Below are 71,767 nucleotides of genomic sequence, written 5' to 3'. Positions count from 1 at the left end.
CTCTGGGGGCGCTGTGACTGGGCTCAGACTCTGGGGGCGCTGTGACTGGGCTTAGACGCTGGGGTTTCTGTGACTGCCTCAGTCTCTGGGGGCGCTGCGACTGGGGCCAGAATCTGGGGCCGCTGTGACTGGGCTCAGACTGTGGGGGTGCTGTGACTGGGCTCAGACTCTGGGGCCGCTGTGACTGGGCTCAGATTGTGTGGGTGCTGTGACTGGGTTCAGACTGTGCGGGCGGTGTGACAGGCTCAGATTCGGGGGGCGCTGTGACTGGGCTCAGACTCTGGGGGCACTGTGACTGGGCTCAGACTCTGGAGGCGCAGTTACGGGCTCAGACTCTGGGGGCGCTGTGACTGTGCTCAGACTATGGGAGCGCAGTGACAGGGCGCAGATTCTGGGGGCGCGGTGACGGGCTCAGACTCTGGGGGCGCTGTGACTGGGCTCAGACTCTGGAGGCGCTGTGACTCGGCTCAGACTCTGGGGGCGCTGTGACTGGGCTCAGATTCTGGAGGCGCAGTTACTGGGCTCAGTCACTGGGGGTGCTGTGACTGGGCTCAGAATCTGGGGGCGCTGTGACTGGGCTCAGACTGTGGGGGTGCTGTGACTGTTTCAAATTCTGGGGGCGCTGTGACTGGGCACAGACACTCGGGGGACGGTGACTTGGCTCAGACACTGCGGGCGCTGTGACAGGATTCAGACTCTGGGGGCGCGGTGACTGGGTTCAGAATCTGGGGGCGCTGTGAAGGGCTTAGACTCTGTGAGTGCTGTATCTCGGCTCAGACTCTGGGGGCGCTGTAACTGGGCTCAGACTCTGGAGACGCAGTGACAGGGTTCAGACTCTGGGGGCGCTGTGATTGGGCTCAATCTCTGCGGGTGCTGTGACTGGGCTGAGAATCTGGGGCCACTGTGACTGGGCTCAGACTCTGGGGGCGCTGTGACTGGGCTCAGACTCTGGGGGCGCTGTGACTGGGCTTAGACGCTGGGGTGGCTGTGACTGCCTCAGTCTCTGGGGGCGCTGCGACTGGGGCCAGAATCTGGGGCCGCTGTGACTGGGCTCAGACTGTGGGGGTGCTGTGCCTGGGCTCAGACTCTGGGGCCGCTGTGACTGGGCTCAGACTGTGGGGGTGCTGTGACTGGGCTCAGACTCTGGGGGCGCTGTGACTGGGCTCAGACTCTGGGGGCTCTGTGACTGCGCTCAGATTCTGTGGGCGCTGTGACAGGGTTCAGACTGTGGAGGTGCTGTGACGGGCTCAGATTCTGGGAGCGCTGTAACTTGGCTCAGATTCTGGGGGCACTTTGACTGGGCTCAGACTCTGGGGGCGCTGTGACAGGTCTCAGACTCTGGGGGTGCGGTGACTCGGCTCAGACTCTTGGGGCGCTGTGACTGGGCTCAGTTTCTGTGGGCAATGCGACAGGGCCCAGACTCTTGGGGTCGCTGTGTCTGGGCTCAGATACTCTTGGCGCTGTGACTTGGTTCAGACTGTGGGGGCGCTGTGACGGGCTCAGACTCTGGGGGCACTGTGACTGGGCTCAGACTCTGGGAGTGCTGTTACGGGGCTCAGACTCTGGGGTCGCTGTGACTCGGCTCAGACTCTGGGGCGCTGTGTCCGGGCTCAGACTCTGGGGTCGCTGTGACTCGGCTCAGACTCTGGGGGTGCTGTGACTGGGCTCAGAATCTGGGGGCGCATTTACCGGGCTCAGACTGTGGGGGAGCTGTGACTGTTTCAGACACTGGGGACGCTGTGACTGCGCACAGACACTGGGGGGATGGTGACTTGGCTCAGACACTGTTGGCGCTGTGACAGGATTCAGACTCTGGTGGCGCTGAGACTGGGATCAGACTTTAGGCGCGCGGTAACAGGGCTCAGACTCTGGGGGCGCTGTGACTGGGCTCAGACTCTGGAGACACAGTGACTGGGCTCAATCTGTGCGGGCGCTGTGACTGGGTTGAGAATCTGGGGCCACTGTGACTGGGCTCAGACTGTGGGGGGGCTGTGACTGGGCTCAGTCTCTGGGGGTGCTGTGACTGGGCTCAGATTCTGGAGGCGCAGTTACTGGGCTCAGTCACTGGGGGTGCTGTGACTGGGCTCAGAATCTGGGGGTGCTGTGACTGGGCTCAGACTGTGGGGGTGCTGTGACTGTTTCAAACTCTGGGGGCACTGTGACTGGGCAGAGACACTGGGGGGACGGTGACTTGGCTCAGACACTGCAGGCGCTGTGACAGGATTCAGACTCTGGGGGCGCGGTGACTGGGTTCAGAATCTGGGGGCGCTGTGATGGGCTTAGACTCTGTGAGTGCTGCATCTCGGCTCAGACTCTGGGGGCGCTGTGATTGGGCTCAGTCTCTGCGGGTGCTGTGACTGGGCTGAGAATCTGGGGCCACTGTGACTGGGCTCAGACTCTGGGGGCGCTGTGACTGGGCTCAGACTCTGGGGGCGCTGTGACTGGGCTTAGACGCTGGGGTTTCTGTGACTGCCTCAGTCTCTGGGGGCGCTGCGACTGGGGCCAGAATCTGGGGCCGCTGTGACTGGGCTCAGACTGTGGGGGTGCTGTGACTGGGCTCAGCCTCTGGGGCCGCTGTGACTGGGCTCAGATTGTGTGGGTGCTGTGACTGGGTTCAGACTGTGCGGGCGGTGTGACAGGCTCAGATTCGGGGGGCGCTGTGACTGGGCTCAGACTCTGGGGGCACTGTGACTGGGCTCAGACTCTGGAGGCGCAGTTACGGGCTCAGACTCTGGGGGCGCTGTGACTGTGCTCAGACTATGGGAGCGCAGTGACAGGGCGCAGACTCTGGGGGCGCGGTGACGGGCTCAGACTCTGGGGGCGCTGTGACTGGGCTCAGACTCTGGAGGCGCTGTGACTCGGCTCAGACTCTGGGGGCGCTGTGACTGGGCTCAGATTCTGGAGGCGCAGTTACTGGGCTCAGTCACTGGGGGTGCTGTGACTGGGCTCAGAATCTGGGGGCGCTGTGACTGGGCTCAGACTGTGGGGGTGCTGTGACTGTTTCAAATTCTGGGGGTGCGGTGACTCGGCTCAGACTCTTGGGGCGCTGTGACTGGGCTCAGTTTCTGTGGGCAATGCGACAGGGCCCAGACTCTTGGGGGCGCTGTGTCTGGGCTCAGATACTCTTGGCGCTGTGACTTGGTTCAGACTGTGGGGGCGCTGTGACGGGCTCAGACTCTGGGGGCACTGTGACTGGGCTCAGACTCTGGGAGTGCTGTTACGGGGCTCAGACTCTGGGGTCGCTGTGACTCGGCTCAGACTCTGGGGCGCTGTGTCCGGGCTCAGACTCTGGGGTCGCTGTGACTCGGCTCAGACTCTGGGGGTGCTGTGACTGGGCTCAGAATCTGGGGGCGCATTTACCGGGCTCAGACTGTGGGGGAGCTGTGACTGTTTCAGACACTGGGGACGCTGTGACTGCGCACAGACACTGGGGGGATGGTGACTTGGCTCAGACACTGTTGGCGCTGTGACAGGATTCAGACTCTGGTGGCGCTGAGACTGGGATCAGACTTTAGGCGCGCGGTAACAGGGCTCAGACTCTGGGGGCGCTGTGACTGGGCTCAGACTCTGGAGACACAGTGACTGGGCTCAATCTGTGCGGGCGCTGTGACTGGGTTGAGAATCTGGGGCCACTGTGACTGGGCTCAGACTGTGGGGGGGCTGTGACTGGGCTCAGTCTCTGGGGGTGCTGTGACTGGGCTCAGATTCTGGAGGCGCAGTTACTGGGCTCAGTCACTGGGGGTGCTGTGACTGGGCTCAGAATCTGGGGGTGCTGTGACTGGGCTCAGACTGTGGGGGTGCTGTGACTGTTTCAAACTCTGGGGGCGCTGTGACTGGGCAGAGACACTGGGGGGACGGTGACTTGGCTCAGACACTGCAGGCGCTGTGACAGGATTCAGACTCTGGGGGCGCGGTGACTGGGTTCAGAATCTGGGGGCGCTGTGATGGGCTTAGACTCTGTGAGTGCTGCATCTCGGCTCAGACTCTGGGGGCGCTGTGATTGGGCTCAGTCTCTGCGGGTGCTGTGACTGGGCTGAGAATCTGGGGCCACTGTGACTGGGCTCAGACTCTGGGGGCGCTGTGACTGGGCTCAGACTCTGGGGGCGCTGTGACTGGGCTTAGACGCTGGGGTGGCTGTGACTGCCTCAGTCTCTGGGGGCGCTGCGACTGGGGCCAGAATCTGGGGCCGCTGTGACTGGGCTCAGACTGTGGGGGTGCTGTGCCTGGGCTCAGACTCTGGGGCCGCTGTGACTGGGCTCAGACTGTGGGGGTGCTGTGACTGGGCTTAGACTCTGGGGGCGCTGTGACTGGGCTCAGACTCTGGGGGATCTGTGACTGCGCTCAGATTCTGTGGGCGCTGTGACAGGGTTCAGACTGTGGAGGTGCTGTGACGGGCTCAGATTCTGGGAGCGCTGTAACTTGGCTCAGATTCTGGGGGCACTTTGACTGGGCTCAGACTCTGGGGGCGCTGTGACAGGTCTCAGACTCTGGGGGTGCGGTGACTCGGCTCAGACTCTTGGGGCGCTGTGACTGGGCTCAGTTTCTGTGGGCAATGCGACAGGGCCCAGACTCTTGGGGTCGCTGTGTCTGGGCTCAGATACTCTTGGCGCTGTGACTTGGTTCAGACTGTGGGGGCGCTGTGACGGGCTCAGACTCTGGGGGCACTGTGACTGGGCTCAGACTCTGGGAGTGCTGTTACGGGGCTCAGACTCTGGGGTCGCTGTGACTCGGCTCAGACTCTGGGGCGCTGTGTCCGGGCTCAGACTCTGGGGTCGCTGTGACTCGGCTCAGACTCTGGGGGTGCTGTGACTGGGCTCAGAATCTGGGGGCGCATTTACCGGGCTCAGACTGTGGGGGAGCTGTGACTGTTTCAGACACTGGGGACGCTGTGACTGCGCACAGACACTGGGGGGATGGTGACTTGGCTCAGACACTGTTGGCGCTGTGACAGGATTCAGACTCTGGTGGCGCTGAGACTGGGATCAGACTTTAGGCGCGCGGTAACAGGGCTCAGACTCTGGGGGCGCTGTGACTGGGCTCAGACTCTGGAGACACAGTGACTGGGCTCAATCTGTGCGGGCGCTGTGACTGGGTTGAGAATCTGGGGCCACTGTGACTGGGCTCAGACTGTGGGGGGGCTGTGACTGGGCTCAGTCTCTGGGGGTGCTGTGACTGGGCTCAGATTCTGGAGGCGCAGTTACTGGGCTCAGTCACTGGGGGTGCTGTGACTGGGCTCAGAATCTGGGGGTGCTGTGACTGGGCTCAGACTGTGGGGGTGCTGTGAGTGTTTCAAACTCTGGGGGCACTGTGACTGGGCAGAGACACTGGGGGGACGGTGACTTGGCTCAGACACTGCAGGCGCTGTGACAGGATTCAGACTCTGGGGGCGCGGTGACTGGGTTCAGAATCTGGGGGCGCTGTGATGGGCTTAGACTCTGTGAGTGCTGCATCTCGGCTCAGACTCTGGGGGCGCTGTGATTGGGCTCAGTCTCTGCGGGTGCTGTGACTGGGCTGAGAATCTGGGGCCACTGTGACTGGGCTCAGACTCTGGGGGCGCTGTGACTGGGCTCAGACTCTGGGGGCGCTGTGACTGGGCTTAGACGCTGGGGTTTCTGTGACTGCCTCAGTCTCTGGGGGCGCTGCGACTGGGGCCAGAATCTGGGGCCGCTGTGACTGGGCTCAGACTGTGGGGGTGCTGTGACTGGGCTCAGACTCTGGGGCCGCTGTGACTGGGCTCAGATTGTGTGGGTGCTGTGACTGGGTTCAGACTGTGCGGGCGGTGTGACAGGCTCAGATTCGGGGGGCGCTGTGACTGGGCTCAGACTCTGGGGGCACTGTGACTGGGCTCAGACTCTGGAGGCGCAGTTACGGGCTCAGACTCTGGGGGCGCTGTGACTGTGCTCAGACTATGGGAGCGCAGTGACAGGGCGCAGACTCTGGGGGCGCGGTGACGGGCTCAGACTCTGGGGGCGCTGTGACTGGGCTCAGACTCTGGAGGCGCTGTGACTCGGCTCAGACTCTGGGGGCGCTGTGACTGGGCTCAGATTCTGGAGGCGCAGTTACTGGGCTCAGTCACTGGGGGTGCTGTGACTGGGCTCAGAATCTGGGGGCGCTGTGACTGGGCTCAGACTGTGGGGGTGCTGTGACTGTTTCAAATTCTGGGGGTGCGGTGACTCGGCTCAGACTCTTGGGGCGCTGTGACTGGGCTCAGTTTCTGTGGGCAATGCGACAGGGCCCAGACTCTTGGGGTCGCTGTGTCTGGGCTCAGATACTCTTGGCGCTATGACTTGGTTCAGACTGTGGGGGCGCTGTGACGGGCTCAGACTCTGGGGGCACTGTGACTGGGCTCAGACTCTGGGAGTGCTGTTACGGGGCTCAGACTCTGGGGTCGCTGTGACTCGGCTCAGACTCTGGGGCGCTGTGTCCGGGCTCAGACTCTGGGGTCGCTGTGACTCGGCTCAGACTCTGGGGGTGCTGTGACTGGGCTCAGAATCTGGGGGCGCATTTACCGGGCTCAGACTGTGGGGGAGCTGTGACTGTTTCAGACACTGGGGACGCTGTGACTGCGCACAGACACTGGGGGGATGGTGACTTGGCTCAGACACTGTTGGCGCTGTGACAGGATTCAGACTCTGGTGGCGCTGAGACTGGGATCAGACTTTAGGCGCGCGGTAACAGGGCTCAGACTCTGGGGGCGCTGTGACTGGGCTCAGACTCTGGAGACACAGTGACTGGGCTCAATCTGTGCGGGCGCTGTGACTGGGTTGAGAATCTGGGGCCACTGTGACTGGGCTCAGACTGTGGGGGGGCTGTGACTGGGCTCAGTCTCTGGGGGTGCTGTGACTGGGCTCAGATTCTGGAGGCGCAGTTACTGGGCTCAGTCACTGGGGGTGCTGTGACTGGGCTCAGAATCTGGGGGTGCTGTGACTGGGCTCAGACTGTGGGGGTGCTGTGACTGTTTCAAACTCTGGGGGCACTGTGACTGGGCAGAGACACTGGGGGGACGGTGACTTGGCTCAGACACTGCAGGCGCTGTGACAGGATTCAGACTCTGGGGGCGCGGTGACTGGGTTCAGAATCTGGGGGCGCTGTGATGGGCTTAGACTCTGTGAGTGCTGCATCTCGGCTCAGACTCTGGGGGCGCTGTGATTGGGCTCAGTCTCTGCGGGTGCTGTGACTGGGCTGAGAATCTGGGGCCACTGTGACTGGGCTCAGACTCTGGGGGCGCTGTGACTGGGCTCAGACTCTGGGGGCGCTGTGACTGGGCTTAGACGCTGGGGTTTCTGTGACTGCCTCAGTCTCTGGGGGCGCTGCGACTGGGGCCAGAATCTGGGGCCGCTGTGACTGGGCTCAGACTGTGGGGGTGCTGTGACTGGGCTCAGACTCTGGGGCCGCTGTGACTGGGCTCAGATTGTGTGGGTGCTGTGACTGGGTTCAGACTGTGCGGGCGGTGTGACAGGCTCAGATTCGGGGGGCGCTGTGACTGGGCTCAGACTCTGGGGGCACTGTGACTGGGCTCAGACTCTGGAGGCGCAGTTACGGGCTCAGACTCTGGGGGCGCTGTGACTGTGCTCAGACTATGGGAGCGCAGTGACAGGGCGCAGACTCTGGGGGCGCGGTGACGGGCTCAGACTCTGGGGGCGCTGTGACTGGGCTCAGACTCTGGAGGCGCTGTGACTGGGCTCAGTCTCTGGGGGCGCTGTGACTGGGGCCAGACTCTGGGGGCGCTGTGACTGGGCTCAGACTGTGGGGGTGCTGTGACTGGGCTCAGACTCTGGGGGCGCTGTGACTTGGATCAGACTCTGGGGGCACTTTGACTGGGCTCAGACTCTGGGGGTGCTGTGACAGGCCTCAGACTCTGGGGGTGCGGTGACTCGGCTGAGACTCTTGGGGCGCTGTGACTGGGCTCAGTTTCTGTGGGCAATGCGACAGGGCCCAGACTCTTGGGGGCGCTGTGTCTGGGCTCAGATACTCTTGGCGCTGTGACTGGGTTCAGACTGTGGGGGCGCTGTGACGGGCTCAGACTCTGGGGGCACAGTGACTGGGCTCAGACTCTGGGCGTGCTGTTACGGGGCTCAGACTCTGGGGTCGCTGTGACTCGGCTCAGACTCTGGGAGTGCTGTGACTGGGCTCAGAATCTGGGGGCGCATTTACCGGGCTCAGACTGTGGGGGAGCTGTGACTGTTTCAGACACTGGGGACGCTGTGACTGCGCACAGACACTGGGGGGATGGTGACTTGGCTCAGACACTGTGGGCGCTGTGACAGGATTCAGACTCTGGTGGCGCTGAGACTGGGATCAGACTTTAGGCGCACGGTAACAGGGCTCAGACTCTGGGGGCGCTGTGACTGGGCTCAGACTCTGGAGACACAGTGACTGGGGCAATCTGTGCGGGCGCTGTGACTGGGTTGAGAATCTGGGGCCGCTGTGACTGGGCTCAGACTGTGGGGGCGCTGTGACTGGGCTCAGCCTCTGGGGGCGCTGTGACTGGGCTCAGACTCTGCTGGGGGCTGTGACTGGGCTCAGTCTCTGGGGGTGCTGTGACTTGGGCCAGACTGTGGGGGTGCTGTGACTGGGCCCAGACTGTGGGGGTGCTGTGACTGGGCTCAGACTCTGGGGGCGCTGTGACTGTGCTCAGATTCTGTGGGCGCTGTGACTGGGTTCAGACTGTGGGGGTGCTGTGACGGGCTCAGATTCTGGGCGCGCTGTGATGGGCTCAGACTCTGGGTGTGCTGTGACAGGGCTCAGACTCTGAGGGTCTGTGACTGGGATCAGATTCTGTGGGGGGCTGTGACTGGGCTCAGACTCTGGGGGCGCTGTGACTGCGCTCAGATTCTGTTGGCGCTGTGACTGAGTTCAGACTGTGCGGGCGCTGTGACAGGCTCAGATTTTCGGGGCGCTGTGACTGGGCTCAGACTCTGGAGGCGCAGTGACGGGCTCAGAATCTGGGGGTGCTGTGACTGGGCTCAGACTCTGGGAGTGCTGTGACAGGGCTCAGACTCTGGCGGCGTTGTGACTGAGCACAGACTCTGGGTGCGCGGTGATGGGATCAGGCTCTGGGGGCGCTGTGACTGGGCTCAGACACTGGGAGCACTGTGACAGGGCTCAGATTCTGGGGGCGTTGTGACTGGGCTCAGACTCTGGGGGCGCGGTGACTTGGCTCAGACACTGCGGGCACTGTGACTGGGCTCTGACTCTGGGGGCGCTGTGATTGGGCACAGATTCTGCGGGCACGGCTACTGGGCTCAGACTCTGGGGGCGCTGTGACTGGCCTCAGATTCTCGGGGCACGGTGACTCAGCTCAGACTCTGGGAGCGGTGGGACTGGGCTCAGAAGCTGGGGGTGCCGTGACTGAGCGTGGCTCAGACTCTGGCGGCGCGGTGACTCACCTCAGTCTCTGGGGAGGCTGTGACTGCGCTCAGACTATGGGGGCGCTGTGACTGGGCTCAGACTCTGGGGGCGCTGTGACTGGGCTCAGACTGTGGGGGCGCTGTGACTGGGCTCAGCCTCTGGGGGCGCTGTGACTGGGCTCAGACTCTGCTGGGGGCTGTGACTGGGCTCAGTCTCTGGGGGTGCTGTGACTTGGGCCAGACTGTGGGGGTGCTGTGACTGGGCCCAGACTGTGGGGGTGCTGTGACGGGCTCAGATTCTGCGCGCGCTGTGATGGGCTCAGACTCTGGGTGTGCTGTGACAGGGCTCAGACTCTAGGAGCGCTGTGACAGGGCTCAGCCTCTGGGGGCGTTGTGACTGGGCTCAGACTCTGGAGGCGCAGTTACGGGCTCAGACTCTGGGGGCGCTGTGACTGTGCTCAGACTATGGGAGCGCAGTGACAGGGCGCAGACTCTGGGGGCGCGGTGACGGGCTCAGACTCTGGGGGCGCTGTGACTGGGCTCAGACTCTGGAGGCGCTGTGACTGGGCTCAGTCTCTGGGGGCGCTGTGACTGGGGCCAGACTCTGGGGGCGCTGTGACTGGGCTCAGACTGTGGGGGTGCTGTGACTGGGCTCAGACTCTGGGGGCGCTGTGACTGGGCTCAGACTCTGGGGGCTCTGTGACTGCGCTCAGATTCTGTGGGCGCTGTGACAGGGTTCAGACTGTGGAGGTGCTGTGACGGGCTCAGATTCTGGGGGCGCTGTGACTTGGATCAGACTCTGGGGGCACTTTGACTGGGCAGAGACACTGGGGGGACGGTGACTTGGCTCAGACACTGCAGGCGCTGTGACAGGATTCAGACTCTGGGGGCGCGGTGACTGGGTTCAGAATCTGGGGGCGCTGTGATGGGCTTAGACTCTGTGAGTGCTGCATCTCGGCTCAGACTCTGGGGGCGCTGTGATTGGGCTCAGTCTCTGCGGGTGCTGTGACTGGGCTGAGAATCTGGGGCCACTGTGACTGGGCTCAGACTCTGGGGGCGCTGTGACTGGGCTCAGACTCTGGGGGCGCTGTGACTGGGCTTAGACGCTGGGGTTTCTGTGACTGCCTCAGTCTCTGGGGGCGCTGCGACTGGGGCCAGAATCTGGGGCCGCTGTGACTGGGCTCAGACTGTGGGGGTGCTGTGACTGGGCTCAGCCTCTGGGGCCGCTGTGACTGGGCTCAGATTGTGTGGGTGCTGTGACTGGGTTCAGACTGTGCGGGCGGTGTGACAGGCTCAGATTCGGGGGGCGCTGTGACTGGGCTCAGACTCTGGGGGCACTGTGACTGGGCTCAGACTCTGGAGGCGCAGTTACGGGCTCAGACTCTGGGGGCGCTGTGACTGTGCTCAGACTATGGGAGCGCAGTGACAGGGCGCAGACTCTGGGGGCGCGGTGACGGGCTCAGACTCTGGGGGCGCTGTGACTGGGCTCAGACTCTGGAGGCGCTGTGACTGGGCTCAGTCTCTGGGGGCGCTGTGACTGGGGCCAGACTCTGGGGGCGCTGTGACTGGGCTCAGACTGTGGGGGTGCTGTGACTGGGCTCAGACTCTGGGGGCGCTGTGACTTGGATCAGACTCTGGGGGCACTTTGACTGGGCTCAGACTCTGGGGGTGCTGTGACAGGCCTCAGACTCTGGGGGTGCGGTGACTCGGCTGAGACTCTTGGGGCGCTGTGACTGGGCTCAGTTTCTGTGGGCAATGCGACAGGGCCCAGACTCTTGGGGGCGCTGTGTCTGGGCTCAGATACTCTTGGCGCTGTGACTGGGTTCAGACTGTGGGGGCGCTGTGACGGGCTCAGACTCTGGGGGCACAGTGACTGGGCTCAGACTCTGGGCGTGCTGTTACGGGGCTCAGACTCTGGGGTCGCTGTGACTCGGCTCAGACTCTGGGAGTGCTGTGACTGGGCTCAGAATCTGGGGGCGCATTTACCGGGCTCAGACTGTGGGGGAGCTGTGACTGTTTCAGACACTGGGGACGCTGTGACTGCGCACAGACACTGGGGGGATGGTGACTTGGCTCAGACACTGTGGGCGCTGTGACAGGATTCAGACTCTGGTGGCGCTGAGACTGGGATCAGACTTTAGGCGCGCGGTAACAGGGCTCAGACTCTGGGGGCGCTGTGACTGGGCTCAGACTCTGGAGACACAGTGACTGGGGCAATCTGTGCGGGCGCTGTGACTGGGTTGAGAATCTGGGGCCGCTGTGACTGGGCTCAGACTGTGGGGGCGCTGTGACTGGGCTCAGCCTCTGGGGGCGCTGTGACTGGGCTCAGACTCTGCTGGGGGCTGTGACTGGGCTCAGTCTCTGGGGGTGCTGTGACTTGGGCCAGACTGTGGGGGTGCTGTGACTGGGCCCAGACTGTGGGGGTGCTGTGACTGGGCTCAGACTCTGGGGGCGCTGTGACTGTGCTCAGATTCTGTGGGCGCTGTGACTGGGTTCAGACTGTGGGGGTGCTGTGACGGGCTCAGATTCTGGGCGCGCTGTGATGGGCTCAGACTCTGGGTGTGCTGTGACAGGGCTCAGACTCTGAGGGTCTGTGACTGGGATCAGATTCTGTGGGGGGCTGTGACTGGGCTCAGACTCTGGGGGCGCTGTGACTGCGCTCAGATTCTGTTGGCGCTGTGACTGAGTTCAGACTGTGCGGGCGCTGTGACAGGCTCAGATTTTCGGGGCGCTGTGACTGGGCTCAGACTCTGGAGGCGCAGTGACGGGCTCAGAATCTGGGGGTGCTGTGACTGGGCTCAGACTCTGGGAGTGCTGTGACAGGGCTCAGACTCTGGCGGCGTTGTGACTGAGCACAGACTCTGGGTGCGCGGTGATGGGATCAGGCTCTGGGGGCGCTGTGACTGGGCTCAGACACTGGGAGCACTGTGACAGGGCTCAGACTCTGGGGGCGTTGTGACTGGGCTCAGACTCTGGGGGCGCGGTGACTTGGCTCAGACACTGCGGGCACTGTGACTGGGCTCTGACTCTGGGGGCGCTGTGATTGGGCACAGATTCTGCGGGCACGGCTACTGGGCTCAGACTCTGGGGGCGCTGTGACTGGCCTCAGATTCTCGGGGCACGGTGACTCAGCTCAGACTCTGGGAGCGGTGGGACTGGGCTCAGAAGCTGGGGGTGCCGTGACTGAGCGTGGCTCAGACTCTGGCGGCGCGGTGACTCACCTCAGTCTCTGGGGAGGCTGTGACTGCGCTCAGACTATGGGGGCGCTGTGACTGGGCTCAGACTCTGGGGGCGCTGTGACTGGGCTCAGACTGTGGGGGCGCTGTGACTGGGCTCAGCCTCTGGGGGCGCTGTGACTGGGCTCAGACTCTGCTGGGGGCTGTGACTGGGCTCAGTCTCTGGGGGTGCTGTGACTTGGGCCAGACTGTGGGGGTGCTGTGACTGGGCCCAGACTGTGGGGGTGCTGTGACGGGCTCAGATTCTGCGCGCGCTGTGATGGGCTCAGACTCTGGGTGTGCTGTGACAGGGCTCAGACTCTAGGAGCGCTGTGACAGGGCTCAGCCTCTGGGGGCGTTGTGACTGGGCTCAGACTCTGGGAGCGCTGTGACTCGGCTCAGACTCTGAGGGTCTGTGACTGGGATCAGATTCTGTGGGGGGCTGTGACTGGGCTCAGACTCTGGAGGCGCTGTGACTGCGCTCAGATTCTGGGGGCGCTGTGACTGGGCTCAGACTCTGGGGGCGCTGTGACTGGGCTTAGACGCTGGGGTTTCTGTGACTGCCTCAGTCTCTGGGGGCGCTGCGACTGGGGCCAGAATCTGGGGCCGCTGTGACTGGGCTCAGACTGTGGGGGTGCTGTGACTCGGCTCAGACTCTGGGGCCGCTGTGACTGGGCTCAGATTGTGTGGGTGCTGTGACTGGGTTCAGACTGTGCGGGCGGTGTGACAGGCTCAGATTCTGGGGGCGCTGTGACTGGGCTCAGACTCTGGGGGCACTGTGACTGGGCTCAGACTCTGGAGGCGCAGTTACGGGCTCAGACTCTGGGGGCGCTGTGACTGTGCTCAGACTATGGGAGCGCAGTGACAGGGCGCAGACTCTGGGGGCGCGGTGACGGGCTCAGACTCTGGGGGCGCTGTGACTGGGCTCAGACTCTGGAGGCGCTGTGACTGGGCTCAGTCTCTGGGGGCGCTGTGACTGGGGCCAGACTCTGGGGGCGCTGTGACTGGGCTCAGACTGTGGGGGTGCTGTGACTGGGCTCAGACTCTGGGGGCGCTGTGACTGGGCTCAGACTCTGGGGGCTCTGTGACTGCGCTCAGATTCTGTGGGCGCTGTGACAGGGTTCAGACTGTGGAGGTGCTGTGACGGGCTCAGATTCTGGGGGCGCTGTGAATTGGATCAGACTCTGGGGGCACTTTGACTGGGCTCAGACTCTGGGGGTGCTGTGACAGGCCTCAGACTCTGGGGGTGCGGTGACTCGGCTGAGACTCTTGGGGCGCTGTGACTGGGCTCAGTTTCTGTGGGCAATGCGACAGGGCCCAGACTCTTGGGGGCGCTGTGTCTGGGCTCAGATACTCTTGGCGCTGTGACTGGGTTCAGACTGTGGGGGCGCTGTGACGGGCTCAGACTCTGGGGGCACTGTGACTGGGCTCAGACTCTGGGAGTGCTGTTACAGGGCTCAGACTCTGGGGTCGTTGTGACTCGGCTCAGACTCTGGGGGTGCTGTGACTGGGCTCAGAATCTGGGGGCGCATTTACCGGGCTCAGACTGTGGGGGAGCTGTGACTGTTTCAGACACTGGGGACGCTGTGACTGCGCACAGACACTGGGGGGATGGTGACTTGGCTCAGACACTGTGGGCGCTGTGACAGGATTCAGACTCTGGTGGCGCTGAGACTGGGATCAGACTTTAGGCGCGCGGTAACAGGGCTCAGACTCTGGGGGCGCTGTGACTGGGCTCAGACTCTGGAGACACAGTGACTGGGGCAATCTGTGCGGGCGCTGTGACTGGGTTGAGAATCTGGGGCCGCTGTGACTGGGCTCAGACTGTGGGGGCGCTGTGACTGGGCTCAGCCTCTGGGGGCGCTGTGACTGGGCTCAGACTCTGCTGGGGGCTGTGACTGGGCTCAGTCTCTGGGGGTGCTGTGACTTGGGCCAGACTGTGGGGGTGCTGTGACTGGGCCCAGACTGTGGGGGTGCTGTGACTGGGCTCAGACTCTGGGGGCGCTGTGACTGTGCTCAGATTCTGTGGGCGCTGTGACTGGGTTCAGACTGTGGGGGTGCTGTGACGGGCTCAGATTCTGGGCGCGCTGTGATGGGCTCAGACTCTGGGTGTGCTGTGACAGGGCTCAGACTCTAGGAGCGCTGTGACAGGGCTCAGCCTCTGGGGGCGTTGTGACTGGGCTCAGACTCTGGGAGCGCTGTGACTCGGCTCAGACTCTGAGGGTCTGTGACTGGGATCAGATTCTGTGGGGGGCTGTGACTGGGCTCAGACTCTGGGGGCGCTGTGACTGCGCTCAGATTCTGTTGGCGCTGTGACTGAGTTCAGACTGTGCGGGCGCTGTGACAGGCTCAGATTTTCGGGGCGCTGTGACTGGGCTCAGACTCTGGAGGCGCAGTGACGGGCTCAGAATCTGGGGGTGCTGTGACTGGGCTCAGACTCTGGGAGTGCTGTGACAGGGCTCAGACTCTGGCGGCGTTGTGACTGAGCACAGACTCTGGGTGCGCGGTGATGGGATCAGGCTCTGGGGGCGCTGTGACTGGGCTCAGACACTGGGAGCACTGTGACAGGGCTCAGACTCTGGGGGCGTTGTGACTGGGCTCAGACTCTGGGGGCGCGGTGACTTGGCTCAGACACTGCGGGCACTGTGACTGGGCTCTGACTCTGGGGGCGCTGTGATTGGGCACAGATTCTGCGGGCACGGCTACTGGGCTCAGACTCTGGGGGCGCTGTGACTGGCCTCAGATTCTCGGGGCACGGTGACTCAGCTCAGACTCTGGGAGCGGTGGGACTGGGCTCAGAAGCTGGGGGTGCCGTGACTGAGCGTGGCTCAGACTCTGGCGGCGCGGTGACTCACCTCAGTCTCTGGGGAGGCTGTGACTGCGCTCAGACTATGGGGGCGCTGTGACTGGGCTCAGACTCTGGGGGCGCTGTGACTGGGCTCAGACTGTGGGGGCGCTGTGACTGGGCTCAGCCTCTGGGGGCGCTGTGACTGGGCTCAGACTCTGCTGGGGGCTGTGACTGGGCTCAGTCTCTGGGGGTGCTGTGACTTGGGCCAGACTGTGGGGGTGCTGTGACTGGGCCCAGACTGTGGGGGTGCTGTGACGGGCTCAGATTCTGCGCGCGCTGTGATGGGCTCAGACTCTGGGTGTGCTGTGACAGGGCTCAGACTCTAGGAGCGTTGTGACAGGGCTCAGCCTCTGGGGGCGTTGTGACTGGGCTCAGACTCTGGGAGCGCTGTGACTCGGCTCAGACTCTGAGGGTCTGTGACTGGGATCAGATTCTGTGGGGGGCTGTGACTGGGCTCAGACTCTGGGGGCGCTGTGACTGCGCTCAGATTCTGTGGGCGCTGTGACTGGGTTCAGACTGTGCGGGCGCTGTGACAGGCTCAGATTTTCGGGGCGCTGTGACTGGGCTCAGACTCTGGAGGCGCAGTGACGGGCTCAGAATCTGGGGGCGCTGTGACTGGGCTCAGACTCTGGGAGCGCTGTGACAGGGCTCAGACTCTGGCGGCGTTGTGACTGAGCACAGACTCTGGGTGCGCGGTGATGGGATCAGGCTCTGGGGGCGCTGTGACTGGGCTCAGACACTGGGAGCACTGTGACAGGGCTCAGACTCTGGGGGCGTTGTGACTGGGCTCAGACTCTGGGGGCGCGGTGACTTGGCTCAGCAACTGCGGGCACTGTGACTGGGCTCTGACTCTGGGGGCGCTGTGATTGGGCACAGATTCTGCGGGCATGGCTACTGGGCTCAGACTCTGGGGGCGCTGTGACTGGCCTCAGATTCTCGGGGCACGGTGACTCAGCTCAGACTCTGGGAGCGGTGGGACTGGGCTCAGAAGCTGGGGGTGCCGTGACTGAGCGTGGCTCAGACTCTGGCGGCGCGGTGACTCACCTCAGTCTCTGGGGAGGCTGTGACTGCGCTCAGACTATGGGGGCGCTGTGACTGGGCTCAGACTCTGGGGGCGCGGTGACTGGACTCAGACTCTGGGGGCACTGTGACTGGGCTCAGACTCTGGGGGCGCAGTATCTCAGCTCAGATTCTGGGGGCGCTGTGACTGGGCTCAGGCTCTGGGGGCGCTGTGACTGGGCTCAGAGTCTGGGGGCGCTGCCACTGTGCTCAGACTCTGGGGGCGCTGTACCTGGGCTCAGACTCTGGGAGCGCGGTGCCTGGTCTCAGACTCTGGGGGCGCTGTGACTGGGCTCAGAATCTGGGGGCGCTGTGACTGGGCTCAGACTCTGGGGGCGCTGTGACTGGGCTCAGACTCTGGGGGCGCTGAGGCTGCGCTCACACTCTGCGGTTGCTGTGACTGGGCTCAGACTCTGGGGGCGCTGTGACAGCTCAGACTCTGGGGGCGCTGTGACTGGGCTCACACTCTGGGGGCGCTGTAACTTGGCTCAGACTCTGGGAGTGCGGTAACTGGGCTCAGACTCTGGGGGCTCTGTGACTGTGCTCAGACACTGGGGGCGCGGTGACTGGGCTCATACTCTGGGTGTGGTAACTGGGCTCAAACCCTGGGGTCGCTGTGACTCGGCTCAGACTCTGGGGGCGCAGAGACTGGGCTCAGACTCTGGGCGCGCTATGATGGGCTCAGAATCTTGTGGCGCTGTGACTGGGCTCTGACCCTGGGGGCGCTGTAACTGGGCTCCGACTCGAGGGGCGCAGTGACTCATCTCAGACTCTAGGGGCGCTGTGACTTGACACAGCTCAGAATCTTGGAGCGCGGTGACTCGGCTCAGACTCTGGGGGCGCAGAGACTGGGCTCAGACTCTTGGGGCGCTGTGACTGGGCTCAGACATTGGGGGCGCTGTGACTGGGCTCAGACTCTGGGGGTGCTGTGACAGCTCAGACTCTGGGGGCACTGTGACTAGGCTCACACTCTGGGGGCGCTGTAACTTGGTTCAGACACTGTGGGTGCGGAGACTGGGCTCAGACTCTTGGGGTGCTGTGACTGGGCTCAGACTCTGGGGGCGCTGTGACTGGGCTCAGACTCTGGGGGTGTGTGACAGCTCAGACTCTCGGGGCGCTGTGACTGGGCTCAGATACTGGGGCCGCTGTGACTGGGCTCAGACTCTGGGGGCGCGGTGACTGGACTCCGACTCTGGGGGCGCTGTGACTGGGCTCAGACTCTGGGGGCGCTGTGACTGGGCTCAGAGTCTGGGGGCGCTGTGACAGCTCAGACTCTGGGGGCGCTGTGACTGGGCTCACACTCTGGGGGCGCTGTAACTTGGCTCAGACTCTGGGAGTGCGGTGACTGGGCTCAGACTCTGGGGGCGCTGTGACTGTGCTCAGACACTGGGGGCGCGGTGACTGGGCTCATACTCTGGGCGTGGTGACTGGGCTCAGACACTGGGTGCGCTGTGATTGGTCTCAAACCCTGGGGGCGCTGTAACTTGGCTCAGACTCTGGGAGTGCGGTGACTGGGCTCAGACTCTGGGGGCGCTGTGACTGTGCTCAGACACTGGGGGCGCGGTGACTGGGCTCATACTCTGGGTGTGGTAACTGAGCTCAGACACTGGGTGCGCTGTGATTGGTCTCAAACCCTGGGGTCGCTGTGACTCGGCTCAGACTCTGGAGGCGCAGAGACTGGGCTCAGACTCTGGGCGCGCTATGACGGGCTCAGAATCTTGTGGCGCTGTGACTGGGCTCTGACCCTGGGGGCGCTGTAACTGGGCTCCGACTCGAGGGGTGCAGTGACTCGGCTCAGACTCTAGGGGCGCTGTGACTTGACGCAGCTCAGAATCTTGGAGCGCGGTGACTCGGCTCAGACTCTTGGGGCGCTGTGACTGGGCTCAGACATTGGGGGCGCTGTGACTGGGCTCAGACTCTGGGGGTGCTGTGACAGCTCAGACTCTGGGGGCGCTGTGACTAGGCTCACACTCTGGGGGTGCTGTAACTTGGCTCAGACTCTGGGGGTGCGGTGTCTGGGCTCAGACTCTGGGGGCGCTGTGACTGGTCTCAAACCCTGGGGTCGCTGTGACTCGGCTCAGACTCTGGGGTCGCAGAGATTGGGCTCAGACTCTGGGTGCGCTGTGACTGGCTCAGAATCTTGTGATGCTGTGACTGGGCTCTGACCCTGGGGGCGCTTTAACTGTGCTCCGACTCGAGGGGCGCGGTGACTCGGCTCAGACTCTAGGGGCGCTGTGCCTGGACGCAGCTCAGGCTCTTGGGGCGCTGTGACTGGGCTCAGACTCTGGGGGCGCTGTGACTGGGCTCAGAATCTCGGGGTGCTGTGACTGGGCTCCAACTCTGGGGGCGCTGTGACTGGGCTCAGATTCTGGGAGCGCTGTGACTGGGCTCAATCTTTGGGGGCACCGTGACAGTGCGCGGCTCTGACTCTGGGGATGCGGTGACTCGGTTCAGACTCTGAGGTCGCTGTGACTGGGCTCAGATTCTGGGGCGCTGTGACTGGGCTCAGACTCTGCGGGTGTGTGACAGCTCAGACACTCGGGGCGCTGTGACTGGGCTCAGATACTGGGGCCGCTGTGACTGGGCTCAGACTCTGGGGGCGCAGTGACTGGACTCAGACTCTGGGGGCACTGTGACTGGGCTCAGACTCTGGGGGCGCAGTATCTCAGCTCAGATTCTGGGGGCGCTGTGACTGGGCTCAGGCTCTGGGGGCGCTGTGACTGGGCTCAGAGTCTGGGGGTGCTGCCACTGTGCTCAGACTCTGGGGGCGCTGTACCTGGGCTCAGACTCTGGGAGCGCGGTGCCTGGTCTCAGACTCTGGGGGCGCTGTGACTGGGCTCAGAATCTGGGGGCGCTGTGACTGGGCTCAGACTCTGGGGGCACTGTGACTGGGCTCAGACTCTGGGGGCGCTGAGGCTGCGCTCAGACTCTGCGGTTGCTGTGACTGGGCTCAGACTCTGGGGGCGCTGTGACAGCTCAGACTCTGGGGGCGCTGTGACTGGGCTCACACTCTGGGGGCGCTGTAACTTGGCTCAGACTCTGGGAGTGCGGTGACTGGGCTCAGACTCTGGGGGCGCTGTGACTGTGCTCAGACACTGGGGGCGCGGTGACTGGGCTCAGACACTGGGTGTGGTAACTGAGCTGAGACACTGGGTGCGCTGTGATTGGTCTCAAACCCTGGGGTCGCTGTGACTCGGCTCAGACTCTGGGGGCGCAGAGACTGGGCTCAGACTCTGGGCGCGCTATGACGGGCTCAGAATCTTGTGGCGCTGTGACTGGGCTCTGACCCTGGGGGCGCTGTAACTGGGCTCCGACTCGAGGGGCGCAGTGACTCGTCTCAGACTCTAGGGGCGCTGTGACTTGACGCAGCTCAGAATCTTGGAGCGCGGAAACTCGGCTCAGACTCGGGGGGCGCGGAGACTGGGCTCAGACTCTTGGGGCGCTGTGACTGGGCTCAGACATTGGGGGCGCTGTGACTGGGCTCAGACTCTGGGGGTGCTGTGACAGCTCAGACTCTGGGGGCACTGTGACTAGGCTCACACTCTGGGGGCGCTGTAACTTGGTTCAGACTCTGTGGGTGCGGAGACTGGGCTCAGACTCTTGGGGTGCTGTGACTGGGCTCAGACTCTGGGGGCGCTGTGACTGGGCTCAGACTCTGGGGGTGTGTGACAGCTCAGACTCTCGGGACGCTGTGACTGGGCTCAGATACTGGGGCCGCTGTGACTGGGCTCAGACTCTGGGGGCGCGGTGACTGGACTCCGACTCTGGGGGCGCTGTGACTGGGCTCAGACTCTGGGGGCGCTGTGACTGGGCTCAGAGTCTGGGGGCGCTGCCACTGTGCTCAGACTCTGGGCGCGCGGTGGCTCGGCTCAGACTCTGGGAGCTCTGTGACTGGGCTCAATCTTTGGGGGCGCCGTGACAGTGCGCGGCTCTGACTCTGGGGATGCGGTGACTCGGTTCAGACTCTGGGGTCGCTGTAGCTGGGCGCAGACTCTGGGGGCGATGTGATTTGGCTCAGACTCTTAGCCGCTGTGACTGGGCTCAGATTCTGGGGGCGCTGTGACTGGGCTCAGACTCTGGGGGTGTGTGACAGCTCAGACTCTGGGGGCGCTGTGACTGGGTTCAGATACTGGGGGCGCTGTGACTGGGCTCAGACTCTGGGGGCGCTGTGACTGGGCTCAGACTCTGGGGGCGCGGTGACTGGGCTCAGACTCTGGGGGCGCGGTGACTGGTCTCAGACTCTGGGGCCGTTGTGACTGGGCTCAGAATCTGGGGGCGCTGTGACTGGGCACAGACTCTGGGGTCACGGTATCTCAGCTCAGATTCTGGGGGCGCTGTGACTGGGCTCAGACTCTGGGGGCGCTATGACAGGGCTCAGACTCTGAGGGTGCGGTGACTGGGCTCAGACTGTGGGGGCGTGGTGACTGGGCTCAGACTGTGGGCGCTGTCATTGTGCTCAGACTCTGGGCGCGCTGTGACTGGTCTCAATCCCTGGGGTCGCTGTGACTCGGCTCAGACTCTAGGGGCGCAGAGACTGGGCTCAGACTCTGGGCGCGCTGTGACGGGCTCAGAATCTTGTGGCGCAGTGACTTGGCTCAGAATCTAGGGGCGCTGTGACTGGGCTCAGGTCAGAATCTTGGGGTGCGGTGACTCGGCTCATGCTCTGAGAATGCGCAGACTGTGCTCAGACACTTGGGGCACTTTGACTGGGCTCAGACTCTGGGCGCACGATGACTGGGCTCAGACTGTGGGGACGCAGTGACTGAGCTCAGATTCTGGGGGCGCGCTAACTCAGCTCAGACTCTGGGGGCGCTGTGACTGGGCTCAATCTCTGGGGCGCAATGGCTGGGCTCAGATTCTGTGTGCGCTGTGACTGGGCTCAGACTCTATGGGCGCTGTGACAGCTCAGACTCTGGGGGCGCTGTGACTGGGCTCAGATACTGAGGGCGCAGCGACTGGGCTCAGACTCTGCGGGCACTGTGACTGGGCTCGGACTCTGGGGGCGCTGTGAGTGGGCTCAGATTCTGGGGGCACTGTGACTGGGCTCAGACTTTGGTGGCGCTGTGACTGGGCTCAGACTCTGGGGGCGCTGTGACTGGGCTCAGATACTGGGGGGCGCAGTGACTAGTCTCAGACTCTGGGGGCGCTGTGACAGGGCTGAGACTCTGGGGGCGCTTTGACTGGGCTGAGACTCTGGGGGCGCTGTGACTGGGCTGAGACTCTGGGGCGCTGTGACTGGGCTCAAAGTCTGCGAGGGCGTGGTGTTGGGGTTCAGAGATTGGGGGCTCTGTGACGGGGTTCAGACTCAGGGGGCGCTGTGATTGGCTCAGACACTGGGGGCGCTGTGTCTTGATTCAGACTCTGGGGGCACTGTGACTGGGCTCAGACTCGAGGGGCGCAGTGACTGGGCTCAGATTCTGGGAGCGCTGTGACTGGGCTCAGACTCTGGGGGCGCTGTGACAGTTCAGACTCTCGGGGCGCTGTGACTGGGCTCAGACTCTGGGGGCGCTGTGAGTGGGCTCCAACTCTGCGGGCGCTGTGACTGGGCTCACACTCTTGGGGCGCTGTAACTGGGCTCAGACATTGGGGGATGCTGTGACCAGTCTCAGACTCTGGGGGCACTGTGACAGGGCTCAGACTCTGGGGGCGCTTTGACTGGGCTGAGACTCTGGGGGCGCTGTGACTGGGCTGAGACTCTGGGGGGTGCTGTGACTGGGCTCAAATTCTGCGAGGGCTCGGTGATAGGGTTCAGACATTGGGGGCACTGTGACGGGGCTCAGACTGTGGGGGAGCTGTGACTAGGCTCAGACACTGGGGGCACTGTGTCTGCGTTCAGACTCTGGGGGCGCTGTGACAGCTCAGATTCTCGGGGTGATGTGACTGGGCTCAGATACTGGGGACGCTGTGACTGGGCTCAGATACTGGGGGCGCTGTGACTGGGCTCAGACTCTGGGGGCGCAGAGACTGGGCTCAAACTCTGGGCGCGCTGTGACGGGCTCAGAATCTTGTGGCGCTGTGACTGGGCTCTGACCCTCGGGGCGCAGTGATTGGGCTCAGACTCTGGGGGCGCGGTGACTCGGCTCAGACTCTAGGGGCGCTGTGACTGGGCTCAGCTCAGAATCTTGTGGTGCGGTGACTCAGCTCAGACTCTGGGAGCGCACAGACTAGGCTCAGACTCTTGGGGCTCTGTGACAGGGCTCAGATTCTGGGCGCGCGGTGAATCGGCTTAGACTCTGGGCACGCGATGACTGGGCTCAGACTATGGGGACGCTGTGACTGGGCTCAGATTCTGGGGTTGCACTAACTCGGCTCAGACTCTGGGGGCGCTGTGACTGGGCTCAATCTCTGGGGCGCTGTGACTGGGCTCAGATACTAGGGGCGCTGCGACTGGGCTCAGACTCTGCGGACACTGTGACTGGGCTCGGACTCTGGGAGCGCTGTGAGTGGGCTCAGACTCTGGGGGCGCTGTGACTGGGCTCAGACTCTGGGGGCGCTGTGACTGGGCTCAGTCTCTGGAAGCGCTGTGACTGGGCTCAGACTCTGGGGGCGCTGTGTTTGGGCTCAGACTCTGGGGACGCTGTGACTGTGCTCAGACACTGGGGGGCGCTGTGACCAGTCTCAGACTCTGGGGGCTCTGTGACAGGGCTGAGACTCTGGGGGCGCTTTGACTGGGCTGAGACTCTGGGGGCGCTGTGACTGGGCTGAGACTCTGGGGGCGCTGTGACTGGGCTCAAAATCTACAAGGGCGCGGTGATAGGGTTCAGACATAAGGGGCACTGTGACGGGGCTCAGTCTCTGGAGGCGCTGTGACAGGGCTCAGACTCTGGGGGCTCTTTGGGCTCAGACTCTGGGAGCGCTGTGACTGGGCTCAGACTCTCGGGGCACTGAGACTGGGCTCAGACACTGGGGGGCGCTGTGATCTGTCTCAGACTCTGGGGGTGCTGTGACTGGGCTCAGATTCTGGGGGCGCTGTGACTGGGCTCTGACTCTGGGGGCGCTGTGACTGGGCTCAGTCTCTACGGACGCTGTGACTCGGCTCAGATTCTAGGGGAGCTGTGACGGGCTCAGACTCTGGGGGCGCTGTGACTGGACTTAGACTCTGGAGGCGCTGTGACTGGGCTCAGACTCTGGGGGCGCTGTGACTGGACTTAGACTCTGGAGGCGCTGTGACTGGGCTCAGACTCTGGAGGCGCTGTGACAGGCTTGGTCACGCCGAGCGGAACCCGCCGCCACTCGAGGCTGTCGCGCTGCCGGTTGTAAGGCGGCGCCGAGCGCCCCGGCGACTATGTTCAAAAAATCGCGCAGGAACTTCAGGCGACGGAACGACTCTGAGGAGGAGGAGCGGGAAGATGGGGCGATCCAGGAAGCGCCGCCGCCACAGCAGCAGCAGCAGCAGCAGCCCGGCCCGGCGGCCGAGGCCCAGCTCACCAACAACAGCCACGAGAAATGCGCCGAGCCGCCGGTCCCGCCGCCTCTGGGCATCAGCGAGCCGACCGCCGGCCTCCTGCCACCGCCGAGGCTCGCCATCTGCGCGCCGGGCCTTGGCGCTCCCAAACCCGGGCCCGGCCTCTGTCCTGTAAAACCCGCACCGGGCGTCGGTGCTCCTAAACCCGCGCTAGGCTTCGGGTTCGCCAAACCCGCGCCCGGCCTGGCTGCTGCCAGACTCGCTGCCAGGGACAAGAAACGGAGCCGCGATAAGGAGGCGCCGAAGGCGGCGCTGCTCAGCTTCCAGGACGAGGAGGAAGGTGAGGAGAGGCCGCAGGGCTTGGATTCATGCGCAACGCGGTGGGGAGACGGGGAGCTGGAGGCTGATCAAGGCCTGTGCACTAAATATTTATACTTCGACGTTGACGTGAATAGTTCGAAGTAGTTAATGTGTTATGTTAAATTTGAATATATTATAACGGTTAACTAGTTAGCAAGTCTTCAATCTATTTTATTCCACAAGAAATGCGATTTTTGTGGGTCGAATGTCACTCTTTTTCTGAGCAAACTAAATCATTTTGAGTGCAATCTGTATGAGAAGTGGCAAGAAACATACAATTGAGATCTATATGTGAGATAGATGGACCGTTGAAGTTGAAGAGGATTATAGCAAGAGTCTTACAGTATTTCAATCCTGCAAGATTCAATTTCGTAATCAAAACAGAAAATGCTGTAAATACTCAGCAGGTCAGGCAACATCTGTGGTGAGAAACAGTTGATGTTTCCGGTCCATGGCCGTGCAGCTTTGTGTTGCGATTGTTGAAGGGGGGCAGAAAAGGATAAACTGGGTAACCATAGTTCAGTTTAATGTCTTTACTCTTCGAATCCATCATTTTACATCAAATTACTATGCAGTTAGAAATGTGTGTGTTAATTAAGGACAGCCAGTAATGATTTGTGAAAGGTAAGTTACGTTTGACAAATGTAATCCTTTTTTCAAAGCATGACTGATAAGAAAGATAGAGGGAATGCAGTAGTTTAAGAGTCTTGTATGGATTTTCAGATGGTGCTGGATAAGCTGTCTCATGAGTGGCTTGTTAGAAAAACTCAAAGGACAGTACAGAAAGAAATGCAACAACATGGATAGAAAGTTGGCTGACAGGCAGGTAACCAGGTTAGAGTAAACATGTGTTGGTTGGAAATAGTGTACCCCAGAGACCGGTACTGTATCCACTATTTATATATGTAAATTACAATCTCAAATTTTGCTAATGGCGCAAAAGTACAAGGTTTGGCAAACTGAGGAGATCAGTAAGAAGATGAGGATAAGTTAATGCAATGAGCAGACAAGTCATAATGTGGATAAATAAGTATGAGGTAATCTATTTTTGGGTAAAAACAAAGGATGAGAGTGTTCACTTCATTAAAAGAAAGTGGATGTGGATAAACCGAGACCTGGGGATAGTGGGGATTTAAATATATAATTCTCTGAAACTGAGAGTGCAGGTTCACAAGGCGATGACAAAAGGCCAGTAGTATTTTGGTTGTATAAATATGGGCATAAAGTGCAGGAGTAAAGCAGTCATTAAATTGTGCAAGGCACTGGTTAAGCCACAGTTGGAGTACTGTGCGCAGGTTTGCATGTCCCATTATAGAAAGAACATTAAAGCTATGGAGAGCGTACATTGCACCAGGGTGATGGCAGGGAATGGGAAACTGCAGTTGAGGAGAGACTTGAGATACTAGGACTATTTCCATTGGAGTAGAGAAAGTTAAGATACGCCTTTCCTCCTAAAACAGCATACCCTCTGACCTAAAGTGTTCAAGCTAAAATGTATTCTCCAAAATGTGACTAACTGAGCCACTAAGTGTTGATCTCACTATTTATAATGGCCTTCAAACCACGCATGAGTTATAGCCTATTGATGCCCTCACTCTCATTATATATTCTATTAAGGCAAGTTTAAAAATGTATCATTTTAATTAAACAGTTCCTGTACGTTAATCTTGCTCCAGAGTCTAGTATAGTTTAGTTGATCAATATGAACCTGAAGAAAATTGCCGCTTTAGTGGATTTAAATGGGAAAGCTTAGAAATAAAAACCTCTGTATACTTAAGCACAGTTGCTTGAGAGCAAATTCAATACCATAAACGCTCTTCGAATTCAAATGACACTTGTAAATTGTTTGAGCTTCGCTTTTGTAATTTATAGTATCATGGATACTCCAAGTGTGTTTTAAAAAAATTTTTGCATATGACTATTACAGTCTAGTAAATAATTCTCTAGGTAAACTGCTTTTTCCATTATATTTTTAGTAAATCCTCCCTTCCCTCCCCAATAATGTCCAGTATCGGCTTTATACATTTCTTTGCCTTACTATTCTGTGTTGTGATATGAAGCTTCCCTGCAAAACTCATGTCATATACAGTTGTTGGTAACGCTGAGGAAAAACCAGTAACAATAGATACAAATGAGAGCATTAAAAATTGTTAATTTGCTATGGCAGGTTACTGAGTTTGTTCAGAGCTACAACAAACTGCCAAAGTTCAAACTGTCTCCATGAATGTCTTGAGTGTGCTGTGCTCTTGTAATGCACTCCCACATCTGCGCTGGGCACTTAGCACATGTTCAGGAGAAGTTTTATGTAGCTTATTATGTTTCATGCACAGCGATCCATTCCCACTTGAAGAATGTGCATACACATAGCATGTACAGTAGTAGCCGAGCTTTGCAACCATATTCTAATATAAAATGGTGCAAGTGCATGCAAATCCTCCCTTCCCTCCTCACTAATGTCTAGTATCAGCTTCATACATTTCCTTGCCTCACCCATTCTGTGTTGTGATATGAAGCTGCCCATCAAAACTCAACAGCCATTTGCAGTTGTTGGCAATGACAAAGAAAAATCAGTAACAAAAGATATGAATGAGAACCAGCTAGCATTGAAAATTGTGTAATTTTGCTGTTAAAAAGTCATATACTTGTATAATGTGTACAATATTTTTTTAAAGAAGGCTTCAACTTTGAAACTTGCATGAAATGGTACTAAAGATCAGCCTGGAGGCATTAGAATATGCCACAATCGCTTGTGAAGCATTTTCAGACTATAGAGAGCTTGACCTCTGTACTCTCCAATTCGACCTTTACATTTTTCAGTGTTTTCAGTTTCCAGGGTCAGAAAATAACTAATTAGGGTTGACTTTAATGAGACTATGTCAATCTCTACATTTTGGGCTTTTGCTTGCAGGCAAACAAAAATGACCACTGCTGCAAAAATTCATCTCCTGAGTTCTGGGAAGAGGTTTGCACTGTTCTGTGTACTTGTACATACTTTGATGCTGTTACAGTGCTCTGGAAATGTTGACATGCAGAGGTAGATTAAAGCAAGGTCATCTCAGAACTATTTTCAAATTAATTGCAGACCCAAAGCATGCCATTTTGATAGGCAAGCGGAAACCAGGCATAGCTTTAATATGTGAAAGAATATAAAGCCAGACTATTTGGATGTCTGCTGAGAGAATTGGCTGACTAAGTTGGAATGGTTCATAGTGACTCTTGATTTTAAAATTGTAATTGGAGAAGGCAGGAAGAATGAGAGGAATTGGGGCTGCCTTGTCATTGCATTATGTAAGTTGCAGTTCCTTTTGATATTAACATTGTGCATGTGTCAGTTTCACAATGCACCATGATGCAAATTAATTTGATCTGTAACTGGAGGGGTTTGGAAGCTAATAACAAGTGAAGCTTAATGGTTCACACCGTCATTAAAACTCAGGATGTATTATAGTCTTGAACACATCTTGCACCTTTATAGAGCTTTGCTGTTGGTGATATCTCTTGTATTCATTATGAATATAACCCATAATTTGTGTGATGGAAAGGGGGACAATTTATTTCCTTACCCATCACACCATGTGTTGTAAAATCACTTCATGCTTGCCCATCCCGTCTCAATGCTGCTGTTTTAAATGTAGGTTATTTAGCCCATTACACACCAAATTACTGAATCTTGCAGTTTGCTGTTGACCTAGTTTAAGCCTTTAGCTCTGACTCCACAATAGCTGAAATAGTTTTCTTTCAAGTTGTTGACTGAATCGATCCCTATCATGCCCTATTGTGCCTTTTAGTATTCCTGGTGACGCATTTTGTTTTCAAGGTCAGTATATCAGATAAATTCTCTTGGGGATTCATTTTAAGGAGAAATCCAAGCAGTTCCCATACCACATAATGTAAGGTTTCATTTGTATGGGAAAGGGCATTGATTTGATAGCTTGGATTTTTTTGAGGCAAGAAGGAATCAGGCCACACCTGTCGATGAATACTTTGAACAGAGGGGGAAGGGAGGAATTATAACCGAAGTATTGAGAACTGACTGCATAAAGGTAGTGGGAATTGAAGGTCGAATTGTAGTTGTACCTCCAATTGACAAGGCGATAGCTCTAGATAGGAAAGAGTATAAACATTAATGAAGGTACTTGGACTCGAAAAAAACATTTTTTATTGATTTGTTATGAAATATGCATTTTTTGTCTGAATAGTATCAACATGAATTTGGTTAATTTTAATCTAGTTCAGTTTCTGCTTTTTTGGATAGATTTCCCTCACTGCCCATAGTTACTAACTTTTTGCTCTTTTACAAATACGAAATTTAAATTAATCATTGGTCTGTGACCTCTATTCCATACTCCCAATTTCTCCGTCTCCGTTGCATCTGTTCTGATGTCATTCCACACCAGTGCTTCCGATGTGTTCTTTTTCCCTCAACCGAGAATTCCCCTCCATTGTGTAGGAGGCCAAGGACAAAGAGGCCAGAGTGGGAGTGAGATGGAGAATTCAAATGGCAGGTGACCGGAAGCTCAGGGTCACGCTTGTGGACTGAACGGAGGTGTTCCGCAAAGCGATCACCCAATCTGTGTTTGGTCTCTCCAATGTAGAGACTACCACATCGTGAGCAGCGAATACAGTATATTAAATTGGAAGAAGTACAAGTAAATCACTTTCACCTGGAGGGAGTGTTTTGGGCCCTGGATGGTGGAAAGAGAGGACACAAGAGGGCAGGTGTTGCATCTCTTGCACTTGCATGGAAAGGTGCCGTGGGCAGGGGTGGGGGTGTTTGAAGAGTGGACTGGTAGGGTCGAGAGAGTGAAACTAGTTCCACTGGTTGGGGAGTCTAGGATTGGGGACATAACCTAAAAATGAGAGCCAGGCCTTTCCAGAGTAATGTTAGGAAACACTTCTACATGCAAAGGGTGGTAGAAGTTTGGAACTCTGGGTCAATTGATAATTTTAAATCTGAGATTGATTTAAAATTGTCATGGAGGGAATGGTCCCTTTGGCATGCGGAAAGGGAAGCGGAAGATGTGTTTGGTGGTAGCATCAAGCTGGAGGTGGCGGAAATGACGGAGGATGATCCGTTGAATGTGGAGGCTGATGGGGCGGAAGGTGAGGACAAAGGTAATGCTATTGTGGTTCTGGGAGGAAGGGGTGAGATCAGAAGTGTGGGAATGGGAAGGACCACGACCCTGTCAACCATGGTGGAGGGGAATCGTCAGTTGAGGGAAAAGGAAAACTTAGGGCAGCGCTGGTATGGAAGGTGGTATCATCCAAACTGATAGGAACAGGAGTAGGCCATTTAGCCCCTCAAGCTTGTTCTGCCATTCAATGAGATCATGGCTGATCTGTGACCTTTCACCATATAAATCTACCGTTGCCCCATATCCTTTAATACCTTTGGTTAACAGAAATCTATCAATCTCAGATTTAAAATTATCAATTGACCCAGCATCAACTGCTGTTTGTGGGTGAAAGCTCCAAACATCTACCACCCTTTGCATGTAGAAGTGTTTCCTAACTTTACTCCTGAAAAGCCTGGCTCTCCTATGTCCCCTAGTCCTAGATTTCCCCAACTAGTGAAATAGTTTCTCTTTCTCTGCACATCAGTTCTTGTAAACTTCGATCAAATCGTCTTTTAATCTTCTAAATTCCAGGGAATACAACCCGAGTTTGTGTAATCTCTCGACATAATTTAATCCTTGGAGTTCAGGTATCGTTCTAGTAAAGATATGCTGCACTCTCTCCGAGGTCATTATATCTCTCCTACAGTATGGTGCCCAGAACTGAACCCAGTACTCCAGGTGTGGTCTAACCAAGGCTTTATACAGCTGTAGCATGACTTTAAATCCCTTGCATTCTAATCGTCTGGATCTCAAGGCCAACTTTTCATTAGTTATTTTATTTATTTTTGTACCTGTCCATTGATCTATGTACATGGACAAATCTCTGAACCTCCAATGCCTCTAACTTTTCACCATTTAGAAAGTACTCTGATCTATCCCTTTTAGGTCCAAATTGGATGACCTCGCACTTGCCTATATTGAAAATATTTTGTCACAGATGCGACTGAGACAGAGAAACTGGGAGAGTGGAATAGAGTCCTTGCAGGAAACTGGTTGGAAGGGAGTGTAGTCAAGGTAGCTGCGGGAGTCGATGGGCTTATAGTAGATATTGGTCAACAGCCTATCCCCAGAAATGAAGAGATAGAGAAGTCGAGGAAGGGAAGAGTGGGATGAACCATATGAAGGCAAGGGAAGGGTGGAAATTCGAAGCAAAGTTGATGACATTTTCCAGTTCAGGGTGAGAGCAGGAAAGGGCACCAACAATCATCAGTGTACAGGAAAAAGAGATGAGGACTGAAACAAATACCATGAAAAGGCAGACATAGCTAGGACCCATACAGGTTCCCATAGCAGCACCTTGTTAGGAAGTAAGTGGAGTCAACGGCGAAGTTGTTCAATGTAACAAGAAGTTCGACCAGGTGGAGGAGGGTGTTGATTGAGGCTCCATTCAAGGAAGAAGTGGAGGGCCCTCAGGCCGTCCTAGTGGGGGATGGAGGTGTAGAGGGATTGGGCGTCTATAGTTAAAAGGATACCGGGCCTGGAAGCAGTTAGTGGCAGAGGGCATTGGAAGAGTCGCGGATGTAGGTGGGAAGAGACTGGACCAAGGGGAAAAAAAATAGTCAAAGTAGGAAGGAATCAATTCTGTGGGGTAAGAACAGGCTGAAACGATGGGCAGTCTTGTTTGTGGATATTGGGAAGGAGATAGAAGCTGGGCTGGGGGACCACAAGGTTGGTGGCCGTGGAGCGAAGGTCAGTGACCGTCTGGGAAATGATGGCTTGGTGTTTGGTGGTGGGGTCATGGCCCAGGGCGAGGCAGGAGGATGTGTCGAACGGTTGGCGTTGGCGCAGGGCAGAGGTTGGTTTGCAAAACAACAGTGCCACTCTTGTCAACAGGTTTAATAACACTGTTTGGGTTGGACCTGAGGGAACGGAGTACTGCTAGTTCAGAGCCTGGTTTTATATCTATGGAAAAACATGGCTTGTTTCATGATTAATTTTTTTAAATTCTCCTTTCTGTTTACTATATTATTGAAATGATGTTGCTGTTTTTTAAAGCAAGTTGAACTTTCAAATAAAATGTTTTCTGATAGTGGGAGAATTCACCTCTGTAAATTTCACACTGCCTGCTGTTTAAGCATCCAGGTTTACCTTTTTTTTCCTTCGACAGAGGAAGAGATTTTTAAAGTGAAGAAATCAAATTACAGCAAAAAGATTGTAAATAAACTCAAGAAAGAGTACAAGGAAGATCTTGAAAAATCCATGGCAAAAAGTGATGGGAACTCTCAGGTTTCAAGTAAGTATTAACATTGCAGAGGTTCACAGCTTAAATTTCTCTTGCTGCTGCTGAAAAAGACTAGTGGTGGTTGTATTATCACCAGAAAACTAACTTTATTCAGTAAATTCTACTTTCATTGCTGCTGCAGGCTTTGAATTGCAGAATTTTACGACAAGTGGCCAGCCTCCCAGCTTCTACACTCTAAACTTCAGCTCATCCAAAACAATGCTGCCTGTATCCTAACTCGCACCCAGTCCCATTAACCCATCATCCCTGTGCTCATGGACCTACATTGGTTTCCGATCCAGCAACACCGCAAATTTAAAATTCTCATCCTTGTGTTCAAATCCCTCCATGACCTCACCCTCCCCATCTCTGTATCCACCACAAGCCCTACAATCCTCCGAGAACTCTGCATTCCTCCAATTCTGGCCTCTTATGCATCCCCAATTTTGATTGTTCCACCATTGACAGCCATGCCTTCAGCTGTCTAGATTCTGGAAATTCCTCCTTATACCTCTCCGCATCTCTAACTCTACCCTTTTAACACGCTCCTGAAAACCTACCTCACCTGTCTTAATATCTCCTCATGTACCTCAATGTCAAAATCTTGTCTGATAACGCTTTTGTGACGTTTAAATTAAAGGTGTTGTATAAATGCAAGTCATTGTTGTATGAATCCACAATTTAAAAATGCCCATAGTTTACACTAAGTTGTTAGTCTCGCTTAGATTATGACAGCTTATGCACATTCTTTGGACGGTGTGTCGGGAGCTTTGCCCTATACTTGATCAGGGAGTGCTTGATGCTCCTGATAAGTGCCTGGATGTCATCTTTCACTTTGGTGAACAAAAAGATTCTCTCCAAAAAAGAAACACATTTACTTTTCTGTTGTTGATTCCTTAGCTGAGAACTATGAGATGGGGTTCAGAATAGGAGCAGCATTGTAATATTTTAAAGAGTAAATATATTGCAATAGTTATAGAACCCAGTTTGAGTGAAAACTAGAAAAGTATGAGACAAAATTAGATTGATCAGATTCTTTCTAGTGGAATACTGCACATGTATGATTGAGATCTAGTCAGTGCTTGCTGTTCCTGGAAATCAAATGCAATGTACATTACATTCTGGCTAATTTTCACACTTCAGCAAAAGTCAGAAATCTGTATAGTTCAGACGACCTTGTTTTGAATGCTTTCATTGTTGCCAATATACTTGGATGGAGTCCTACCTAATAAGTCAGTCAAAGTATTTTGAAATAGATCAGTGAATCAAATCATTCCATTCTATTTGGTTTAGTGAGCTTGACATTTTGATCAGTTACGTACCGAGAGGCTGAGAGAATGGCTTTAAACTTTATTGTTTGTGGCAGATGTACTTGTCTGGACAAGCATCTTAGATAATTGGCAACTGTTAACAGGCTGTCAACCTGATGTAATTGAGCGATATAGTTGTCTGATGGTGTTTTTGTTTCAATATGCCTTCAAAGATGTTGAATGATACAAGTGTCTGATTTTATTAGTCAGCAGTCAATTTGAAGCCAACAGGGAGACAGAGCTAGATCAGTGCTCCATGATGCTACGTAAGAAAGGAGTGGCATGTTTTGAGGGTCGATTTTATGTTGATAGTACAGGGGAAGCATCTTTGTTGTTTTGGCATTTCGAGGAGGATAGTGCAGTTTCTAAATTACTGTAAATAGCTGTTTGTACTGAGTACTGTTCATTTACCTGTTTAATGTTAAATTTGTTGCTTTGTAGCCTGAGACTCGATCTGAAAAGTGTGTATATATCACCTACCAAAGATGAGGAAATCATGTGACAGCATATGATGTACTCCAGTAAACCAAAAAATATAGTGGCAAGTTCTGTTCAATCATTACAGTTGCAGCATAGGGGACGCAAGGTCCACTTACGGATTTGGACATTGATGCTGGGCTCTTATATTTAACAAGTCAAAATTGAATGTTGTGTGAGTTATTATTTCTAAGATAAGATAATTTAATAAGCAATTGATACAGCACCATCTTGTAGAAATGTTGGTGTGAAGAATAATGCAGCTGCTAATATCACTTTTGCATACATTTGAAGTAAAAAACGAATCTATACAACAATTTATTTTCATAATGCTTAGAATAGATTTGAACAATGTGCTGTTATAACAAAACAAACCTGGATTAACATCTTCATTTGTGCAATGTTTGCAGATTATGGTCACTGATGTAGCTAAGCTTTTCATGATAATGTTGTAGCACCGCACAATATTATTTCTTAATTGTACTTGAAAACTTTTTTTTAAATTGTCTTTGTGACTACTGAAAATATGAGGCAACCCCCAGATGAGTTCTTCAGGAGTTGCAGTGCAAGCAACCATTCAGCTTGTTAAAACAAATATAAAGTTGACCCTTGCTACTTGCAACATCCTAGCAACTTGATAGTATCATCTCACTTTAGGTTATGTATTACGAACAGTGGAAATCCTGTTTGCCATGTCAAAATATGCTAAATGTTCCTGTTTGACTTTGGTTAATTTCCTATTTGTGGAAATACAGATTTCTTGTTGAATTGACATGTATCCAATGCACTTTTTCTTAGTGCTTTTTCAATTATGTGACTTGATGCAGCTGTATTATCTTTCTTGGCAGATGTCACAGCAGAGAAACCTGCTTTGGTGAAGGAACCTGTTCAAGATGATGGCCAAAGCGAGAAAGGAGAGGAGGAGATGGAGGTAGACAGTGATGAGCAGGATGAAGAAGGCAAAACAAAAACTGTGGGAGCCTTTGCTAACACTCTGTCTACACTGAATGCACTTCGACCAGGTGTGAAATACATACAAGCATGAAACATTTCTAAGGAGGAATTTCACTTTGACATGCAACGACCAATTTCACAAGTTTCTACACATAATGCATGTAATGCATTCTATTTCCAGTGTACTTAAATTGACCATAAAATGTCCTGGCAACAATAAAAGCATCATTTTCTGAAAGGAGCTGAGCAGTAATCAATCACTATAAATCACTTTTCATTCCTAATCTTTATAAAACTGCCAGAACTATATTGCAACACAAATTCTGCCTTTATTAGGAATTAAAATTGAAGCTGTCTTTTATCATTCTATATTTACCTTTAACTTTCTACCATATACTGAATATTATTATTAAGATTAAAATAATGTTGGAAACCAGTTAGCATTTCTATATTGACAGTATTTTCTGAGTAAAATCAAACTTTTTTACATTTATTGTAGTTGAAATTCCATTGCATTATTAAATTGTTATGAACACATTTATGGTACTGAATTTAAATCAATCTATTTTGTCTGAATATAACTTTCAGGGATGCAAGTAGAAGCCACATGTGTTAATTTAGAGGAACTATGCAGTTTCAAGCTTGCATTATTGCAACTGACTTATGTAATTATTTTATAGGAGAAATTCCAGATGCTGCTTTTATCCATGCTGCACGCAAGAGGAGGCAGATGGCTCGTGAGCTTGGGGATTGTCCAGCTGTAGAAATTGAGACAAGTACAAACCGACTTGTACGTGAAGATGAGAATGATGCAAGTGATGATGATGATGAGAAACGAAGGATTGTCTTTTCGGTAAAGGAAAAAACGCAAAGACAAAAAATTGCAGAAGAAATAGGTCAGTACTTACTCTGGGCAGCTATAACACGCTAAAGGATCATTTAATGGCCTGGAATTTGTGGTCAGTGGTGAACAAACTGAGCCAGCTGTTCATTATACTTGCCCCCAGACTTTCAATGGGCTTTTGCACTGGAACTTGCAGTGATTAGAAATCCATTTCAGCGCGGTGCCCTCTACAAGGGATCTGGGCCTGTATGAACAGGGCAGTATGAACAGTGTATCTCCTGAACGAATCTGATTGAAGAATCCTTACTGACATGCAGAGTCTGAATTAGGAAGTGTAAATTAGAATAGATAATTCAATGCCAGATCATGTATAGAAAGCAAAATAAAGAGAGGGAAAAAAAGATAGGATTAAGAGTGACAAATAAGAGACCGAGAGTTTAGTCAAAAAAAATTATTTAAATGTTTTTATTGTTTTAAATCTCCATTAATAATTACAATCTGAAGTAATGAGACTCCACATTTGTATAAGTTAATTTTCAATGCTAGAGAGGTTGTTTGGCAGTAATTAAGACTTATGCCATTTTAAATGTACTTACACTGGAATTGTCAAGCCCTACCTTTTTCTGGCAAGTTTAGTGGGTATCTATCCAGTAAGTTCCGCAACTTCACGTCCTTCCGTGTATTTTAATGCCAAATCTCTCGGAGAAGTACTGTTCTAGTGAAGCTTTTGGAGGAGCAGGGCTACTTGGACAGCAACTTCCTGATTTTGCGTTTAATTGCGCATGTGCGGTCGCCGGAAGTTTCTGTCTGGTTTCCTCTTTTTAATAATGGTAAGCGCTGATGGCCTTGCCGTTATTTTCACTGCATAACCTGGGTTATTGTGTTTTGAATATTAATGAGAAAATAGTTTCTTAATTAAAAAGATTGGCGCAGACATTCCACTTTCTCCTTCCCGCGGGCGTTCGACTAGATTTTAGAGAAAAAATGCGCACCTACCTGAAGCTGCTGCGCCCGCTCGAGTTCCCGATCCACAGGGCTCCTCGCTGCGCGTCGCAGTGCGCGCTCATAGGGACGTCTGTAAGCTGGAGTCACATGGCTCTTTACAATCAAGGTACAGTTTTTTCTCATTCATAACAATGGGAACTCCGTAAGTTGGAGTTCCCATTATTATGAATGAGAAACCCCCCCCAAAACACCCAAAACTCTAATTAAAAAATAGAAAATATACACTACATATTTAAGATTCATTTAAATTAAAGTTATTAATGTCTTATAAAAAAAACTATATTTTCCCAATTTTTTAAAGTTTTTTTCATTATGCCTTAAAATAAACTTACCATGGTGGGGAGGGTTTTTAACAATAAAATATGTTTTCATAACTTTATTTTAATATGTTTTTGTGTGTTTTAAAACACTTGCGCCTGTAAAAGTAGGCTATGCACCTGCTTTTTCAGGCACAAGATTTTTAAAGACATTTGCCGGGCAAGATATGGGTAAATCCCGCAATCTTGCCCGTACAACTGTCCTAGCTCACGATCTGGCTACGATCTGTCAAGATCCAGCTTGACAGATCGGAAAAGCCGGTTTTCAGTGCATGCGCATTGCGCGCTGCAAACTGGCTTCTCCGATGCCTTCCCGGGTCCGTAGAAACTTCATACGGGCCCGGGGACGTCGGAATTTTAGGCATATTATTTTCATCTGTGTCTTACCCTGTTTTACTTTCCTCAACCATGTGCTTCAAAAAATTCAAGAATTCAGTTGGAATGTGCTTCTACACTTTCATTTTTTAAAGTAAACTTTCCAATTTAACAAATAACCTAAGGTAGTCAAAATATCCAATATGTATGTGATTTTTTTTGGGCTGATCTAATTGGTTTGTGGTGCCAAATTATTAGCATTGACCAATTAGCAATGCTACAGGCTCACTATAGTATTGCAATACATTATAGCAGTACTAACACTAAACTTTTAATATGGGTAGAGTTATTGATTCAAGCAGTAGGAATTAAGGAAGAGTTTTTCTAACTTGTAGTGTTTTACTCTTGTTTCTGTATGTGAACAGGGATTGAAGGAAGTGATGATGAAGCATTGGACACAACAGATCAGGATGAAGAATTAAAGATGTGGGAACAGGAACAGATCAGGAAAGGAATTAGTGTCCCTCAGGTAATTTTTTGCTGTACTTGGTTTGTTGTTTATTTGTGTTGACTAGCATGTAGCTAATCGTTCAGATGTGAAATTTTGATTTAAGTTCACTTTTAGTTTTTTTTTATAGTTTTGTGAAAGTCTATAGAATTGTATGTTCTGAAAGTGGGCATTAATGACATTTTCAGTTATTGCTTCAGTCACCACCAAAGTATTGCGACAATATTGACAATCTGATAGAAACATAGAAAAATAGGTGCAGGAGTAGGCTATTTGGCCCTTCGAGCCTGCACCGCCATTCAATAAGATCATGGCTGATCATTCCTTCAGTACCCCTTTCCTGCTTTCTCTCCACACCCCTTGATCCCCTTAACCGTAAGAACCATATCTAGCTCCCTCTTGAATATATCCAGTGAACTGGCATCAACAACTCTCTGCGGCAGGGAATCCCACAGGTTAACAACTCTCTGAATGAAGAAGTTTCTCCTCATCTCAGTCCTAAATGGCCTACCCCTTATCCTAAGACTATGTCCCCTGGTTCTGTATTTCCCCAGCATCGGGAACATTCTTCCCGCATCTAACCTGTCCAGTCCCGTCAGAATCTTATATGTTTCTATGAGACCCCCTCTCATCCTTCTAAACTCCAGTTAATAAAGGCCCTGTTGATCCAGTCTCTCCTCATATGACAGCCCAACCATCCCTGGAATCAGTCTGGTGAACCTTCACTGCACTCCCTCAATAGCAAGAACGTCCTTCCTCAGACTCGGAGACTAAAACTGAACACAATATTCAGGTGAAGCCTCACTAAGGCCCTGTACAACTGCAGTAAGACCTCCCTGCGTCTATGTTCAAATTCCCAAGCTATGCAGGCCAACATACCATTTGCCTTCTTTACCGCCTGCTGTACCGGCGTGCCCACTTTCAGTGACTGATGAACCATGACACCCAGGTCTCATTGCACCTCCCCTTTCCCTAGTCTGCCGCCATTCAGATAATAATCTGCCTTCGTGTTTTTGCCCCCAAAATGGATAACCTCACATTTATCCACATTATACTGCATCTGCCATGCATTTGCCCACTCTCCTAACCTGTCCAAGTCACCCTGCAGCCTCTTAGCATCCTCCTCACAGCTCACACCGCCACCCAGTTTAATGTCATCTGCAAACTTGGAGATATTACACTCTATTCCTTCATCCAAATCGTTAATGTATATTGTAAAGAGCTGGGGTCCCAGCACTGAGCCCTGCGGCACTCCACTAGTCACTGCCTGCCATTCTGAAAAGGACCCGTTTATCCCGACTCTCTGCTTCCTGTCTGCCAACCAGTTCCCTATCCACGTCAGTATATTACTCCCAATACCATGTGCTTTGACTTTGCACAACAATTTCTTGTGCGGGACCTTGTCAAAAGCCTTCTGAAAGTCCAAATACACCACATCCACTGGTTCTCCCTTGTCCACTTTGCTAGTTACATCCTCAAAAAATTCCAGAAGATTCGTCAAGCATGATTTCCCTTTCATAAATCCATGCTGGCTTGATCCGATCCTGTCACCGCTTTCCAAATGCGCTGCTATTTCGTCCTCGTGATCAATTCCAACATTTTCCCCACTACTGATGTCAAGCTAACCGGTCTATAATTCCCCGTTTTCTCTCTCCCTCCTTTTTTAAAAAGTGGTTTACATTAGCTACCCTCCAGTCCATGGCAACTGATCCAGAGTTGATAGACTGTTGGAAAATGATCACCAATGCATCCACTATTTCTAGGGCCACTTCCTTGAGCACTCTAGGATGCAGACTATCAGGCCCCGGGGATTTAACGGCCTTCAATCCCATCAATTTCCCTAACACAATTTCCCGCCTAATAAGGATATCCTTCAGTTCCTCCTTCTCACTAGACCCACTGTCCTCTAGTACCTTCGGAAGGTTATTTGTATCTTCCTTTGTGAAGACAGAACCGAAGTATTGGTTCAATTGGTCTGCCATTTCTTTGTTCCCCATTATAATTTCACCTGAATCCGACTGCAAGGGATCTACATTTGTCTTTTTCTCTTCAAATATTTATAGAAGCTTTTGCAGTCAGTTTTTATATTCTCTGCAAGCTTCCGCTCGTATTCTATTTTCCCCCTCTTAATTAAACCCTTCGTCCTCCTCTGTTGAATTCTAAATTTCTCCCAGTCCTCAGGTTTGTTGCTTTTTCTAGCCAATTTACATGCCTCTTCCTTGGCTTTAACACTATCCTTAATTTCCTTTGTTAGCCATGGTTGAGCCACCTTCCCAGTTTTATTTTTACTCCAGACAGGGATATACATTTGCTGAAGTTCATCCATGTGATCTTTAAATGTTTGCCATTGTTTATCCACCGTCAGCCCTTTTAGTATCGTTTGCCAGTCTATTCTAGCCAATTCACGCCTCATACCGTCGAAGTTACCTTTCCTTAAATTCAGGACCCTAGTTTCTGAATTAACTTTGTCACTCTCCATCCCTGCATCCTACAGTATGCTGTAAATGTTTGATCAGTCTCATCTTGCATCTGGTTACTTCAGATAGTGAGCAAATTTGTTACCAAGAGGTGCAATCACTCTGGACGTTGCAACAATTAATCCTTTTGCTGCTTTGTTGCTCCTATAAAGAGCTTGAGTTAAAAGTGTTGTGACATTTGATCCTGGCACATACTGGGGGAGGCAGCACTTGCGATGCAGACTTTGCAATGAGGGAGAAGTGTGAAATATTAGACTACATAGCAGCTTTGAAAGAGGATAAATTCCTAGGCCCAGGCAAAATGTATCCCAGGCTGTTAAGAGAAGCAAAAGAGGAAATAGCAGAGGCTCTGACCATCATTTTCCAGTCCTCTCTAGCTCCAGGTGTCGTGCTGGAGGTCTGCTAATGTTGTATCTTTGTTTAAAAAGGGAGAAAGGGATAGACAGAATAATTACTGGCCAGTCAGCCTAACCTCAATGATGGGAAAATTATTGGAAAAATCCTGAGGGACAGGATAAATCTTCATTTGGAAAGACTTGGATTAATAAAGGACAGTCAGCATGGATTTGTTAAGGGAAGGTCGTGTCTGATTAGCTTGATTGCATTTTTCGAGGAGGTAACCAGGAGGGTCGATGAGAGCAGTGCGTATGATGTAGTGTATATGGATTTTAGCAAAGCTTTTGATAAGGTCCCATATGGCAGACTGGTCACGAAAGTAAAAGCCCATGGGATCCAAGGCAAAGTTTCAAGTTGGATCCAAAATTGGCTCAGAAGCAGGAAGCAAAGGGTATTGGTTGATGGGTGTTTTTCTGACTGGAAGGCTGTATCCAGTGGGGTTTTGCAGGGCTCAGTGCTGGGTCCTTTGTTTTTTGTGGTATATATCAACTCCTTGGACTTGAATGTTGGGGGTAGGATTAAGAAGTTTGTAGATGACACTAAACTAAAATAGGTTGTGTGGTTGATAATGAAGAAGAAAGCTGTGGATTGCAGGAAGATATCAATGTATTGGTCAGATGGGCAGAACAGTGGCAAACGGAATTCAATCCGGATAAGTGTGAGGTAATGCATTTGAGGAGGTTTAACAAGGCAAGGGAATATAGATGAAATGGTACGACACTGAAAAGTGTAGAGGAACAAAGAAACCTTGGAGTGCAGGTCCACAGATCTTTAAAGGTAACAGGCCAAGTAGATAAGGTGGTTAAGAAGGCATATGGAATAGTCGAAGCATGGAATACAAGACCAAGGCGGTTTTGCTTGAACTGTATAAAACACTGGTTAGGCCGCAGCTGAGTACTGTGTGCAGTTCTGGTCATCACATTACAGAAAATATGTGATTGCGCTGGAAAGGGTGCAGAGGAGATTTACAAGAATGTTGCCTGGACTGGAGAATTTTGGCTATGAGGAAGGATTGGAGATGCTGGGTCTGTTTTCTTTGGAACAGGAGGGCGAGGGAAGACCTTGTTGAGGTGTATAAAATTATAAGGGGCCTCGATAGACTGGATAGGAAGGACCTGTTTCCCTTGGCAGAGGAGTCAACAACCAGGGAACATCGATTTAAAGTAATTTAGGGGGAGGTTTAGAGGAGATATGAGGGGAAATGTCTTCACCCAGAAGGTAGTGGGGGTCTGGAACTCACTGTCTGAAAGGGTGGTCGAGGCAGAAACCCTCACCACATTTTAAAAATACTTGGATGTGCCGTAACCTACAGAGATACGGACCAAGAGATGGAAAGTGGGATTAGACTGGATAGCTCTTGGTCAGCCAGCGCGGACATCAAGGGCCAAAATGGCCTCCTTCTGTGCTGTAAATTTCAATGATTCTATGATATTTGCAAAAGTGTGTATTTATTTGTGTATGTGTGTTGTATACAGTAAAGCTCCAAATATTTGTCTTCTCTCAGGAGACTACTCACTTCATGTAAGAATTTAGTATATGTGCTCATATCTGTCTTTTTGTTATATAGGTGCAAAGCAGCCATCTTACAGACTCAGCTAGCATTTACTACCAGAACAGCTACCAGGCTATGCCATATGGTTCTTCCTACAACCTTCCTTATACATATAACACCTATGGAACAACAGAGTCCAAACCTATCAAGACAGATAATGCTATTGCTTTCAAACCTTCCATTAATGAGATGCCTCCTGTTACTATTGATTTGGTAAAGAAGCGCCTTAAAGACAGGTAGGGCAGACCAGCTCTCTCAAACAGGCTTCTGAGACCTGTGCTGTAGCTTTCTATCCTTCAGGCACAAAGCAGCCTGCTGAAGAAGTGACAGAATTGTGTCGTGGGACATTCACTAAGCAGCGCACATTCTACATAAGAAGACATCAGCCAGTACTCGATGTCGTCTTGGAACACGACATCGGTTATGACTGTATGACTACAGTCTTTGTGTTTTAAGAATGCAATATCATATTTGCACTTCTGAAACTGTTCCCAATAACTTTTAAAGAGTTGGATCTTAGAGAGTCTTGGGCAAGTGTGACATAAGGCAAGATTTAATTGACTGAAATGTATTATACACTTATACTGTAAAGTGAAAGTTTATCTGACTAATTGTGTTGAATCAATTGCAACTTTTAGTACAGTGAGATTAAGTTTATTTCAAAGTCTGCAGTTGTCATTTTATTCAGTTGACTTGAATTATAAAGTCTGTTCACATCTATCCGTGAGGTCCAAGAAAGGGGAAATCTAAGCTTTCTAAAATGGAGGTAATTTGTATGTAAACATCTTAGCTCTTTGCAGCTGCAAGTCTTGCAATAAATGTTGCTGGGTGTGAGGATAGAAGATTTTTGTATTGACACTAGTAATGAAGAATGTCACAAGAGGCTGAAATCTCTAAAAGAGACAGCAAAAGGTACAGTGGAACTCTTACCAGACTCTAATCCGAAATTTTCTAAAGTAAGAAAGACTTGCATTCATATAGATTTTTTTTCACGGCCTCAGGACTTCTCAAAATGTTTTATGTCAGTGAAGTACTTTTATAGTGTAGTCACTGTTGTAATGTAGGAAACTAGAGGAAGGTGGGATTAGCATTGGGGGAGGGGGGTAGAGAAGGAGGTGGATGCAGACAATATTAAAAAATAAAAATTACTTGTCTGTACAATTTAGAACCATTAAAAATAGATGAAGCTTTATTTTAGATTGCCGTTTTGATCCATTTGGGGTTACCCGGCCTAACCCTTTATATTGTGTTGAACAAGTGAAGAATTGTGTATTCTTGAAAAACACTAAAGGGTCATCTAGTTTCTGAGATAATCTTAAAACCAATCTGATCTTTTACCATGTAACTTTTCATGATTGACATCAGTTAAACAAATTAATACGGGGGTAGTTGCTCTCCTGTCCAGCCTAACAGCAGACTTTATTCCACTCAGTGATTTTTCAGTCTTGATGTAGTTCCCTTACACTCTCGAGACTACTCCTCTTGGATTTGTTTTATTTCTTTGCTCTCGGATTGCTCCAGGACTACTTTTGGGTCAGTTTCTGCTGCTCATTCAAAAATAATAGAAACGGTATAGAAAACAAGATCATGTCGAAAAAGTGATTAAATCAATAGTTAGTTTTTTGAAAAGTATGATTGTACTCGGTGAGTTATACTGCTACTTCTGCATTGCTGCAATGTGGTTTCCACTTGTCTTTCGCTCTCCTTGGGTTTGACACCACCTAGAGTACAAATCAGATGTATTATTGAGCCAGATTTTAAAAGTGCTTAGGTAATCCATTAGACCTCCTGAGCTCTTTATAAACTAAACTATACGTTTATTTTATGTTGAGTGCAAATATACTCGCCTATGCTCTCAAACATTCAAAATTTGCAATCCGGAAGTGGAGCTCTCTGCATGTGTCAACATTCATGCACAGAGCTCTGTCCTGATGCTCAAGAGTACAGTTCACAACCAGTGTCTGTTTGCATTATACCTCGCGGTTTGCTGGCTTTGAATTGGACTTTTAAACTAGTAGTCTCAAATCAGTAGCTCCATAATACTGCAGCCTTAGAGTTTGCATTTATTAATGGTGCGGCATCTTGTTATAATGCACAAAGCACTTGGTCCCTGAGGAGTGATTTGAAGGTGAAGTATATTTGTACTTTGGTACTCCTGAGACAACATTTGGCAGTATACAGATGTTTGGGATTGGTTCTTTCTAAATATGAGGTAATTCACAATAATGCTATATCACAGTAGATATGTAATAACATTTGGATAGAGAGTAGATTTGATATTTTAATGTTGACTGTGGTAATTGCAATATTCCTATTTAGTCTTTAAAGTCAATGTTCAAAATAACTTTCATGGATTGCTGTTGTTATTAGGTTGGATTCAATGAAAGAAGTACACAAAACGAATCAGCAACGACTCGATAAACTTCACGAAGATCTGGAAAACTCGTCTAAAACAATAGAAAGACTTGAAGGCATCACAGATGATAGTGGACGGTATAGATTCTTTCAAGAAATGCGAGGGTATGTCCGAGACTTGCTTGAGTGTTTCAACGAAAAGGTAAGTTGAAGTAATTGTTTATGGACTTCCTGCTTGTAAGTAAAAAAAATAAAACATTTACTTGCTATGTATTAAGGGTCCTCACCACAGATGCCACTGTAGTGATGAAGTAAAGTGGTCGGCGATCTGTGCCTGCAACCTCTTGTTTTGGGTAATTGACATTCCAGCCACTGTCCACCAGATTCCTTTCAAATAATGTGAATACTGACCTTTCAACATAAACGTGTGACAGAAAAATGGCTGGGTAGTTACTTTCTGTATTAGAATATTTTAACGGTAGAGGAGGAATTAGTGGAACAGTAAAAGTAATTCCCTCTATTTGGAAAAAAAACTGTTAATCTTCTCCATTTAACCAATCCTGTGTTTTGTGAAAATGGGCAACTGTCATTGGTGTATAACAAATTCTGGAAAAGCAGTCAAAGCTTAGCATTTGTTTAAGCCAGATGTAACTGTCCAGGTAATTACTTAGAATGCAAGTACATATCCCTTTATTTGTGATCAAAATCATTTTCTATTTCCTGAGAAAACAGTAGTTGGAGGGTTCCTCAGTAGACTTCATATTCCACATAATTGGTAAAATGAAATGGCGTAGACCAATAATGCCATGAAGTTGGTTGCAGTTTAATACGTCTGTCACCTGGTATTGATAAATTCAATTGATTTGTTTGCAAGCTGATCAGTCTGCTCAAAACATCAAAAAGATGCGTGTTTTAAAAAAATTAATCGTGCAGACTGTGACACGATGGTGCAGTGCATGAAGTTGGGCTTGTGTCTAGTCCACTGCGCATTGTTACTGTGGTGAAAGCGCCATGTGGAAACCAATCGCTTCCAGAAGTACGAGTTGTGTTATCATTGGGCCACACTCCGTACCCAGAGGCTAACTCGAGCAGTATTGCTGAACGACAAGGGCCTCTCTGTGGGCGGGCTTAATAGGAATAAAAGGAAGGTGAATATAACTGGGGGAAAGTAGAGGATAGGCAACCTCAGCAAAAAAACTACTTGACCAATTGAAATGTTGCATGCTCATTAATGTTGGGCAACAAATTTACTCTGTTATGCCTTTAGCTTTATCGAGGAGATCTTCACTGACCAATTTGTTGGGAAATATGACTTCAAAGAGGGGGAAACACATAAAGTGATAAATACTTATTACAGTCGTCTTTGTTTCTAGCCATTCTTAACTCTACTGCATCAACACATTTTGTAGAGCTGTAGGCCATTTCATATTTTACTGCATTATCTAACCCTCAGAGTGCTAGTCACAAAATTGTTTGACATTCTAGAGTTCCTGTGCTTTCACGGTGAGTTGAGAATCCTCCCCCATCAAACCTTGAAAGGAATCTGGATGAGTTAAACTGAAACTAAATTACTGTCAAGCTGCCAGTTTTACTAAATGAGTTTGGAGGACATCTTGGGTTATAGGTCATCTGCATTATTTTTATAAAGTGACTTGTCTTTTGTACAGGGTTCTGTTTATGCAGTGAATTTAATGGCAATTTGCCTGAAAACAGAACTTTGCACAAGTGTGACTTATTTTTGTATTAAATCAAGTCATTAGTTATCTTTGAATTCTTAGCCAGTTAGAGTTTCAGCTCACGAGATAGCAAAAATACCATCTGGGGTCGAAAAAAATTGCCACTTGTCAGATAAGCTCATGTAAAATATTTTTTATTGTTAGTAGTGTGGTGAGAACTCTCAATACATTTGTTGGAGGAAATGAACTGTGAAGATGTCATGCAAATGGAATAGCAATAAAACAACCAGAATTTAATGTATGACTCCCCTCTTATGCACTCAAAATAGTTTCTTTCGTACCTGGCACTGCTTAGCTATATGTAGACAAATGAGGTAAAACATAAGGTCAGAGTGACTGGTTAAGCTTTGTTTTAACTTCAAGCTCAAAGCACATTCTGTTTGCAACTTCCATGGGTTTGAGTTTTGTCTGGAACTTTATAGATTGCTAGTCAAGCATTTCTGTTGATTGTGTTCCTTGAAATAAATGGCCGTTTATCAGATTTAGATTGCACGCCAGTTTTCAAACCTGAAATCTGATAACTTTAACTCCAGTTAGTGAAATTCATACATTTAACTTGCTGCTTTTTTTTGTAAGTATACATCCACTGGAAGCAGTTAATTCTCCATCATTGTATATTTAGAGTTGTGCATAAAATACAATACTTAGGAATATGAAACAGCCATTTAGCCCCTCCAAAATACCTCTTGATTTGTGATCTCCAGCCCAACCCCCGGTTTCTCATCAAACCTCTCAATCCTGTCTGTCTCCAGGGATATATCTCTGCTTATTCTCTCTGCTTTCACTTGTGTAATGTTCCACCCTTCCTCCTTCTTTATCTCCCAAGCTATTTAATGTATTTGAACCAGTGTACAATTTACCTTAATGTACATTGTGAGTCTCCTTTACAATCTTGAAAACCTCAATTAGGTCAAAGTAAACTCCCTCTTTGAAAGAGGACAAACCGAGTTTTCTTTAATAATTAGCTAATAAAATGAACATAGTGGGTTTACCTTTGAATTTCTCATGAATACTATGAAGCAAAACTGCCTAATGCAGAGTTTGAAAACTTAGTGTTTTTGTAGAAAACCAGCAATTGCAGAATGTCCTCCTGCATCTCAAACTGCTGGTTGCTCAGTGTTGTTTTTCAATGTTAGTCCTTGTTTCATGTTATTAGAACTATAATGCTTTTCTTCAAATCTGTATGCATATTTTTGTTTCCAAAACATTAAGAATTGCACCCAAAGTACATTTTAAACAGAAACTTTAGGGTAGGGGTAACTACATCCCTGGATGAATTCCATGTCTTTTTTTCAATCCAGAGATGTGAGCACATATTCTAGACTGACATTTTAGTGCAATACTGCACCATCAGAAGTGCCGTCTTTCAGAGATGGTAAAACAAGGCCAAGCCTGTTCCCTTGAATAAATACAAAAGATTCCATGGCATTTTGAAGAAGAGTAGGGGACTTCTCCCAGTGTCCTGGCGAATATTTAGCCCTCAGCCTGTACCATTGACACACACATTATCTGGTCATGTATATCATTGCTATTTGCGAGAGCTTGCTGTGTACAAATTGGCTCCCGCATTCTTCTACATTACAACAGTAAGATCTTTAAGATCATTTGATGCAGGATGAATAATTACTGTTGTAATATTTAATTTGCTGTGAAGTCCTGAGGACATGAAAGATGCTATATAAATACAAGTTATTTAATGGGATGCAGTTAACTGTTCAAAATGCCATTAAGAAGCTGTGTCATTTTAGTTGCTGTTCTGAAATAGATGCCTCGAAGTAGCTTAGTTGAAGGGTATCTTTTGGAGCATGCCCATTTATTATAGACGTCGTTCTCTTTTTTACCTCCCTTCTGCCCTATTTGTCTTGAGTACTTAACCACATTTTTCTACAGTCCTCCATAATCTCAAAATGGTGCCCGTGTTTTTAAATTTCATCTCCTTGAGATAACATTTTGATGCAGTACATAATAGTCCAACCATCTTGTCTTAATTTTTCCCTGAAATCTAAGAAATGCGAATGCCCATTCTGCAAACATGAAATATTAACAAAATAATACATTCATCTGCTCCATAGTGCTGTCCACATGGGGTACTGAAGTTGAATGTTCAGCCATGAACTCATTGAATGGCGGTGCAGGCTAGAAGGGCCGAATGGCCTACTCCTGCACCTATTTTCTATGTTTCTATGTTTCTATGTTGTCATATATAAACAAGGAATCCTTGGGAACATGTCAATTATAACAATCAGATTAGTGTGTTTAATGTCCTGTTTATATTATCTTTAAGATCATTTGATCCAGGATGAATTGCTTGTGTCCTGCATCATTCAAATCATGATGTATAATTGGCCATGAATTTGGAATGGTTTTACAGCAGTCAGCAATGGCGTGTATTTCAATGTTGCAGTAAAGACACGCATAGTGAAATCTCCGTTTCAAGTACACCACTGTCTTTTGTGTACTCAATATTTGAAGATATGAAATGTTCATACTTGAAACTCCCGACTAATTGACATAATTTGAAGCATTGCACTTTCTTTTTGGCTGTGTAGTATCAAAGATTATAATGTTGGATTGTCAAAAGATTCTCAATTGATTGGAATAATTCATTTTCTCTCAAAAAGCATAGTCGATAAATCCAGAATGGGATGCTATACCGTGAGCTGACCAGTGAGGAGCAAAAGGTTAATTGCAATCAATTGTTTCACACTCTGCCAGTAGACTACCTACTGACAATGGTCTGTAACAATCTGATCTGTTTGCTCTGAAGCAGCTGGGTAGTGGATTCATTGTCACTTGGAAATCAGATTGCAAGGGAAATACTCTTTCTAATTGACAATATAAACAGGGTTAAGAGTTGTAAGAAACTCTTAACAGGTGTAGGACATTTACATGTTGCTTTGGAATGTTACTTTATTGTGATAATGAAAGGGTGATGAAAATTCACGGCAGCTTTTACATTTTTCAATTGTTTATCTTTATACCTTGCGATTGTACGTCAGCTTTGAGAATGCTACAAGACAGCAGTTATGAGCTTATAGTTTTTTTTTAAACTGGAAATGACACATATCTGAAATAAAAGGTAGAAAATGCTGTAAATACACAGATCATCTGTCAGCATTTGAAAGGCAAAAAAAAATGGGTTAACATTTTGGGTAATAGCTTTGAGCATAGACCTAGGCCCACAGTAACCATTTGACACGAGTTAGGGTATGCTCTGTTTTAAGTTAGGCAAGCTTTATGTAAATTTCACCTATATTGTTAACTTTCATATGCACAAGACTGCTTGATCTACTGATTGAACATCGGAGAAAAAGGCAGAGGCAGCAAACCTTCTGAAGAGAATACCAAATTATCTGTAGATGTCCATACTAAAGGAAAACTATGACATGGGAAGTACTTGTTGCCTCAAATAGGGAGAGTAATCGACACCAACAGCAATTGCTTCCCAATGCAATTTAAATCTATAAAATAGGGAAACAATGGGTTGGAATTTGCTGTAGGAGGCATGCCTCCGACCTGATTTAAAAAGAAATCTGTACCTGCCTTCAGGCTCCCGGGTTTCGGAGACTTAAGGTCCTGGGCCTGGCCCACGGATTCCAGGGACACAGGTGGTTCGGAAGCGTCTCTGGGACTTTAGGCCAGGTCCTCCAATCAGGAAGGAGGATTCCTAATATGCTAATGGTAATTCGATTTACGAACAGAATCTTCATTAGCATATGAGGAATACTCCAAATAATTAAATAATTTATGCAGCTGAAATGAAAAATAAATGTTCCTATTTTCAAATTTAATTAAAAATCTGTTCAATGAAGCATTTACAATAAAAAAAATAATAAAAAAATTATTTTAAACATTTTAATCTGGGCCAAAATTTACATAAATTAACTTTAAATGTTTGTGCATGATTTTTTTTAAATTTAAGAGTTGACCCTTACGCTGGTGAAAGCAGGCCCTTTACTAGGCATAAGGGTTTCATGGGTATTTGCTGGGCAGTAGTTGGGCCTAACTTGACAGATCGCAAGTACCAGGTTTTTGTGCATGCACAACGCATGCGGAAACCCAAAACCTGGGCCTTTTACAAGGCTTACTATGCCGTCAACAGCGCCACAAAATCCGGGCCAAAGCTTATAAGTATGTTTTTTGCATATCACTAGTTGTTGCAATGGAGTTTGGAGGTATATTTTCAAATAACCAGGAATAAATATGAATAAAATATTATTTTAAAATGTTTCCCCATCATGTAGAGGGCCTTCGTAACCCACTCAGACTAAACTACTATCCTCTATAGGATACATTGACTCCTGAACTCTTTAATTTTCAAAATTATCATTTGTAACACGATATTCGTTTTGTTTAATGGCCAAACTTGGAAGACACTTTGGTTAAAGTGCTTCCTACGTAGAAAATTTCCATGATGGCACTGTTTTCAGCCTGTACATTGCATACCAGCGCAAACACTGCTTAAATGTTTTTTGTATTAGTAATGCTGTACTTTACAGTGATGCAGAAAATACATTGTTGGTTTAAACTATTACGTCAGTGTACTTGACTGCTGGAATTGGAGTATTGTGTGATGGCCAGAAATTCAAGACGGGAAGGTTCTCTTTATTTTGTGCATTTTTTGCTTTTACTTGCATTCTTTTTATACATGTATATCGACTGGCTGTTTTTTGTGAAAAGTATCGGTGACAGAAATGAAAGCATTAAATAGCATTTTTCTTCCACTTACCGTAAAAATGTGAGTTCCAGTTTGTAACATAAAAATCTATCTTTGTGCCATTAACATTCCAGATACATTTGACTAAATATTGTGCCGCAGACTGAATGAAAGAGCAAAAATTAACTCTAAGAAAATACGTGGAACGATCTTAACCTTGATTCACTTTTTTTTCATTATTTAAAAACAACTGACTTTCATCACTTTGGCCACTTTAGTTGAAGATTTACAGGGGCTAGCTGGAATTTAAAACTGTACCCATGGTATAACTAGCGCAGACCAGGGCCTATTATGAAGGGCCTAGGTATTACGTAGTGTGTTATATTTTTCAGGTACCCCTGGTTAATGACCTTGAATGTGCCATGCACCAGCTGCTGAAACAGCGGGCTACCCGGTTTGTCCAGAGACGGCAAGATGATATTAAAGATGAATCATCGGAATATTCAAGCCATTCAAGTCAGTCCATCTTGAAGGTTTTTATTTTTCATTGAACAGCCTTGTTCATTGTAATACATTAGATTAATAAAAATGCATATTAAACCAGCCATCAAGACTGGTTTGAGGTTACTGCGGGAATAGTTTGATGTGGTTTTTAAAAAAATTATTTAGTAGAGATAGGGTAAGTGCAGCAAAATAGCTTACTCGGAGGATGCAAGATGTTCAAATTATATGGGAAAATGTTGATTGGATACTTGTTACTCTTGCATGATAGATAAGGTAACGTTTGTGTTCCAGTTTTGGATTAGATGTAGTTAGTACTTATAAACTGAAACTCACAAGTATACTTAAAACAAATCATTCAGCTAGAGAAGAATAGTTTTAAGGAAAATGTGTAAAGCTTGATAGTTTTTGCACGATGAGGGTCCATTTCACCCTTCAATTATTCCCTGTTTTATCAGGTTATGATTTGAACAAAAAGAAACTCCTCGAGGAGCGTAACGGCTTTCTAGGACTTGCATGAACAGCTGCTTTTACCAGCTGATCTCCTTCAGCACAGAAGCACCACAATACAAAGAATCCTTTCCTGTGTTCATTTTAATACAGCCCTTTTGTGTACTGTGTCACACTTGTGTAAAATATTAAAATCTACCAGTTGGCGGTTCAGCTGAGGGAAAAAAATTGTTCTATGTTTCAAGTTTCCCATGTGCCTCACAGTTGATCTCTCAACAAAATCTTTTATAAGCTACATGCTTATTTCATAGCATTTTCTAATTTTGACTACGCAAGATATGTATACATTAATTGGTAGAGTATTGCGTCATTGCCTGTGAAAATCGTATGCTGCCAAGAATTACTTTATTTTAATTTAATAATGAATGCATTTAAAAAAAAATAGTTTTACACTCTTTCTCCTCACTGACCGCTAACCAATTTAGCTTCAATGCGAGTTGCACAACTTAGCTCAATTTACAAACTCCTAATGGTGTGGGTCCTAGTAGGCTTAATTTTTGTGGTCAATGAAAATTGAACTTCGTGTTACTTTATACTTTAAGAAAGCTTTTGGTAATTTTGACAACTTTATATTTGCAGGCAAAACAGTTATGACACCAAGTCTAGATTCATTTGGTCGTGATCGTGCTTTGTATCAAGAAAATGCCAAACAGCGAAGGATTGCAGAGAGAGAGGCTCGTAGGTATGATTGCACGTTTAAAGTCAACCTGTTTACATTTTAAAACTGCGGTGTCCTTTAAATGGAGACAGCTGCATTATTCATCCCTAGATCCTGCCAATCGTTTTTTTTTGCCGTCTCAGTTGCAATTTTAGTTGCAATTTTAGTTTAATTAGAGCATTAATAAACACACTTTGTATTTGAGCTAAATTGAATGAAATGGAATGAAATTCCAAGACTATTATATTGCAGAAAATAGTGCAGAAATAATTTTGCAAATATGTACAAAGTACCTAATGACTAAGATTCTGTATCCAATCTATTGTAATTCAGAGCATATCAAAGAAATGGGGGATATTTAGAAAATTAATAAACATAAGTGAAGTAGATATATTTTTGAGATTTTCTACAGTTTGTGTTTGACAAGAAAAATGTATATTGATGAAGAAACAGTCCTGACAAAAAAGCCAGACATTAACTATGGGTTCTTATTATTTAGAGCACGTCGAAGACTGGCCAGAGAACAAGCGGGAAAGATGGCTGAACACCATGAAGGACTTTCAAGTGATGATGAAGAAACTTCCACAGACATCACTAGCTTTAATATAGAAAACGGTATGCTTATTGCAGGGAACACCGAAATGACTTATTTCAGTTGCAAAATCAAGGAAGGGAGATGCTTTGAAAACTGTAAACTTTAGTACATTGTCAACTAAGTGTATCCTGTGGAAAAATTCACCTTTTCACGTTAGAAATGATAATCACGTGGAAGGGATGAACTATTTGAGTTAACTCACTGGTGGCCTGTTGTCATTTTTCTGGTGGGACATGTTGCCCAAGGGCAACTTCAACTAACGAGTAGTTTGCAAATAGCTTCTCAACAACAAGGACCCATTGTCTGTTGCAAAATTATAAATTTATAAACTAAATTTGTCTGAAACAGGAACAAAATATACGTGGTCAGCAGAGCGGGCTAGGAATGTGCTATCGAAGTGTCTCTCTTAAACTGTGTCTTTGCCTTCAGAGAGACCTGTGGATTGCTGATCTTAAATAAATTAATGTAGAAAATCTACTTTTGCATGTGACTACCTCCCCATCCTCAAATATTTGCAATTAATTAAATATAATTATTTTGTATTAGCTATTTGAGTTCTAAAAATTATGGCACTGATACCACAAGCTATTTATTTATATGTAAACAGTCCCCACCACGTATACCTTCAGGCTCATCACAGGCAGCCACATACATCAGGCAAATAATGCCACCGTTTTCCACTACCGTAGGAGCCAATTACAAAGGCGCAGTTTATAACTCGTTGAGCTCGCCAGCTATTTTGGGTAGCCCATTTAAGTTCTTTGCACCTTATCATATTTGTATGTAAATACCTCCATGGATTGTCTGTCTGATTTGACCCCACAATCTCTTATTGTTAACAATCTACAGTTCTGAATTAGAATCAGATCCATAGTCCCGTTACCAGTAACTGCTTCAAAGATTTAAGAAATCCTATTTTATCCTCCTTTTCCTGCATTTTACGAGCTCCTGATTCTTCAATTGATAAGTTGGGAACATAGGAAAGCCTTTGTTTTAATTGGACAAACAATTTCATGATCCCTTTCAGTGTTAAATTTTGTTAACTATAACCGTGAGGCTGGAATTAGAATCCAGCCAGCTGTTTGTTCCCATTCTCTTTCAGTGTCTCTAAAACCTACACACTGATCAATGCTTTTAGCAGGCTAATTTACATTAACATCAACATGTGCTCTAAACAGTGTGGGCATTGTGTGTGTGTATGTAGAAATGCAGAAACAATTTTTGAACGAATACATAAAATGCTGAAATCTTTTGTAGATCGAATTGTTAATGAATCCAGGAAAGTGCTTGAAGATGTCCTAGATGATTTCTGTACACTTGACTGCATCAAGACCCGATTTGAAGTCTGGCGACAAATGTATTACACTCATTATAAAGATGCATATATTGGTCTGTGCCTCCCAAAACTGCTTAATCCACTTATTCGGTTACAACTCATCAAATGGAATCCTTTTGAGGTGAGAACTGGAGGTTTCTTGAAAAATATACAATTGTGGCTATAAGTTGTTTCTCAAATAATTTTAGTGGGGCATTGCGTCTTGGCTTTGTAAATGCAATTTTCCCCCATTGACTTTCCCACCAGAGGGATAAAAAGTGGCTTGTGAGTCACCAGGGCTGTTCATCAGCATCCTCTAGTGGATGGTTGGAGAGTAGCACTGGCAGAGAACAGATAGCCAACACAATCTTGGGAAATAGTGTGTGGTTGGCAGGGAATGGATATAAATTCTACAGATAATTTTATTCATTTGGCAGTTAAGAGCTATGAGAGTGATTTCAACCCCATCCTCTGCCTTAAACGATAGTAAAACATAATTTCCCTAGCTTTTTAAAAAAAAATGTTGACTAATTATTGGGTTTTGTTGTGTTTTGGGTGAGTTTAGTTGTGCTGTCTATCTGTGTGTAATCCTGAATGCATCCTTTCAATGACATAGCTCTTTTTTTTTAACTGCCCATTGGAAGCCAAATTTGTATATCTAATGTATTTATAAAACCAAATCTTCTAGTAATCCTGAAAAAGTATGTAATATTTTCTGTTGTAAAGTGGAAAATACAAAATTCCTTTTACTTCAGGCAGAGCTGGGGTTAAATTTGTTTACTTCAAGATGCAACTCTCAACGTTATAATATTTTTTGGACAGATAAAAGGCGCTATTTTACAAATTGTTGGTTTATGTATCAACTACAGTAACTAAATACACTTAAATCACTGTGTCTTTCTAATAGCTAAATTCTCGTGACTTTGAAAGTATGCTCTGGTTCGAGTCTTTGCTGTTTTACGGATGTGAAGAGGGGCAAGATCCACAGCTGGATGATGTTGACACGTACCTGTTACCTGCAATTGTAGAAAAAGTGGTTTTACCAAAACTGACAGGTAATTAATGTTTAATACCCTAGACCTGTGGCAGAATGCATCCAATTAACACTATGCTCTGATATGCCCAACATTTCCTCACTTCAGTGCTGTTCTATATTATTTATATATACAGGTACAACGTCTGGAATCCGCGAGACCGAATCCGTTCCGGTTTTTTAGTTTTTCCGGATTTCAGACAAGAAAATCAATAGTCTGAAATTTGGAATCCTCGACAGAATCCGTGCTGGATTTTGAGCGCCGTGCTCCGAAATTCAGCAAAACCAGAAGTCCAGCATGGATTCTGTCGAGATTCTGGATTTCAGACTTGATTTTCTTGTCTGAAATCCGGAATCCTTGACCGAATCCATGCCGGATTTTGGGTTTCACTTCAAAATGTCCAGTTTTCGGACTAATTCCGGACAACTCAATCAGCTGCGCAAAATGTCCAGTTTTCGGACGATTTCGGAGTTCCGGATTCGGGACGTTGCACCTATATGTATCCAGTTTGTTATTGAGCTATAGCTGCTATAGTCAAATTACACAACTCTTTACAAATTCAATTTTACATTGTATTTTATAGGGGACATGTGTTGTGCAATAACTCATAAACTGAAATATATTTGTAATTTGGAATGACTGAACAAATGTTTCTGTGTATGACTTGAAATTGTACCCTTTTATTATAATTCACTACAGGCAACTCTCGATTATCCGTACACGGATCCAACGGAAAACAGTTGTAACGGGATTTAAAATTCTGTTGCTAACCAGTGAAAAGGCAGCCCCAAATAATTTGGAAAAATCTCCTTCCAAACACTGCTCATTTGTATTTGCTCATTCTCTCTCGCTCACATTCTCTCTCTCACATTCATTCTCTCTCTCTCTCTCGCTCACACTCTCTCTCACACACTCACACACATTCTCTCTCACTCACCATAAAAATCGCCCTCCTCTGCCCTTGTTTTGCTGGTGTGTGTGTGTGTGTGCGTGCGCTGCTGCAGCCGCTGTCTCTCGGGAACGGGGGCAGTGCCGGCACCGGGTTCCAGGCACAGAACCTGTACATGCATGCTGGTAATGTCCATCTTTTGTTACTGTTTGTAGCTGATTGTATTTATTCATTAAAGTTTTAACTTTAAAATCTAGACTCACCCTAACGGAAAAATCATTTACCCGGAATAGCCCAATCCCTGAGGGACCCGGATAATCGAGAGTTGCCTGTATTTGAATTAGTCAGTTTAATTATTTCAGCATAATAGTAATCTTGTTTGCTACTTTCATGTATTTTCTAAGATTGTTTTGATTTTATGGGCACACGTCGATTTACAGAGTACTGTTTAAACGAACACTGCTAATGTATTTTGTATTGTATCAGTAGAATATATCTTGCCTTCCCTCACCCCAATAAATTGGGATAAATATTTACAAGACTGTCGAGCTATTTTAGAAAGGTTACCTGAACTGGGATTTGAGCTTCAAGTATCTATATTGGGGTCTTGACTGTAATGAAAATTGGAGCGGAATGCAGAAGCAGATGTTGATTGTTTACTTGTTACCAATTTGCATTTATGCTATATCAGCATGGACGCAATTGTTTCATATGGCAGTTGTGCCTCAAATAGCATCAACGTCTAAAGCAATATTCAAAGTAGGTTAAAAATATAATACTTCTATGAGGCAGAGTCCAAAGCATCATCAGTTTGCCTTCACTGTAACCTAAATTGCAGAGTGCTGTCATGATTTTACATTGATATATTCTGTCATAAACCAGTTTCAGTCTGGGCCTTTCTGAAATTCTTACAGTACATAAACAGGTCTGGTAGAGTCCAATTAAAAGCAGTTTATTCCAGTGCATCTTTAAAGCGGGTACTATTAGTTTTCCAAGGATTTACAACATGCTCTAATCACGGATGTTTAAGCTGGTAGGTGGGGCACTGATCAAGCGGGCTACTTTGTCTTGGATGATTTCGAGCTTCTTGAGTGTTATTGCAGTTCCATCCATCCAGGCAAGTGGAAAGTATTCCATCATACTCCTGACTTAGGCCTTGTAGGTGTTGGAGTGGCTTTTGGGAATCAAATGCTGAGACACGTGCCACTGAATACCCAGCCTCTGACCTGCTCTAGTAGCCATGGCATTTATGTGACTGGTGCATTTCAATTTATGGTCAGCAGTTCCCCCCTTCCCCCCCCCCCCCCCCCCCCACCCCAGGAGAAGTGCTGCTTAATTTCCCCATTGCCCCTTAGCCTGTGATCATTGAAGCCAATTTACAGCACCTTCTGCTACCACCCAGGCTGAAATAAATCAACTCTACGTTCTAGTAACCTTCCTGGGTCATAAAGCTTACATGGTATTTTGCTTAATGAACCATTGAAAGCGCTATTTTGTGTTTCTCTCTGCCTCTGCTGATCCACTTATTTTGGGACCACATTACTTCAAATCCAGTTTCGAATTTGTTGAACACTGGTCTTGGGTTCTAAATTTTCCCAGTTAGAGAATGATATTGAGATTTGATATGATTGTATTTGGAGGGAGGAGAGCATGCCGGGAGATCTCAGAGACGCAGTGATTGTGACCATCTTTAAAAAGGGGAAAGTCCGACTGTGGCAACTACAGGGGAATCTCCCTGCTATCAACCACTGGGAAGGTTGTCGCAAGAGTTCTCCTCAACCGTCTTCTCCCTGTGGCCGAGGAGCTCCTCCCGGAATCACAGTGTGGATTTCGTCCCCTACTGGGCACACTGGACATGATCTTTGCAGCGCGACAGCTGCAGGAAAAATGCAGGGAGCAGCGCCAGCCCTTATATATGCCCGCCTTTGATTTTACAAAGGCCTTTGACATTGGCAACCGTGAGAGCTTGTGGAGCATCCTCCTCTGTTTTGGATGCCACCAAAAGTTTGTCAACATTCTTCACCTGCTCCACGACGACATGCAGGCCGTGATCCTTACCAATGGATCCATTACAGTCCCAGTCCACGCCCGGACCGGGGTGAAACAGGGCTGCGTCATCGCTCCAGCCCTCTTCTCAATCTTCCTCGCTGCCATGCTCCACCTCACAGTCAGCAAGCTCCCCACTGGAGTGGAACTAAACTACAGAACCAGTGGGAAGCTGTTTAATCTACTCCGCCTCCAGGCAGGTCTAAGATCACCCCAATCTCTATCGTTGAGCTGCAGTACGTGGACGATGCCTGCGTCTGCACATTCTGAGGCTGAACTCCAGGATATAGTCGATGTATTCACTGAGGCATATGAAAGCATCGGCCTTACGTTTAACATCCGAAAGACAAAGGTCCTCCACCAGCCTGTCCTTGCCGCACAGCACTGTCCCCCAGTCATCAAGATTCAAGGCGCGGCCCTCAACAACATGGACCATTTCCCATACTTCGGGAGCCTTTCATCAATAAAGGCAGACATTGATGTGGAGATTCAACATCATCAACAAAGGCAGACATTGATGTGGAGATTCAACATTGCTGCCAGTGCAGCCTTTGGCCGCCTGAGGAAAAGAGTGTTCGAAGACCAGGCCCTCAAATCTACCACCAAGCTCATGGTCTACAGGGCTGTAGTAATACACACCCTCCTGTATGGATCAGAGGCATGGACGATGTACAGAAGACACCTCAAGTCACTGGAGATATATCACCAACGATGTCTCTGCAAGATCCTGCAAATCCCCTGGGAGGACAGGTGCACAAACATCAGTGTCCTTGCCCAGGCTAACATCCCCAGCATTGAAGCACACTCAATTAGCTTCGCTGGGCAGGCCACATAGTTTGCATGCCACACAGGAGGCTCCCTAAGCAATTGCTCTATGTGGAGCTCCTTCACTGCAAACGAGCCAAAGGTGGGCAGCGGAAACGTTACAAGGACACCCTCAAAGCCTCCCTGGTAAAGTGCGTCATCACCACTGACACCTGGGAGTCCCTGGCCGAAGACCGCGCTAGGTGGAGCGGGTGCATCCGGGAGGGCGTTGAGCTCTTCGAGTTTCAACGCCGCGAGTGTGAAGAGGTCAGGCGGAAGGAGCGTGCGGCAAATCAGTCCCATCCCCCCCCCCTTCCCCCAACGAATGTCTGTCCCACCTGTGACAGGATCTGTGGCTCTCGCATTGGACTGTTCAGCACCAAAGACCTCAATTTAGGAGTGGAAGCAAGTCTTCATCGATTCCAAGGGACTGCCTATGATGATGATGATGATGATTGTATCAGCAGAGCAGCAGGTCATAGCTTTGATACTTATAGGCTGAGTCCAGGAAACGCAAACTATTTTGGGTAGCGGGATATAACTTTTTCTTAAATCAAGAAATGACGGGGGAAAAAACAAAGGAATATAAAAGTTGATCCTAATTTTAAAACTGGTTGATTTTAATGGGGGTACTAATTGTAAGACTCCTTCTGAAACAGGATTTACATTACTGGTAACTGCCATACAAGAGTGCAATGTACAAGTGCAGAAACCTACTCCAAAAATAACTGGGTGGAATGGTGACAGTAAAGTAAAATTGTCCCTCAGTTACTCATTCCCTTATTTAAAAAAAAAAATGGTGGCACTGACTATTCTGACTAGTTCAAATATGTTCTGATGAGTATCGCATCATATCTGCACATGTGAGTAATAATATCCACTGTTCAAGGCTAATAGCTCTTTCTATTTCAATCTTTTGCCATTATGGCGTTACCATTTTCTACAACAAAGGTGAAATAGATGTCTTTCGTGCAGGAAACGATGTAATCAAGATGTGTATCTTTCAACAACAAAAATTCCACTGAGGTTAAATAATTGAGTACTAGAAAATCTCAAGCATGCTTTTTAATGTTTTTTAATCCTTACCCTAGGTCTAGCAGAAAATGTTTGGGATCCTCTGTCATCATCTCAGACATCCCGACTAGTCAAATTAATACTGAAATTAGTTGAAGGATATCCTTCGGTTGTAAATGGAGAAAATAAATACACACAGGTATGCCTTAACTTTTTATCCATTTCTTTTGTTCATCCTCTCTTTCTGCTCCTTTGATAGAAGTGTTCTATCAAAGGAGCAGAAAGAGAGGATGAACAATAGAAATCATGAATGCTTTTAATAGAGTAAAGAGAACTGTGGCAGATGGGTTGGTAACCAGAGGACACAGATTTAAGGTGATTGGCAAAATGTCCAGAGGTGCCATGAGGAACCATTTTTTTTTACACAGCGAGTTGTTGGTGATCTGGAATGCACTGCCTGAAAGGCTGATGGAAGCAGATTCAGTCAGGACATTCAAAAGAGAATTGGTTAAATATTTGAAGGGAAGAAATTTACAGGGCTATGGAGAAAGAGCAGGGTAGTGGGATTAATTGGATAGCTCTGCAAAATAACCAACACAGTCATGTTGGGCCGAATGGCGGCCTCCTGTGCTGAATCATTCTATGATTCTATTTATATTTAGGTATGGGCAGGAACAAAAGCAAACGTTTCTAAAGGGATTTCAGAAGTGACCCCAAAAATGACACTCGATATCCAGTTAGCCTTTGTGAGTCCTATGTTCCCCAGTATAGTGCCTCCCTCCTGAGAGTACTTTGCTACTCCCCTGCTACTCTCAATAGTGGCCATTAAAAGAAACAAAACGTATTGTGTGAACCCTGAACATTTGAAATTATGTTTTTGTGTGGGAGATGGTGTCTGCAATGGGTTAATTTGCATTTGATAATTGACTAATAATGTATTACAATTCTCACATGCCAGTTCTTGTGTATTGTGGAAAAAATGTGATCAGAACACCAGAAAAACTCCCCTTTGAACAGTACTATGGGATCTTTCATGCCCACTTCAAGAGGCCAAATCTCGCTTTTATAACTCATCCGAAAGCTGGCACTTACGATAGTGCAGCACTCCCTCAGTATTGCACTGAAGTGTCAGCCGAGATTATATGCTCTAGTCTCTGGAGTGGGCGTGCACCCATGACCTTCTGACTCGAGGTTAGGTTGGTACCACTGGCTGGCAATTTTAATATATACTTAATGTATATTGAACCTTTGTACATATATTAAAATTATTTGTTTGTACTTCTATTTTGTAAATGTCTTTAAAACTGCAATGCTGGCATGTACAAAAGTGTGTATGTGGTGGTTTTTAATTGTTAAATGAATAAAACATTTCACATTTTCTCTCAGACTTTGCTAAAGACTATTGTCTTGAGAATCAGGAAAACCGTGGACGAAGATGTGTTTGTGCCACTTTATCCAAAAAGGTATGTTTTTTTATTTAATTGTGTTTTTCAAACTTTTATTTCTTGGATTTCAAAATAACAAACATTACATAATAATGTCTTGCTAATGTGTTATTTGCTTATGTTAAGCTACGCGTGTTGCACACAATATCATGAGCAGCTTTCTTGCGGTAAGGCCTATCAGATTTTTGTGATGGAAGTATTTCCCAAATTTGAATTGACTTTAGTGAATACCAACAGTATTCCGGGCTTGCTTTTGCACCAATTGGACTGAATTCTCCAACATAGCTGCTTATCTTAATGTCACCGTAATGCTGTACTTTCCTGCTAATTTATCCAAGCAGGGATATAACAGAATTGCTGACGAAAGAACCAACAGTGTATTGATTTGAATCTGAATTTTTGATTCTCTCTGCATAATTTTCTTGCTTTCAGTACCTTATTCTAACAATTTTGAAATCTGTGGAAGGTGCAGCAAATGAGGTGCAAAGTACACAGCGTTGTGGATTTCCAATGTCACTTTTACCATAGGGTTCTCCCTGAACTTGGATTGATACTATCATTGATAGCAGTGAGCAAACTCTAGTTGGTGACTTAATTAGGTGACAACAAGTCATCTGGCAGCTTGACTGAGGAAATTGCTTGCCCTGTTGGTTCTTGCTTCAATGAGTAATCTAACAACTTCATGTTGATCTCCAAGCCCATTACATTGTGTATTAATAAACCACATCATATGTGAAGGGCTTGAATATCTTCAGTGATGATCCAGGAATCTACCTTTTTTACACTTCTCCAATTCAAGAATACTTAGTACTTGGGATATTTGCTTGGTCTGGGTGTAGTTTTTAGTTCATCCTTGTTCTTCCCTACATCCACATTAGTATGAGATTGCTTATGGTAATTCCCTTGGGGCATACCCATAAGAGAATAGAAAAAACTTAAGGTCAAATTTCTAACTGCTGAAACCATATATATATAATACAGGAACATGATGTTCAGTTGCCACTTGCTTCTGAAGTTTGAAAGTTTGGTAATATGAAAGCTTGTGTTCACTGGAGCATGTACTGATAAACAGCAAATCTAATTTAACATTTCATACCTTTTTCTATCTGTTATTTGTATGGGAGTATGCCCATTGTGAGCTGGAATAGAATGTGTGAAATCCAATGCCTTTGAATTAATTGTTTTCCATACACTTTCTATACATGGATTCACTGCCATTTAACCTTTTTGTCTTTGTGTGGGGATTTGCTGTGATATGCCTTGTGTATAAGAAAATATTATGTTGCAAGGATGCAGTTAAAATATAGTATTCCAATTTTTGATGTCATTGAACTCCACCCTCGTTAAACCTTTCTGTTACAAAGTCTGGCCCATTGTCTGTTTTCAAACCTTTTATGCACTCGCTCCTTGAAAACTAATGGTTTTACTGTGTAATTAATTTGCGGTTTAAGTACAGCTATCACTGTCAAACATGAAGTTAATAGTTGGAAGCCACTTTTGCCGACTGACCGCTCAGGCAATCATAAGTATTTGAAGCAGTGAACCTGCCCCCAGATAAACACTTCTGTGAAAATAAATAAAATCAATCCACATGACTCAGTTGCTGGTGTCACCCACTTAGCAATGAAGAGGCACCAAATAGAAGGTGGATGCTTCATAGGGAGGGAAATTAGAAGCGTCGTACCCAGGTAATTATTACATATTGTTGAGGATCATTGGAAGAGATCTTGGGAGCAAATTAGTGACAGATAAATGTATAGATTAGACAGAATATGAAACTTTTTTTTGAGTGTAAATCATATTCTTCCCCCAAAAAAGTCTATATGTTCTATATAATGTGTGAGGTTCCTTTGGTTTCTGTATTAGCCTTTTTGTATTCCCAGTTCTCTCTACATTAATGCTATAATGTACAAGTGGGGAAAACAGTTTGGTCAGATTGATTTTACTAATTAACATTTCAAGTTTCTTTCACACACAGGTAAGATATTCTAGCATTCCTAAGAGAAACAAGCAAAATATGCATTCAGTGGATCATGTCAGTGTAATTGCTTTGAAGATAAAAGGAATTGCATGATTTCAAAATAAATTTGTACTAAAACTGCTTTTACTGATGACTAATAACCTCCGAGCTTGCTTTAAAGAAATCCACTGTGAATTTAAAAACTCAGCCTTGTACTGCTAAATTAATAATAGGTTCGATGTCCATTTTCAGATGACTGAGAGTTACTATGATTTCATTTATTTAGCAACTTAGACAGTTGGCTCCCAGACTAATGTCCATGAAATTCTTAAATCATCCTAGGATAGAATAACCTATTGAAGACCCCGTAGACGGCAATCTTTTGAGAGATCACTGAACTGACGAGAACGTCCCCTTCATGCTGTAATATCGCTGTTAAAAACTCCCTGAAAAAGTTACGCCTTGTTCAGTGAGGTATAACTGGGATACGAAGTCATAATTACTGCTGAACAACCTCCCTGGCCCTGAAAAACTAATTTTATATTTGTGGAATGTCAAATTTTTATGATCATTCCATAAAAAATATTGTTTTAAAGTTTTTGATATTTCAGTTTCTGCCTTAATCCCATGTGGATGTCTCAATTTTTATTTAGCTCTCTGTAAAAATTAATAAAAAGTTGAAGGATAAATCCATGCATTTTACTTCCTGCTTTGCTGTCTGAGAAATCTTCAATGTGATTGGCTGCATAGACTGCTTGATGACATCACTTGCTGGACACTGGCGATCCCCTAGCCTTGGCGCCAGAATCAAATTAACATTGGGAAAGATGAAATCCATGCCACAGATATCACTAGATCTTTGTGGGCAGCTTTCTTCGAGGCCAGCGGCAAACGCATCACCTCTACGCTGACCGCAGAATCCAAGCCTTTGTCAATGAGGTCCTTCTGCAGGGCATCACAATCCCACCTCTAGCTATGTTGGTGGGAATAATGATCCAAAAACACATTTTGCTGGTTGTGAAGGGCTTCCTAAAGATGGTGTGATCTGCCAGGTTTCCTAACAGTTGTCTAAATATCCCTAAAGCTTCACTTGATGTCCTGTGGAAGATGTTTACAGAAGACCTCTGAGAAGCATTCCACAACAACACCGTGCATCTAATACTGGTTCATGCTCAAGTGACTGAAGGTTATGGCCAAGGCTACACAAGTGTTGACTTATCCAAATACTTTAGGAACTGGCTGAACTTTTCTTGAAAACTTACTTAGAGTTTTGTGGAAATTACTAATTCTTAAATGAGTAGTCTTAAATAACGTGATATCTATAAATCTACTGTATCTCTTCGTGGATGAATGAATTTTCACGGATGAATGAATTTTCACACTGCCCTTTTACTTCTGGGATTTGGGATCAGCGGAGTCTGATAGGATGAACATCTGTCACTTGTTATGGGTAGTCCTAAATAAAATGAGATTCGAAAGACTTTCAAGTACCTAGCCCACAGCTTTAAAAAAAAAATAAGCTGCCTAGAATTCTGTATTATTTTACACTAAATTGATAGTAGGACAAAACATACCCAAGCAACTACATACCCATAAGAACATAAGAAATAGGAGCCATCTGGCCCCTCGAGCCTGCTCCACCATTCAATAAGATCATGGCTGATCCGATCCTGGCCTCAACTCAACTGCCCTACCCTCTCCTCGTAACCCTTGACTTCCTTATCTTTCAAAAATCTATCTATCTCCAACTTAAATATATTCAATGACCCATTATTTTTACATGTCTAAAATAATACTTTTATTTTTAAGAGTTAACTTGGTCTACCCGTATACTGTAGTAAAAGGTAGCCAGCGAGGATTCAGAGAGAATAGATCCTTTTTGGAGAAAGCTCTATTGTATATCTTGACTGCATTTGATAAATTTCTGCACAAAAGGCTAGTACTTAAGCTTAGAGTAGTGGGGATTCAGAGTAAAACCTAGGGATTGGTGTTGAAACCCTGCTGTTTCTCACTGTCATGATCAACTTGGGTTTAGAAACTCAAATGAAAACTGGTCAAATTCACATGCTGCAAAAAAAGGAAGGGCAGTTGAATCTGAGAAGACAGTTTGAGAATTTTAAAAAATTTGATCAGTGGCAGATGAAATTTAATATGGCAAGTGCTGCACATAGGACAAACGAATAATCAACATAGCACTCAATGAGTGGTAAAATACTTCCGGATGAAATGGCTCTCACCCTGACCGCCTTTAACAAATACTTGCTGCTTCCAATCCTTTAACCAATTCCATCTTTTTACTCTGAATTGCCACTCCTTTAAGTTTAAATATTAGCCTTTTGTCAAAAACAAAAGATACCCGTTTACATCGCAAACATTCAACCCTTAATTTGGCATACTGGTGAAAACATGCAGTTAAATTTCATGGTGTACTTCCTAAAAAGTTTAAGGACATAAGTCCGGTAGGATCTATTGGGTTCTTGCTCAAGATGTCCAACCACTACAGAGCAGCAATCAAGAAGCAATGCAAATGCTGAACTATATAACCAAAACAGTAGCATACAAATCACAGGAAGTCCTGCTGGAGCTGTATAGTGCTCTGGTCAGACCTGGAGTACTGTGTCCAGTTCTGGTCACTGAGACACAAGGGAAACATAAAAGACCTGATAGCAATTTAGAGAGGACGCAGACTGATTGCAAGTTTTGGAGGACTGAGTTATGAGAAAAGATGAAAGGTGGCATCAGAGAGGTAAAATCTTAGAGGCAATCAAAATGATATGGAAAAGGTGGATCTGGAATGTTACTTCAAAGAAAATAAGCTGCAAAGTAGGAAAATGGGTTTAAATGAGTAAATGGCAAATTTAATACTGATATTAGGAAGTTCTTCACTCAAATTGATATACATGGGATACACTTCATGAAAAGCCCACATTTTTCCAGTAGGGTAGTGGAAGTGAAAACCCCGGAATCATTTAAGAGTTGGATGCTGAGAAGAAATAATGTAGGGCCTTTTGGGGTAGATAAGCTTTGGGGGGAATCAAATGGCCTTCCTCGTCTTCTGCTACCTTGTGGCGGTTCCGAAGATGACTGGTGTAGGTAATGGCAATACCTTTGTGCACTAGGGATGTCCTTATAATGTAGGAGATTAGGTCAGTCAAGATTTTTTAGTCTCTTGCATCTGATCTGGCAACGATTGCTGACACTAGTTGCAAAAAGTGGAAGAAATGGCCATTTGCTTGTTCTCGTATCCCTCATCCTAATTACTATAGATTTCACCCCCAACTGTTCTACCCTCTTCACCCTGACTCCCATAAGAAACTTAGATTAAATGTATTTCAAATTGCATATTTCATGTCTTGCCCTTTGCTTTTACATTCAAGTAATTCATTAATGTATTATTTTAGTGTGCTGGAAAACAAGAACTCGGGACCCTACCTGTTTTTTCAGCGACAATTTTGGTCAGCACTTAAGGTGAGAGCTTAAAAGTGCACTGTTTTAATATTACTTTTCTTTCATTTGGCTGTGCCTGGTTGCCCTTTTTGTAATTTATTACTTTGGGGGCTATTCTCCAACTGGGAAAAAGAGCATGGATTCCTCTTTGGGTTCTAAGGTGTACTGCAGGGGCTGCATTAATCTGAATCTACATATAGATTACTGCAGATCTGAGCGGCGTCAGTGAGGCTTTATTTTACCAGTTGGAATGTTTGAGATTTATATTTAAACTTTTTTGGTTGGAAATAAGGTTGAGAAACCAAAGTGTTGCATATTATAAGGAGTAAGTGTGTTCATTATTTGACTCAAGTAAAGGCCAACAGTCCAGTCTGCACAATGTAGTGCATTAGCCCAATGGCTGTTGTAATTCTGCAAAAAGTTTGTGTCTATAAAATTATCAGTCAACATCCAACTGAATTTTTCTCCAATAACTTGCAATTCTGCAATTTTTATTAAATCAGTTTTGATAGTGTTTCCTTCACAGACTATCACACAGATACATTTACTTTACAACACAGGACTATTTTAGGATGAATTGAGCAGTCGACTATTAATATGATCTGAGTGCATTTTGCTGTATGTAGATTTATGTTACTGTTAGCTGTTTATTCGTTATTTTTAAATGTAATCAGTTTGGATTTCATTTGGATATTATGAAAAATGTGTCCATGTAATGGCAACATATTCCACTAGCTGCAGAAAATTGTGCTGTATTGTATAATATGTTTAAATAGAAAATATAGGTTAACAATAGATGCAGGTATCCAAATAGAATCCTTACTACTTAATAAATTCAGCTGAAAGCTATTGTATGCTTAAATACTATACTACTTTTTCAGTTATTGGATAACATCTTGCAGTGGACTGGCATAATCTCAAATCGAGTGTTGCAGGAACTAACTGTGGATAGTCTGTTAAATCGCTACATCCTTCTCGCTCTGCAGAACTCAGACCCGGGGGATGACAGCGTGAAGAAATGTCAGAGTGTAAGTAAGCTGAGGAACAGGGTGAAAAGTTTCAAGGATCTCAGGCCATTAAAACAGAGACATTATGAAATATTGGAACCAAGCAGTAAATTGAAATGTTGTATAGTATTGCATTTCTCTGCTGTTTATTTCACTGAGAGTTACAAGTGATATATACTATAAGCTTTACACCAACAAATGGACCCTTGTAAAGTGTCTGAGGTCACAGAGTTACAAAGTTAGTTCTGTGTTCCAACTTTTTATACCTGGTTTTAGTTCCCATTTTCTTGACATCAGTATATTTAAAATACTGTATTACAAGAACTGTTTTGATTTATATTTACCTAAAAAAAGAACTGATTTAAATAGCACCTTCACATCTTCAGAATGTCCCAAAGCACTTTACAGCCAGTGAAGTACTTTTAAAATTGTTGTAATGTATGGAAACACAGCAGCTAATTTGCACATAGCAAAGTCCCACAGATGATGATCTGTTTTTGTTGGTGTTGATTGAGGGATAAATATTGGTCAGTACCTCGTAGAATTCCCCTGCTCCTCTTGAAATTGTGCCATGGGATCCTTTACGTCCACCTGAGAGGGTTGATGGGGACTTGGTTTAATATCTCATCTGAAAGACGGCACCTCCGACAGTGTAGCACTAGTCTATGGAATGGGGCTTGAACCCGCAACCTACTAACTCATGCTACCACTGAGTAAAAGCTAACATAGTTGACTCAAAGATGGGAACCAGTTCTTGGGCTAGTAATACTGCAAACCTCTTCTGCGCCTTCAGTGCTTTATTTTTAGTGTTATATTTATTCAGATCAGACTGAGGCACTTTCATGGAATTAAATCATAACATGAAAATCAGTATATTTTTAATTTTAACGCTTGATTATCCTTGCATCATGACCTAACATACGTGTAAAATGCAAAACATATCTCTCATGTTCTAGAGACATAACTGCGAAAATTGTACTGATTTTAGAGTATTGATTTAAAAGTAAAACAAAAGATGGACACCAGGCAAAGATTTCATTGTACTACTTTTATCTTTTAGCTGATCACCTGTTTACCAAAGCACTGGTTTGCCAACCTAAAAGGAGAGAAGAGTATCCCACAGATGGAAAATTTCTGCTGTTACCTTGTTCACTTGGCCAATACCATCTACAGGCTCAGCCTTGGCTGCCCTGATGTAGAAAAACGCACAGCACGGTAAATACAGTGGCATAGGCACATGTGCTTTAATTTACCATCCACATTAATAGCTGAATCGAAAGCAGTTACTGTGAAGGAGAATCTGTTCTATATCTAGGTGTGATACCAGTTTGTAGTTTGACAACTTGTATTGTGTGATGCTGTAAAGTAGCTTCCCTGTCTTTCGGGCCATGGTGATGTGCAATTTGACTTAATTAAAGGCCATTTAAGGGAAAAGTGACTCAGAATAAATTTGCCCTTTTAGGTATTTATACCCTTTCTCTCTTCCCCACCCACCAATTGATTTTTCTTCCTTTTCCATGCACCATTCGTGGTTTATAAGATGGATGACCTGTTCCAAGGCCACTGCTGGGTGTGGCTGTGCCTCGAACTGATCCCTTCCTTTATGCGCATGTGAGGAAGGATCTAACCTCTGCTCAGCACCTCCCCACAGAGCGCAGCTGGGTTCACAAGTTAAGCATGTGGCACAGGTGCATGCGGATTCACATTCCCTTGCTCTTGGGTACCGTGCCCTTTTGCCTCATGCTCCAGCCGCTTTTTTTTTTAATCCTTCAAATCTGATTTAAGCAAACTGCTTTAAAAAAATAAAAAAAATTCCTCTACACCACAAAGTACTTGATTTAAGTGCATGAAATCGAAAGCAGGAAATGTGTATTGACATTGGCTAAGAATTAGGTGGTCTGCTTCCAGAAATGAATGCAGTATGTCTGGTATGTATTCAGACAGACTGCAGGTCTCCTTTGGTTTAAATGTCTGTTGAAGCTGGGGTCTACAGTCATATTGCAGTATAGGTTGGATTTAGGGAAGTGCTCAAGTATAAAATAATAGAAAATTATTATGAAAAGTTAATTTGTCTATTTTTGTTAAATTTAGAATTGCAATAACTCCGCAGTCTATTTTGGGATACAGCGGTTTGAATGCCAACAGAAGAAAGGTTTCATGAGACAGAATGAGCATCCTATCTATTTCTTTATCCCATATCATAATGGAGTGCTCGGAGGGTGGTGTGTAATTGTGTGTATTTTTATGCTGTGAATATAATTTGTCTTTTTCAAACTGATTTACTTTGTAGGGAGAATATCAAGCAAGTGATTAAATTTCTGGCTATCATCCATGCTTTGGATCATGCAACAACTGTAGCAAATGAATATGGTGTGAAGGACATCAAGGCATTACTTGATGGCAAGTGAGATTGTGGGACAGAAACATGAACATTCCTGCCATTTGTATGATTTTGTACATATGTACAGATGTTTCGTAAAAGAAAATTGATGGCGTTGTCAAATAACAGTTGTTTGATATTTAATATTTTCCATCTCTTGTGCTCAAAGGTACAGCTAAACACCTAATAAACACTCTCCTTCAGCCAGCATCCTTTACACAACAAACTGAGAATGTAATTTTTTAAAAATCCAACTTGGCTGGGTTTCTACCTTTTTGAATATCCACTGGTTTCTCATCAGAAGCAACTGAATTTACAAGATTTTGGTTGTTGCCGTCCAACTATTTGTGGACTATGACCAGAGAGGATTACATCAAAGCAAGTACTGGGATCAAACTGTGAAATTACAAGTCCAACCTGCAGATAACCTTTATGTTCATTGGGTTGCATTTGTTTAATTTAGTAGACGATGAATTACATTTGTTTTATGGTTTTAAGAACATAATAAAATAAACTGGCTATTCAGTGTGTTGAAATTGTGATGTTTTGTCTGCTAATACAGCTTTGGCACAAGCTAAATTTCTGTTTTTATTGAGGGAATGTTTTACACAGAAGGCACTTTCTTTCCTCTTGCCCTTGTCGCTCCCCCACAATGTTACTCCTTCCATTACATTCACCTTATTGCATCATATTTGAGATAATCTAAAGAATGAAATGAGAAAAGGCTGTTCAGCTATATACAACCTGCCATGTCATGTACTCACTGACTAAATCCCTTGGAATGTTCTTTATAATTTCCTAGAAAGTAAGAGTGTAAACCCAGAAATGCCATCATCAGTACAGTTTTGGACGGCTTTAGATGTGCCATATCTTTATCTTATGTTCTTATATAAAACAAAGGGCTAAAATGAAAATTTTGGAATTCGAAGTAGTGATTAAAAATAGCAGCTATTTGTATCAGATTCCCATTGTAGTTGGGCAATGAAAAGTTACAAAAAGGTAAAATGATCTCGAAAGGATTTTAAAACCCAGCTGTTTTTGTCAGTATCAGGTTTGTACCTGGATTGTATTGGGTCTAATGGACTTGATTTATATCACTTCTAATTTACAAACTTCTATCGCTACCTTTCTTGTCTGTTTTATCGAGACTACGATGGCTGTCATTCTGAACATTCTACATTGCTCTAAATATGGCATCCCACACAAGCTTCCTACTCACTGCATCCTCATTATGTTGCTCTCAAGACTCTTCACACTATCTCCTATTCTAACTCATCCTTTTCCATGATGCCAAAAGTGGAGAACTGCTTGGTCTTCCCTTCCACCTATAATCTACAGATGTTTCAAGTCCCAGCTTGATGCTATCTGACCATATTACTTTATCTGCCTAATCTCCTTTTCAATCATGATGGCCCAAAATTTGCAGTCGGAGGCTTTCCGCGGGCGGATGCCTCCGACCGCTAAAATTTCTACAAAAATACCTGGTGGTCCCGGAGGTTCGACGACTTGCGGTCCTGGGCCTCTATGCGAAGGCCTGCGTAGAGGCCCACGTATCCCAGGAGCGTATGGGCTTCGTACTTGACCCTGGGATCACGTGAGCTGGCCCAACCAATCAAAATGGGGGTATTCCCATTCATAGTTACGGTGATTCCAAAAAATTAATTTACATATTTTAAAGGGTCTA

The 71,767-nt window shown here is 47.4% G+C and overlaps 1 protein-coding gene across 2 annotated transcripts; it reads left to right on the top strand.

Moving 5' to 3' along the window:
- Positions 1–23,663: 23,663 nt before the first annotated feature.
- paxbp1 (PAX3 and PAX7 binding protein 1) lies at positions 23,664–70,619 on the top strand. Of its 2 annotated transcripts, XM_070893763.1 has the most exons (18): positions 23,664–24,217; positions 31,462–31,587; positions 34,211–34,384; positions 34,997–35,212; positions 37,223–37,326; positions 41,746–41,966; positions 44,101–44,287; positions 50,871–50,994; positions 52,069–52,171; positions 52,647–52,762; positions 54,000–54,199; positions 54,965–55,112; positions 59,922–60,043; positions 61,231–61,307; positions 66,651–66,717; positions 67,578–67,724; positions 68,764–68,918; positions 69,994–70,619. In XM_070893763.1, exons 1-18 carry the CDS (start codon positions 23,758–23,760, stop codon positions 70,109–70,111), a joined length of 2,865 nt encoding a protein of 954 aa, XP_070749864.1. In that variant the 5' UTR covers positions 23,664–23,757; the 3' UTR covers positions 70,112–70,619. The 2 variants fall into 2 exon arrangements, with proteins under 2 accessions (XP_070749864.1, XP_070749866.1); XM_070893765.1 differs by lacking the exon at positions 67,578–67,724.
- Positions 70,620–71,767: the final 1,148 nt, after the last annotated feature.

Source organism: Pristiophorus japonicus, chromosome 11 (genome assembly GCF_044704955.1).
Source record: "Pristiophorus japonicus isolate sPriJap1 chromosome 11, sPriJap1.hap1, whole genome shotgun sequence".
NCBI classification, from domain to species: Eukaryota; Metazoa; Chordata; class Chondrichthyes; family Pristiophoridae; genus Pristiophorus; species Pristiophorus japonicus.
Note: the sequence above shows the minus strand (reverse complement) of the source record. Positions and strands in the feature narration are given on the sequence as shown.

What these genes read in the sequence shown, in the direction of transcription:
- paxbp1 (XM_070893763.1), top strand. Translation starts at nt 23,758, where the DNA reads ATGTTCAAAAAATCGCGCAGGAACTTCAGGCGACGGAACGACTCTGAG. An exon ending in TTGAGTGTTTCAACGAAAAG is followed by an intron (nt 44,288 to 50,870) that starts GTAAGTTGAAGT and finishes TATATTTTTCAG; the next exon opens with GTACCCCTGGTTAATGACCT. An exon ending in GCAGAGAGAGAGGCTCGTAG is followed by an intron (nt 52,172 to 52,646) that starts GTATGATTGCAC and finishes CTTATTATTTAG; the next exon opens with AGCACGTCGAAGACTGGCCA.